The following is a 61,179-nucleotide window of genomic DNA, read 5'->3' as shown; positions in this document are numbered from 1 at the left end:
TTTGGAATTTAGGAGTTTAAGATAATTTTATATTTTGTTATAGTTGAGTAGATGCATGTGAGAGAAAAAATGATTGAAAATGAAAGAGGAGAGAGAAAAAGTTATTAATTGATATATAGGAGAGAAAAAATGATTTTGAAAAAAAAAATTCAAAAAATTTGAACTAAACAAAATTTAAAAAAATTTCTCAAAAATTATATTTTGAGATACAAACCAAGCAAGCCCAATATATTTATAAGGACATTTTTTGCAAAATGACCAACCTACCTATATATTGAGTTCGATGCCTATGGGTGTGTTTGGTTTGTATTTTGAGATAAATTTTAAAAAATAATAATAATAATTGGGAAGAGAGTTTATAATTTTTTTTAGTTTGTTTGGTTGTATATTTTAAAAATAGTTTTAGAGTTTGGGTGTTTGGAATGATTTGATATTTTGTTGTACTTGAATAGATATGTGTGTAAGAGAAAAAATGGTTGAAAATGAGAGATGAGAGAGAAAAAGAATTTGTATCATGCTTTGAAACAAAATTTTTTGTGGCCTGGAATGAAAAAGTGCATTGCAGATTTTGTGACTAGATGTTTACATTGCCAACAAGTTAAAGCTGAACATCAATGACCCGCTGGTTTGTTACAGCCGCTTCCAATACCGGAATAAAAATGGGAGCACATTACCATGGACTTTATTGTAGGATTGCCTTGCTTTTCTCGAGGTATGGATTCTATCTGGGTTATAGTTGATCGTTTGACTAAATCTGTCCATTTTCTACCTGTCAAAACTATTTATAATGCGGATAAGTTAGCTAATATGTATGTGAATGAAATTGCGAGATTACATAGCGTATTAGTATCTATTGTGTCTGACAGAGATTCGAAGTTTACATCAAGGTTCTAGCAGAGTTTGTAACAGGCTTTGGGGACAGAACTGAGGTTGAGTAGTGCTTATCACCCACAGACAGATGGTCAAACTGAACGAACCAATCAAACCTTAGAAGTTATGCTCAAAATGTGCGTGTTAGATTTCCAAGGAAATTGGGAGACCTATTTGCCATTACCTAAGTTTGTGTACAACAACAGCTACCATTGAAGCATTGGAATGGCTCCTTACGAAGCTTTGTATGGGAGAAAATGCCGATCTTCGATATATTGGGCTGAGGTAGGTGATAGACCTTTGTTGGGACCGGAACTTGTTCAAGAAACAACTGAAAATGTGAAATTGATTCAGTAAAGGTTGAAAACTACACAGAGTTGTCAGAAGAGCTATGTAGAAGTTCGAAGTAGAGACAGAGAATATGAACTCGGGGACCACATGTTCATAAAAGTGACCCCTATAAAAGGACAAACTCGGTTTGGTGTTAAGGGCAAGCTGGCCCCAAGGTATGTTGGGCCATATGAGATTCTCGAAAGGATCAACCCGGTAACGTACCGAGTGGCCTTATCCTCAGTAATGGAACACATGGACAATGTTTTTCACATATCTATGCTTCGAGAGTATTTGAGAGATCCATTCCATGTCATTGAACCGACTCATGTACTCTTGAAAGATGATTATACGTACGAAGAACGGCCAATTCAAATTGTCAACCGAAGGGTCAAAAGATTGAGAAATAAAGAAATACCATTAGTAAAAGTTGATTGGCAAAACCATGGAGGTACTTATGCAACTTGGGAAACGGAAGAAAACATAATGAAAAGATATCATGAACTGTTCCTTTTGGACCCGGTGTTCTTCCAGAATGAAGGTAATTCGAGTTTGGAGGACCAAACTCTTTTAAGAGGGGAAGATTGTAACAACCCCAACCCATGATTAACGTTAATCAATGATTTCATGTGCCTAATAAATTACCAAGATCAAATTTTGGATTTATTACATATATGTTGCATTATTTGTGTTCCTATCTGTTTATTGTAAGAATATCTATTTGAGATTCTGCTATATTTTGCGAATTGAAGGCCTCATCGGCATCTGATTCAGAAGTTGACTTGGTATATATGTTATGTGAGATTTTTAGAATTTTATGGTAGGTTCAATTGAAATTCGATTTGGAACGATTAAATTAGAATAATTAATGTCAATGTGATTTACCTAAGTCAATTTTAATTAAGCCACTTTAATTAAGCTTATATAAGGCTACTTTGACTCTCTTATTTTACTTTACACCCTCATTTCCTATCCCTTGAGCTCATAAACGTGAGAGGAAGAGAGAATTAGAGAGTGAGAGTTGATCTCAAGAAGCAAGGGAAGAATTGCTAGGAATTAAAGGAGAATTAGAGAATTGAGTTAGGATTCACCAAGAGTTCAAAGAATTGAAGACTTTAGGTAAGAAACCAAGCCTTCAGTCTAGAAGTTGAGTTGATTCATCCATGAATTTAAGTGAATTGAGCTAGGAGATGTAAGAATCAAGCTTAAGAAGTAGGAAGGAAGATCAATTCATATATGCATGTACATTTCATTACATTTGGAGCATGTTTGCTAGGAATTCTCTCATGTATGTCATAAATTGAGCTTAGTTGTAGGAATTTATCATGTTTTACATCATTTCATTTCATTTTATCATGATTTGGAAACTTGTGGCTCAAATCATTCCATGGATGTTATGTTCTTGGAGTATTCGTGAAGTTTAAGTTGAATTTGTGAGCAATTGACATGTTTTTGGGCCTTGATTTCATGAAATGATCTTTAAAGCATGATGTTTTGTGAGTTTTTAAATGTTTTCCAAAATTTTGACCCAAAAGGATGAGTTTTGAAGTGTTGAATTCTTGTTTTGAACTTTGGAAGCAAATCTGGAAAACCCAGAATTTTGCTTCCATGCTCAAGCGAAGGTTCCCACGCTCGAGCGACCACTTTCATTTTCACATTTCTACTCGAGCGACAAAAGTGTGGCCCGAGCGTAAATTGCATGCTCTCAGAAGTTTGCGTGTTTTGCAGTCCGCTCGAGCGACAAAAGTTATGCTCGAGCGAGGACTTGGGTCTCACGCTCGAACGACCGTCGAGCGGAGATTGCATGCAACCAGAACTTTTTCATGCTTTGTGGACAGCTCGAGCGAAGGAGTGTGCGCTCGAGCGACCACTTACATTGGCATGTCCGCTCGAGCGAAGGAAGCCACGCTCGAGCGAGACACCTGTTTCAGCAAAGTTTTTGTTAAGTGTTCCAACTGCATTTTAGCATCCTCATTCCATCCTAAGCACTCCTAGGCCATGATTAAGACTCCATAATGAGGTTAAAGGCTAGAAACACACTAAGAATAAATGAAATAAGTTATGTACAACCGAGCGTATGTTTCAATGTATGAATCTGCCATGTTATGTAGGTCACGCGCCTCAAGATAAGTGAATTGCTCACTCTGCTATCTATTTGGAGCTACCAATTATCTGTGAGTAATAACTTTATAAAGTTATGTTCAATGTTAAATATTTTCTGAACATTATGACATGAAATGATTAGTTTCCTGAAATGCTACGCTATGTTTGAAATGAATGAATGATTGTCCCAGATTTTGAAATGTATTCGTGGCATCCTTAGTATCATATGATATGCGTCCCTTTATGGGTCATCAGAAACGTCTCTGTGCACATGAGTCATCAGAAAGCCTCCACGGCCGTCCCTTGTGAGTCATCAAATTTGTTAATGCTAATGGATGTACCATGTACTATGATTTGATATATGTACGAGCTTTGAATACAAATGTAACTATACCTATGAATCTGTGTATGTATGGACATCATTCAATAAAATCTTTACTCTTTATTATTAACTAGGCTTTTGCTCACTTTATATTATGTATGTAGGTGAGCAGGCACGTGACCAGGCCCAGAGTTGACGGCCTATGTTACAGTTTTTGTCAGCCAACCTTTGTGCCTCTGAGGAGGTTCTTGATGAAGTCAAGCTTAGTGGCTGCTTTTGTAATAGTACTAGATCATGTTTATACCATGTTTTGTATTTGGACAAGAATTCTGATAACATGTGCATGGAGTGATGTGTAAATACTATATCTTTTGTCGTCACTCACAAGTTTATAAAAGTTTTAAGTTGTTTGTCCCATGTATGTCTCCACAGCTCACTGGACTACGTATATGTTGTATATTCACTTCTGTAGCCCTTAACTATATGTTATTTGAGCCAAGAGGCCTTTAGTAATCCAAGGATTACTGGCCGGTTACGATGCTAAACCCATAGGGGCGGGTTAGGGTCGCAACAATAATAACCCTTACTATCTCTCTCTAAATCACCCTTCTCTCTCTCTAAATCACCTCCCCCCCATTTCTTTCTCCTTCAGCGCTAAGTCGACTTTCCTCCGACTATTTATTGCTGCAGCTTCGCCCTCTTGAAGAGCATGTTTGCTCTCTCCCTCTCAGACAGAGACTTCACGGCTAGTAGAGACAAAACGGCGTCAAGAGATCTCCACCCTTTTGCAAGAAAGCAAGACTTTAATGACGGTACTGGCGATGTGAAGGTCAGATCGAGATCTGCCTTCAACGATCAGGTCAGATCGAGATCTGTCGTCGATAATCAGATCGCACTATCGTCGATCTTGCCACACAATGTCATTCCAAAAATATCTTCATCGACCATGCCCTAATTTCCCTTTCTCTATCAAATCACTAATCTTCTCTGTTGAATCGCTATCATCGGAGCCCCTTCCCATTATGATCGTTATAGTGTCTCTGTCGAAGAGTTCGAGAGATGACTTTTCTTGCCCCTACAAAAGACTTTTTACCTCAAATCAACGTCGTCAATAGAGTCAAGATTGTGATCATCGACGGTGGTTGTACGAAGGCGAAAAGAGCTATTGATTTGGGTAAGAACTTGGATAATCTATAGTTTGAGAACAATGTTGGTGTTGAATTGGGAAAATTTAGGGTTTTACAGAGAGAATCCAATCTAGTCTACGATGACATAAATTTAGAGAGTTTGGAGCCTCCAAGAGTTCATACTAGTGATGAATAACCACAAATCTATTGTGTTTTTAACATATAAACTCTCTTCAGATCTCTCTTCCTCTATGTTGTGTTGTAATATGTCGCATTTTTTGTTATTATTATTATTAATTTTGTTATTTTGATGTGTGTGTGTTTGATCATTGTATAAGATCGGTGGATCTGGTATGGACCTCCAAGTGTTTGTTGAAATGACTCAAAAACAAAATCATAAAAGAGAGAGAGAGAGAGAGAGAGAGAGAGAGAGAGAGAGAGAGAGAGATGTGAGCAAAGAACTATCAACAGATAGTGGATCCAAAAAAATTGAACAGATATTTTCAACAGATAGGAAAAAAATAAAAATTTAAATAGATAAGAAAATGAACAAATATAAATATTGTTGTTGTTGAACAGATTTGTTCAATATTTGAATAGATCTATTCAAAATTTGAACAGACAGTGCCTTGGTGTATTTTAATAACAAAGATTTGAATAGATAAAAAATCAACAAATAAAATTCTGGGAAAAAAATTAAACAGATAATAAAATTTAGAAAGATAGATTTAAATAGATAAGAAAAAAAATTGAACAGATAATAAAATTTGGATAGATATTTGCATAGATAAGGGGAAAAATTGAACATATAGTCAAAATATTAAACAGAAAAAAAAAAAATTTGAACAAATAGTTAAAAAAATTCAATAGATAGATTAAAGGGTAACATTGAAAATAAAATGTCCTCCAAAATAACAAAAGGAATTCTCACCAAACTATTTCACAAATGGTGAAACTCTTACCAACAAAAAATATCTACTAGACCTAATGCCTTACGTAATTGCTAGATTGGATTTTTCAACAATTTTCTATTTTAGTTTTGAATCAATATTTTTTCATTTTTCCTGCTTGAAATTTTCTTTGTATGAAAATTTTCGAAGGCCACATTGCTTTTTCATGATCTATATTAAGAGCTTGTTTAGGGTACATTAAAATAGCCTTTTTTTATTTTTTTATTTTTTATCTTTTTTGGATCACGTCACCTCTTTAATTTTCTCAATATCCTTTCGTAAAAAATCAAAATGTGCACTTATTTAAATCATCCAAAACAACGCTTAAGTGTTGTTTTGGGATTTTGTTATTTTTTGACTCTTTTTTTTGGGCTTATTTTCATTTTTAGTGAGCTTTTAAAAAAAAATCAAAAAACTTTGAAGTTCTAGATTCAGCTCGACAAGACAAACCAAAAAATTATATATATATATATATATATATATATATATTTATTTATTTATTTAAAAATTCTAAAAAAATTTGAAAAATCCAAAAATAAGTTGCTACAGATAAAGGGATTACTCTTCCTCTATTATGTATGTTCACTTCTTTCCATCTTAGTACCAATGTGGCTATCATTGCTATTTCACAAAACCATGGTTTTGAAAATGAGAAGTTCATTTGATTAATCGCATACAGAAATGTGCCTTTATATGAACTGTATTAAGTTGCTACAGATAAAGGGAATTATTTAATTACTGTAAACATGCTTGTACACTATGCTTGTTCCTTCTACAATGTTCATGGGAGCTTGACAAACTTTCCTTTGTTATTGTCTGCCCAAATGATAATTGCTGAAGAGTGTCCTCATTGAGCCTACCAGTGGTAATACTGGTATTGGCTTGGCTTTTATGGCAGTAGCTAAGGGTTGTAAACTAATCATTACCATGCCTGCTTCTATGAGTCTGGAAAGGAGAATTATTCTCTGAGCTTTTGAAGCTGAGTTGGTTCTTACAGATCCTGCTAGGGACATGAAAGGGGCTGTTCAAAAGGTGGAAGAAATAAAGGAAAAGACCCCCAATGCCTACATTTTTTAGCAATTTGAAAACCCTGCCAACCCAAAGGTATTATGGCACCAGTATTTTTCAGTTTCTGTATTATCACTTATCAGCATATGTTGGTAGTTGATTGGATAGATTAATTATTTGATATATATCATCTGTTTAGGTCCATTATGAGACTGTTAGAATAGGAAATAATATTGCATATATTTTATTCTTATTTGATTTTATTTTTCCGTGATTATTGTAATGGGCTGGCCCATAATTTATGCCTGATAGCACTCCTGTAATTACGCTTTATTATCAATATAAAAAGGGATGAGGTCTCACTCATTCCCCAGCTCTTTCTCTTCTCTAAAATCTTTATGGTATTAAAGCCATCCGTACCCTAGCAACCCTAATCCAGCCATAACCTAATTCTTTCATACCTTCTCACACCAAGAGTCAACACCAGTCCCACCCAACCCTCTGACACCCCTTGAACAGGCCCTCGGCACTCTAGAACAGTCCTCCTAGGCTCCCTGACTGCCTATTAGGGTTAGTCAGCAATCTTCTCTATTCAATGGTCAGAATTATCTAGCGTGGCCGCAAAGTCTGACTATTTTTTTGAAGAGCACAGGGAAGATGGAGTATGTTGATGGTAGAATACAGGGACCTAGCACTACGGACCCTAGTTATAATCAGTGGGAAATCACCAATTCTCTCATCATGGGTTAGTTGATCCACTCTATGGTCCGTGAGATTGAAGAGGGCTATTTGGCTATGGACACTGCACAGGACATTCGGGAGGTTATAGTTACCACTTACTCCCGCAAAAGGAACTTCTCACAGACTTTTGAGTTATGTTGCTCCATTGAAAGGTCGGTATAGGGTGAGATGACTGTTATCCAGTATTTTACCTTCCTTAGCAATGGATGGAAGCGATTTGACCATCTTCAAGATTATAAACTTGTCTGCCCCATGGATTCTGCTAGTTACCGAAAGTTTGTAGAACATGTACGAGTCTTCAAGTTCTTAGAAGGCATGAGTGTGCGGTATGATCCAGTTTGAAGTAGAGTACTTGGTATGGATATGCTTCATTCTCTCCAGGAAGCTTTTTCTTATGTGCAGAATAAGGAGGATCGCCGCTCCACGATGCTTGCTTCTCCCACTATTAATCGTTTTGCCTTGGTTTTTGCACCCCTGAAGATGGAGAGCGTATGACTTGTGGTTCTCGTCTTTCCTCTGAGAAGGATGCTCTTTTTCTGTGACTACTGTTGTAGACCTCGACACATACGTGAGACTTGCTGGAAGCTACATGAGACTCCATCTGGTGGCCAAGGAGATCGTCCTGATTCTTGAGGGGTAGGTCGAGCCAATCTAGAGACCGAGGGACCAATGCTCAGGTACATCTTTCTGACACGGTTAAGCACCACTTTCAGCTTCCGTTGTCTCACTGGCTGCTGATGTTTCTGGGTTGTTTGCCTCAGAGTTTGAGATTGTTCTTCGCCACTTGCTAGACCGTCGAGCCTCTATTACTGTCTTCGGTGCATCCTCTTCTTCCTTTGCCAACTCACGTAACTTGGCTTCCTTTACAAGTGCATTGCTATTTCATAAGACTGTTCTTTGGATTATTGATTTGGGTGCTTCCGACCATATGTTTGGTTCCTCTAATTTGTTCTCAGAGTATATACCCTCCTCAGGTCAGGAAAAAGTGCGTATTGCTGACGGTACTATTTCATCTGTGTAAGGGAAAGGTTTAATTCATGTCACCTCTTCCCTTCCTTTATCCTCTGTACTCTATGTTCCCAATTTTAGTGTTAATCTTTTATCTTTGAGTTGTATAACTCGTGATTTGAATTGTAGCGTGACGTTTTTTTCCTAATCATTATCTTTTTTAGGACCTTATCACGAGAAAGAGGATTGGTAGTGGTAGAGAGGACCATGGTCTCAACATTCTGGATCAGACTGATAAGCTGGCTTGTTTATCTATTTAGTTACCATCCACCAAGGAAGACCTTTGGCTGTGGCACCGTCGCTTAAGACATCCCTCATTTTTACTACTTAAGCATCTTTTTCTTCTGTTTTTGAGAAAAATAACGTGTCTGATTTTTAGTGAGTCATGTCAACGTGGAAAATAACACAGAGTTTTTTTTGCTCCTTCTATTAATAATAGTTCAGTTCCATTTTCTTTGATTCATTTTGATATATGGGGTCCCTCATATTTTTGTGTCTTTAAAGGGAAAAAAATGGTTTGTTACTTTCATAGATGACTATTCTAGGGCCACTTAGTTACATTTGATGAAAGACAAGAGTGAGGAGTTTTCTGTGTTTCAAAACTTTCATAGAATGATTTGTACTCAGTTTGGGGCGGTTGTAAAAATTTTGTATTCTGATAATGTGGGGGAATATATTGACTTTGGTCTTGCTAGTTATTTTGCTACTCATGGTATTATTCACAAAACTTCATGCACTAATACCCCTTAACAAAATGGTGTTGCAGAATGAAAAAATCGACATCTCATTGATTTGGCCCATTGCCTATTTTTTGAAATGCGTGTCACTCGCGCATATTGGAGGGAAACAGTTCTCACTGTAGCTTATTTGATTAATCGTCTTTCCACTCAAGTCCTTCAAAAACAAATATCTCTTCAGGTTTTGTTCGGATCCACCTCTTCTGGGTTCTCTATTCCTCCCTAAGTCCTTTGGATTTGTTTATTTTGTCCATAATCATTCACCCACGTGTGGTAAATTGGATTCTAGGTTTTTTAAGTATGTTTTCCTGGGTTACTCTGCCACCCAAAAGGGTTATAAGTGTTATCATCCTCCATCTTGTAAATGGTTTGTCTCCATGGATGTCACTTTCTTTGAGTCTCAGTCTTACTTTCAAACCTCCCCAATGTTATAGTCATCCCTTCAAGGGAAGCCTTGGTGTGAAGAGATTCCTGTTCCATTACCACCAGTGGTTGAACAGATAGAGGATGTTGAGCCAACAATTGTTATGGAAAAGGAAGAAGGAAAAGTTTATGCCAGGGAAAAAGATAGACATAAAGTCACTTGGATGCAAGACACTATTTTTAATCCTCTACTGCCAACTTCTTCTCTAGATGAGTGTCCAGAGTAATTCCTCTCTCCTGAGAGTCCAGGTAATTCTAATCCTAATGTTTCTATTCTTGAGTTTTCAGATCTTTATGTTCCTATTGCTAATAGGAGGGGGGGTTACGTCATGTACTTAGCATCTTATTTCTAATCATGTCTCATATTCTAATTTATCTCCCTTATATAAAGTCTTTCTTTCTAAGATTTCATTTGTAAGTTTGCCTAACAATTTCTAGGATGCTCTCTCTATTCCTAAGTGGAAACAGGTCATGATGGAGGAAATGAGAGCCCTTAGCAAGAATGGCACTTGGGAGATAGTGGAGTTACTTAGTGGCAAAAATCTAGTTGGTTGTAAGTGGGTGTACACTGTAAAACACAAAGCAGACAGTTCCATAGAACGGTACAAAGCAAGACTGGTTACTAAGGGCTTCACTCAGACTTATGGGGTAAATTATCAGGATACACTTGCACCAGTTGCTAAGATGAACTCTGTGAGAATACTGCTATCCCTTACAGCAAATTTGGATTGGCCACTTCATCAGTTTGATGTGAAGAATGCCTTCCGTCATGGAGATTTAGAAGAAGTCTATATGGATATTTCCCCTGGGTTCGAAGATGCTAGGTCCAAGGGTAAAGTGTGCAGGCTCCAGAAGTTACTTTATGGACTAAAGCAATCTCCTAGGATTTGGTTTGAAAGGTTTGCTCAAGTTATGTTGAAATATGGGTTCAAGCAGAGTTAGGTTGATCATACCTTATTTGTCAAACACTCATCACTTGGTAAGACTACAACCTTAATTATTTATGTTGATGATATTGTTCTGACAGATGATGACGTTGAAGAAATTCGTCGGTTGAAGGAGTACCTCGTCAAGGAGTTTGAAATCAAGGACTTGGGCACTTTGAAGTACTTTCTGGGTATTGAAGTAGCTATGTTCAAGGATGGTATTTTCATATGCCAGAGGAAGTATGTACTTGACTTGCTAAAGGAGACTGGGATGTTTGGAACTAGATCATGTGACACACCTCTAGAATCGGGTCAGAAGCTAAGTGAGGATCAAGGGGGAGAGCTAGTGGACAAGGGGAGATACCAGAGATTAGTAGGGAAGCTTATACACTTATCCCATTCGTACCCAGACATTACTATTGCAGTACGTATGATTAGCTAGTTTATGCATGCTCCTAAAACTACTCACTTAGAGGCAGTTATGAGGATTTTGAGATACCTGAAATCTTCTCTTGGAAATGGTCTCTATTTCTCAAAACATGGTCATCTTAGTGTGGAGACTTTTATTGATGCAGATTGGGCTGGATCAGTCATTGATAGACGATCAACTTTTGGATATCACACATTTGTTGAAGGTAACCTGGTCACTTGGTGTAGTAAGAAACAAAATGTGGTTACTAGATCCAGTGCCGAGGCATAATTCAAGGTTATGGCTCAAGGTGTATGCAAGTTGTTGTGGATTAGATTATTGTTAAGAGACTTGGGGATTCATCAGACTGATTCCATGAGGTTGTAGGCGGCTATCAACATAGCTCATAATCTGGTTCAGCATGACAGAACCAAGCACTTTGAGATTGATAGGCACTTCATCAAGGAAAAACTCACTAGTGGCATCATATACACTCCATTTGTGAAGATTGGTGATCAACTGGCGGATGTTCTTACCAAAGGAATAGGGAATAAACCATTTCATGACATTCTCACCAAGTTGGGTATGAGAAATATCTTCGCACTAGCTTGAGAGGGAGTGTTAGAATAGGAAATAATATTGCATATATTTTATTCTTATTTGATTTTATTTTCCCTTGATTGATGTAATGGGCTGGCCCATAATTTATATCTGATAACACTCTTGTAATTACGCATTGTTATCAATATAAAAGGGGATGAGGTCTCACTCATTCCCTAACTCTTTCTCTTCTCTAAAAACTTCAGAGACCGCTGGACCAGAGATCTGGAAAGGCCCAGGTGGGAAAGTTGATGCCTTTGTTTCTGGGATAGGCACAGGTGGTACAATTACAGGTGTTAGGAGGTACCTTAAAGAGCAAAACCCTGAGATTAAGGTTAATCTTTTTCATTCTCTGATTTTATTGGAAAAGTAAAGTTTAATGAACTCCTCTCTCTCTCTCGTTAATCTGTGTTCTTTTTCTTGTATTGCTGCTGGTGCCCTTCTTTATTCATATATAGCTATCTGGTGTAGAACCAGTTGAAAGTGCAGTTTTAAATGGAGGAAAACCTAGTGAGTTGTGCTTTCCAACATGTCTCCCCATTTTCTATCCTGGTTTGGTGTCAACAATATTCTTGTATTTCTGGTGCATTCTTTCTTCTTTTAGATATTTTGTTGGCTTTGACAAGTTGGAATATATGATTTGGAATGAACTTGTGTTTCGCAATCATCATTAGGCATGGTTGTTACATGTGATTTTGGGAAACAAGCTAGGATTTTGGACATGATAATTTCTAACATCTGGGCACGTAGACACAACTGTGTATTTGGTTATGGATTTACTATGATGAACTTATTTGTTTGTGACTTTGTTTCTGTACGCAGAAGAATGATAGAAAACAAAGTTATTATTATGTAACAGGATTGACAAAAACGAAGACCTGGTGTACTCTGCTGCTCTGCTAGATAGGTGGACTAGTTCACCTAAGCAGTCTAATTGTTTTAGCAGAGAGTACTTGTCTGTTGGGGGCTTTTCCCCCACTTCTATTGCGGGGGTTTTGGGTGATTAAACTGTTGTCAAAGTAGTCCTATGATATGCTATGGAATATGTCAATGCAAACATTAGTAATGTTGAATAATGTTTAAAGCTTCATCATAATATACATTTTAAATTAGAAGCATTCACCTAATTAGGTGTGAACCTTAAACTTCAACATTTGACCGACTCAAATTTGAAGAATTAGAATAATCAGATGTACAACTTACAATGTAATATCAAGGGAACGAACTTGAAAGTACAACTTGGAAGTACATTTACAATCAGATGTACAATTATCAGGGAAACGAACTTGGAAGTACAACTTACAATGTAATATATATATATATATATATATATTTTTGCTTAAAATGATTTATTGTTGTTTATATGTTTTGAGGTTTTTTCATTGGCTAGTGTAGGTCGGTTCCCATAGATCAAGGGCTTACCAATTATTGATTGACCAAACTCATGATTCTTCTGTGATGATCATAATAAATTGACCAATTAATTGGAAAAAAAAAAAGAGTGAATAGATATCAAACTACTTCAAATGGCTTGTCTTACAAACAAATGCCATTTTTCACTACTTGAGAGAGTGATAAGCAGTGGTTATTTTGTGTCTGAATTTTGTTGGTGCTTTCATATATAATGAAGACTTTCAATACTTGTGTTGAGGATCATTACTGCTTCAAAAATAATGTTATCCTTTTTTAAAGTTCAAGTTGCCTAATGATTCGCTTTGTGTGGCAAATGACAAAACATGCTTGGTGTAGCTTGTTCAGTACTGATAGTAACCTTGTGACAAAATCTTTAGGCTCTCTTGTTAAATACTAAACTTACGACACGTTCCTTAGGCTTGACCTAGTTTCAGATTGTCTGTTGCATCTCAACATGTCTATAATGTATCTAATGACCAGTGATGTCAATGATATGTAAACTATAAAATGTTTGTTTGTTATTTTCTAGCACGATAAGATTTTCACAATTTTCTTTTTCTAAATGCTTAACAGCACTTTTGATGCTATCAAGCTTTATTGGCTTTTTTCATTAGCAAACTCTAATAATTTTTCATGCCAAAATCTCTCTCTCTCTCTCTCTCTCACACACACACACACACACACACACACACACAGATACTCCTGTCGTAAAGGGGAGGCTTTAGTGCTTATCTTTGAATGTAGAAAAGGGACTAATTTTCTAGTTTTAATATTGTTGGGAATGTTTTGTATGTTAGACTTGTATCACAACCATCGATCAACATGCTTTGTAACTAGCCATTGGTCAATGTCATGTGAATATCCTATCACCATTTTTTATACAAAAAATTGTGTGCTGAGTGTCACGAATGACCTGGTATGAATATTTTTCTTTAACATGTTCTGTAAAAGATTTAATTTTCTCATTTGTTGGATAAAAGCAAAGATTGGCTGCTAATCATTCTAGTCTTCTATTGTTGATTTTCTTGTATTACGTGTAGTGCTTTATCAAAAGGCTGGGGCTCACCCCTCTGTACACCCTAGATTAATCAAGCAGCATATCTTTCCTTGGGCAAACTTCACTTTACCCTCCCTATGGTTTGGGCCATGTACTGTTTGTCCCCTAACATTTGGAAATGACCACATAACTACCTTGTGGTTTGTAGATTGAAGTCCACCATTAGGCCCGTTAACGATTTAATGAAAAAGACTAAAATATCTCTATATTTTCATCATTTGTTTGGAAGACAAAGTGCACTTTAACCCCCTATGCTTTATTCCATGTGTGGTTTACTCCTTTAACATTTGAAAATGACCGCATAACCCCCTTGTGGTTTGTGGACTAAAGTGCACCATTAGGCCCGTTGATGATTTAATGAAAAAGACTAAAATACCTTTATATTTTCGTCATTTGTTTAGAAGGCAAAGTGCACTTTAATCCCTATGCTTTATTCTATGTGTGATTTATCCCCTTGAAATTTGAAAATGAGCATATAATCCCTTTATGTTTGCCAAGTTGGATGGAATGTTTAACAGTACACTTTAGTTCACAAACCACATGTGGGTTGTGTGGTTATTTCCAAATGTTAGGGGAGTAAACCGTACATGGCCCAAACCACGGGGTAAAGTGAAGTTTGCCCTTTCCTTTTTATTGCTCTCTACATGCTACACCTGCATGTTTTTAAGCACAAGTTCGTAAGAATTGTGCTTGCAATAATGATACAAACAATGCCTAAAAGTGATTCAGTTATGTGAATATTTATGCCAAAAACAGCACAGTTAGAGATTTCAAAGAATTTGCTTCCTTATTATGGTTTATATTTGGATGGATTTCATGTACAATATGTGATGTCATTTTGCCAATATACTGTTTGTGGTTGTTAACAGGGACTAAGAAAACCTTAAATATGGGTTTTCTTGCATGCAATTTGAAATGCATTGTTGAAAATTCAATGTGGGTATTACTGTCTCATATTCTTGTGCTTGGTTATGAGTTTGGAAATACTGTTGAGTAAAATTTTCCAGCATGAAAAAGAAAATCCATACTTTGTTGATGACATCAAATTCACTGTTGATATATCCGTATTCACTTTAATAATTTGAGCTGCAATTTTATTTTTATTTTTTTTTGGTATCAACATTTGAAACCATGTATGAGAACATCTAACCAACTTATTGCATGTGCAATAGCCATTTATCTACTTTTCTGGTGGCCATCACAGCATTACCTAATACTTAGAATTTCTATAATTGAAAATTTTTGTTAATCTTTGAGCTTTCAAGAAGAGCAATATCTTTGTTTATTTGAACTTGACATATTACATGCTGTAATGTTTGAGGCCCTCATAAAATTCAAGGAATTGGTGCTGGTTTCATCCCTGGCGTAATGGATGTCACTTTAGTTGATAAAGTTGTTCAAGTAAGCCTCAAAAATCTTTCTAACAAGGCAGTCTCATTCATTTAGTAAACATGTGAATGAATCTAATCATGCATCACGCTTTGTGTATCATGAAGAAAAGTAAAGCAAAAAAATAAAGAAAGAAATGATAAAGATGAAGAGAATTGATTGGTGGTTATGTGCTTCATTTTATCTGCAGCTTGGCATTTATATAGTCCTCAAAGTGTATAAACCATCACAAATCAGGGTGTTAGGGTAACCCTATGAGAATATTGCCTATATTCGGGTTCTCCTTTTTCCTTTTAGGCTTAGGAATTAGAGTTCTATATGAGTTCTATATAAGTGATGTATTCTTTTAGGCTTAGGAATTAGAGTTCTATATAAGTGATGTATTATTTGTTTTATTAATTCAGTTTAATATACAGTTTCATTCAGAAAACTTATATGGTATCAGAGCTTGGTTCGAAACCCTAGCAGCCATTGTTGAAGCTTTTTTGTTTCATTGAACTCTTTAGTTCAACCTTGTGAATACGTGCGACCCATCTTATTCGAGATTGGGTTCGGTTCATCTGGTCTTGGTTCGAGTCGACCCATTTGGTTCGTCTGGTCTTTGTTCAAGTCGATCGTGGTCAATCTCCTCTCTCACCAGACTCGCGATCCTGGTTTGCTCTTGTTCCTCTCAAATCGATTGACTCCATCGGGTTCAGTCTCTCACGATTTGGCTTCGTAAGGTGGTTCTCTCTGTCGTGAAGGTCTCTCTCTCTCTTGCGACCTCTATCTGACTCTAGCTTCTCCTTCTTGACTTCTCTCTTTGCTGCTGGTTCTGGGTATTTACACTTGAAGCCCTAATTTGTTTTATTTATACTTTGACCCATAACATTCTATAAACTTTGTTTTATTACATTGTTGAACACTAAAATCCAAGCCATCAAATGCAAATTCACCGGTGACAATTATGCTTATCGGGCCAGTGTTATAAAGAATTTTCTTCTTAGTCAGAAAAAATAGGGCTATGTTTCGGGTTCTGTTCCTCGTCCATCGGACCCAAAGGCGACAATATATCTGACTTTCTGTGATACTTGGGATTGTGATAATGCCCAAGTTTTGATTTGGTTTCATAAGTCTGTGGATGATCATATTGAAATGATGTTTTCCAAGTACAGTACTGCCAAGGAGAGATAGGATTATTTACTAGGTGTTTATCAACAATTCAACTTTGCCAAGCGGTATGAGTTGGAAACAGCTATGTAAAGTGCTCGTTAGTGAGATCAGACTATTCAGGACTTCTATATTGAGATGACAGGTCTCTGGGATCAGTTGGCTCTTATGGAACCACTTAGTCTCAAGATACTGGACGCTTATATTGAGTTTCGAGAGCAGGGTTATTTAGTGCAGTTCTTAATGGCTCTCTTCCCTTAGTATGAGGCTATCTGAGGTGACATCCTTCATCGGTCTCCTCTTCCCCCTGTGGATGCTATTGTTCGTCAGTTCCTCTCCGAGGAAACCTGACTTAAGACGACCAATCAGACTTTGCCTCCCTTTGTGTTCTTGGCTCCTGCTAAGCCTCCTTTATTATCGACTTCACCTCCTCATTAGCTTCAGGCCACTGCGAAACCCAAAAAAGGACCATTAGATCCAGATAAGTGTGCTTTTTGCCATCAGAGTGGTCATTGGAAGAACAACTGTCCCAAGAAGGGATGTTAACCTGCTCTATCTTCTCAAACATAATTCCACGGTCCTACTCCTGGTAGTTTTCGACCTCCTTCCGCTTATACTACATCTACTCTGGCTCCTGATCTTGACTTGGCTTCCTTGAGTGCTCAGATTGCACAACTTCAATATATCCTATCCACCTCTTAGCCATCCCCATCTGCCTCTGCTCTTACCTCTCTTTATTTAGGTTTGCTTGGATCCTCTTCAGGTATCCCTTCTTTTGTCTGGCTTTTTGATTCTAGTGCCTCTCATCATATGACTCTTCACATTTCCTTACTTCAAAACTGTATTCCCTCTCCTATTCCTATTACTATTAATATTGCTAATAGGTTTGGTATGTCTGTTCTATCTATTGGGTCTTTCTTACCCTCTGCCATGTCTGCTGTTACTATTTCCTTTGTTCTTTATGTCCCTCAATTATCTGTCAGTTTATTATCTATCAGTCAATTTGATGCTTCTAGTTTTGATGTTATCTTTTCCTCTTCTGTCTGTTGTATGTAGGATCGGGTGTCCAAGAAGCAGATTGGAACTGGCCGTAGAGTTGGAGATCTCTATATGGTGGAGCTTGCATCTCCCTTCATCCGCCTTTCTAGCTGCACTTTCTTCGTTTCAGTTAGATTCTTAGTTGAGTCAGTTTTACTTATGGCATTCTCGCCTCGGTCATTTGTTTGTTGATCGCTTACGGTCTTTAGCTCAGTCAGGATTGTTAGGTAAAGTTTCTCCTAGTCAAATTGATGAATATTGGGGGTGTTAACTTGCCAAAACGTCAGCTTTACCGTTTAATAAAAGTATGTCTATTTTTGTTTCTTCATTTTCTCTTGTGCATATTGATGTCTGGGGACCATCTCTCATTCTTACTAAAAGGGGTTCTGCATACTATGTGTCTTTTGTTGATGATTGCACCCACTATACTTAGGTTTATCTTATGACTCATAAATTTGATTTCTACCAAATATATTGTAACTTTTAGTCTATGATCACCACACAATTTGGATCTACCATTAAATTGTTACAGTCTAACTTAGGTGGGGAGTATTTTAAAACTAAGTTCTGTGAGTATCTGGCTAATTTAGGTACCATTCACCAAACTTCCTGTACTGACACATCAGTTCAAAATAGTCGTGTTGAGTGTAAACACCGTCATCTTCTTGAGACAGCTAGATCTCTCCTTTCTGTCTCTGTTTCGGCTCCCTTTTGGGGGCAAGCCGTTCTTACAACTGCTTTTCTTCTCAACCGTATACCTACCCCCTACTCTCTGGTCGTTCTCCTTATGAGGCTCTATTTTCCCAACTCCTCAATTACTCTCTCCTTTGTGTTTTTGGATTTGCATGTTTTGTCCTTCTTCCTAAAAGATAGGACAAAACTTAGTGCCCGATATGTCTTTTTGGGATACAGTCTTACTCAGAAAGGCTATCGCTGTTACGATCCTGTTTCCCGCTACCTTTATGTCTCTTACCATGTTGCCTTCCTAGAGCGTCTAGCTTATTTTCAACTTCCTTCTCTCATTGCTCCGTTTCTAAAGAAGATTTGGTTCATATTGATCCATTTCCTTCTGAGGTCCCTCTTGATGAGTACATCTCTATTGTTCCCCATGAGCTTGTTCCTTCTTCTCTATTGTTCCCCATGAGTCTATTCCATCATCTTCACCTCCTCCCTCGTCTACTCAATTCTCCTCTTCTGTTGTTAGTCTATTTTTGTCGCAAGGCTCTCCCTCCACCAGTTGTCTTTGCCCCTGTTGCTGATTCTCCTACTTCTGACGACCCTGATTTGGCTAATCGTAAGTATCCCTTTCGCGTCTGTAAATAGGTAGTCAAACTTGGTTTTGCTAAAACCTATTTTTCTCCTTCATATTGTACGTTTTTGTCTGCTATTTACTCTCTTTCAGAACCTCAGTCTTACAAGGAGGCCTGTCAGGATCTTGATTGGATTCAAGCTATGGAGGATGAGTTATCTGCATTATAAAAGACTAGTACTTGGGAGTTGGTTCCTCTGCTTGTTGGCAAGAATCTGATTGGTTGCAAATGGATCTATAAAGTCAAGACTCATTCTGATGGTTCTCTTGAGCGCTATACAACACACCTGGTTGCCAAAGGTTTCTTACAAGAATATGGTATTGATTATGAGGAGACTTTTGCTCCTGTTGTCAAGATGACTATTGTCCATACTTTGATCTCTATTGCTTCTGTTTGTCATTGGCCTCTTTATCAGATGAATGTTAAGAATGTTTTTCTTAATGGCCATTTCACTGAGGAGGTTTACATACATCATCCCCTTGGCCTTCACCATTCCTCGAGTTAGGTTTGTCGACTTTGGCGTGCTCTGTATGGTTTGAAGCAATCTCATCGTGCTTGGTATGATCGTTTTCAGACAGCTGTTACTGAGCTTGGGTTTCATCCTTGTGCCCATGACTCTGTATTGTTTTTCTTCCCCACCTCTGCTAGTTTTATTGCCTTATTATTATTATATGAAGATCATATGATCATCACTGGTTCTGACTCTTCTACTATCTTTGAGGTCAAGAAGCAAGCAGCATCTCTTTCGCAATTTCGAAATGAAGAATATTGGACTATTGCGATATTTTCTTGGTATTGAGGTTGCTTCTTCTCCCAAGGGCTACTTTCTGTCTCAGGCCAAGTATGCCAACAAAGTTATCCATCGTGCCGGTCTTACTAACACTAGCTTTCTGAAACCCCCATTGAGCTTAATGTGAAGCTCAACACTACTGATGGTGTTCCTCTAGACGATCCTACGTTATATCACGAGTTTGTGGGTTGCTTAGTCTATCTGATAGTTACTCGCTCTAATCTTGCTTATGTTGTCCATGTGATTAGTCAGTTTGTTTCTGCTCCTCGTTTTACACATTGGGCTGCTTTGATTCGGATTCTTCGCTATCTTTGCAGTACTATCTTTCAGGGCTTGCTATTATCTTCTACTTCTTCCTTAGACTTGGTGGCCTATGCTAATGTTGATTGGGTTGGTGATGTTAATGATCGTAAATTCACTTCTGGTTTCGGTATGTTTCTTGGCGATTCCCTAATTTCTTGGAAAAGTAAGAAACAAACTGTTGTTGGCCGTTTTATTGCTGAAGCTGAGTATCATGCTATGACTCATTCTACTATTGAAATTGTCTGGCTTCGTAGTCTTTTATTTGATTTGGGTGTCCTTCAATCTTCTCCGACCTCTCTCTATTGTGACAACCACAATGCTATTCTAATTGCTCATAACACTGTCTTCCATGAACGGACAAAGCACATTGAGATTAATTGTCACTTTGTCCGTTAGCATCTGCAGTCTGGTTCTATCTCACTTCCTTTTATCTCTTCGACTCTGCCACTTGCTGGCTTTTTCACCAAGACTCACACCACTGCTCAATTTCTGTTTCTTCTTGACAAACTCTCAGTGTTTTCTGCTAACACACCTTGAGTTTGAGCGAGGGTGTGAGAATATTGCCTATATTCGGTTTCTCTTTTTTCCTTTTAGGCTTAGGAATTAGAGTTCTATATGAGTTCTATATAAGTGATGTATTCTTTTAGGCTTAAGAATTAGAGTTCTATATAAGTGATGTATTCTTTGTTTTATTGAATCAGTCTAATATATAGTTTTATTCAGAAAACTTACAAACCCTGTTAAAGTTCAGCTAGCATAGGGAATAAATAGCCTAAAACAAGTTGTAGGATTCTTGAAATAGGTTTATTCATCGAAAAAAAAGATTCTTGAAATTGGCTAAGCGAAATACTCCTGGTTTGTTCAGTCAAAGTGCATGGAAAGGGGAATTCATAACTTATCCCATGTATGTCAGGATTTCTTGTGACCGTTGACTAGAGTGAGTGAGAAGTCCAAGACCTGTTATCAAATAAAACAGTTTACATTATACATTAGAACAGATTAAAAAAAAAAAAAAAGGTCTACCTTTTGACATGTGCTATGATTTGCTAAAGTACTTTTCCAGTGCAATAGTGATAACAACACGTGTTTTAATGGAGCATGTTTACTTGTATGAGAAAGCTTATGTAATTGTTATTACTCTTCCATCATTCTTTGCTGCTTTTCATATTCAAAGGCCAATCTCTGATAATTATTGCTGAGTTATTAATGTTTGAACTTTGCAAATATCAAGTGAGGAAGCTATTGAAACTGCCAAGCTTCTTGCATTGAAAGAAGGTTTGCTGGTAAGAACATAATTCTCCAAATTATTCAACTGTGGGTCTTACAGGCATTTTTATATTGCTTTCCTCTCTAAAAATTACGGAACTCTTAAGTTCATGTCTTAGGTTTTTTTATTTTTATTTTTTAGTTCTCAAGTTTGATGGTGCTTATGGTAACATGTATTGTGGGTAGGAATATCATCTGATGTTGCTGCGGCTGCTGCAATTTAGATAGCTAAGAGGCCAGAAAATGCTGGAAAACTCATTGTTGTATGTTTGATTTTCTGCATACAAGTTCAGCTTTGCTGTTTTGTTATGTCATTTGTGTATATTTTGTTCTCAATTGGGCAAATTTTAATGTACTAGAAGATATTGCATCGTAATTTGGCAGAACACAACATTGGACAAATCTCAGAATTTTAACCACCTACAAATATTCTATTGTTTGTTTTTGACAAGTGGTGTTCCCCAGCTTTGGAGAGCGTTATTTGTCATCTGTGCTGTTTGACTCCTCGAAGCGTGAGGCAGAGAATATGACTTTTGAACCCTGAGATTTTTCCTAGCTTTGGAAAGGTGATAATATGCCAAGTTTTTAAGGTTGCAATGCAGTTTTGTTCTGGGCGATTTTGCTTTGGTTCTTCTTGGTTTTTAAATAAATCTTGTGACTATTACTAGTTTAGTTGATGTTTGTGTTTGCAAGAGGGTATGTGTAGACACCCCATTTTTGACCGTCCTCAAGACTTGGACGTCACCGTTTGAACACCCGGTGACCATCCATGTTTGTGTTCGTTTGGAGTTCCCGGAGGTCTCGGCTACGCGCCTTGCCCCAGGATCTCCGAACTCGACTGTTTAGTGTATGGATTTGCACCAAACACTTGTGTTTTGCCTTGGAGGGGCAGGGAATGCCTTGTAAGGCATCCCCACACATCACCGGCCATGGCCAGAGGCCACCGGCTGGTGTTTTGTTGCCATCGGCAATGTTTATTGCCGGTCGGCATTCTTTGTTGCCGGTCGGCAGTCCATTTTGTCAAAATGGCAATTTTGAGCAGCCGACTACTGTTCATCTGCTTTTGCAGATATTTTAATACAGCTGGCTGGCATTTTGTTCCCCTCCATACACGTGTATGGGGGGATGGCCTTCTTGTTAGCTTACCTTGTAAGCTTTACAAGATTGGCTCCTCTATAAGAGGAGCCCTCCTCTCTTGGCTTTAGGGTTAGACATTTTAGAGAGAAAAAATATTGTTAGAAGCTCTGGTTCTAGGGTTAGAATTTATATACATTCTATCTCTATATCTCTCTCTCTTGAGTGTTCTAGGTGTATTTGTTCATAGTATTGCACACAAACACCTACCATTACACCATCCCTTGGGTATTGAGGTTCTAAGGGATTGTTTTCAGGGTTTTGGAGCTGGTTTGGAGTTTAAGAAGCTGTTGGAGCTTCATTTGTGAAGGGGGTCTTCAAGGGTAACAATCTTACTCCTTTATTCCCCATTCTTGCATACTATTTTTGCATATCTTAGAACTATTTTTGAGCTTAGTGTATAATATAAAAAAGTTCTGTTTTTGGGCCCTCTAAATAGTTTGTTTAGAGTGTTTTGTGGTTTGGAGGTGTTTGACCCCTCTTAGGCCTTGAGAGGCCCCATTTTGAGCCATTTTGAGTGAGCTCCGGGACTTTGGTGTTTGGGCCTCCTCACCACTGAAATCTTAAGGGATTTCAGTGGTAAGAATGGTGCTTTGAAGTCCCAAGAAGGAGAGGGTCACCCCCTCTCCTTGTTGTCCTTGAAAAGGGCCATTTTTGCCTCTTTAATGAGCACCTAGCTAAGCCTCATGTTGACCATACCTTGGCTGTTATTTATGCTTATTTTGCCATGAAATAGCATTGTTGTATGTTGGTTTTGGTACACCATGCATGCTTAGCATACCTACCTTGTAATGCCATGTTTAGGCCTTAACATGCCTTAGGTTGTAAACCATTGCTCAAGCATGTTTTAGGCCTAGCTTTGTGAAGCTTTTATGCTTATTTTGCCATGCTAGAGGTCTATCCTTAGTCATTTTGGTCAGTTGTGGCATGTTTAGTATAGCCCCTTTGCATTTTGGCTTGTTGGCCTTAAGTGTGTGAGTGTACAGCATGCATTACTTGCTTTATTTTAATGGTTTGGCACCATTTATGGCATCATTTCAGTCCCCTTTGCATGCTTGTATGCTTGCCTTGGATGCCCCTTTGATGTCTTATGAACTTGTGTGGCATGCTCCTTGAAAGTGCATTTGTGCATGCTTTTGAATTCAAGCCATTTAGATGCCATCTAAGTGGTCTTTTGGGCTTTGTTTTATGTGCTAAAACTCTGTTTTTGATCATTAAATTCATGCCATGTTTGGTCTTGCTAAGTGTGGTCAAATACCCCTTTAGCTTACCTTGAATGCTTGGGCCATTTGTTGCATGTTTAGCCTATCTTGTTTGCTTGGTTTGGCGCCATGTTCTTGCATGATTTTCAGAGTTTAATGCATGCCCCATGTCCATGATTATTCCCTTTTAATTGTGCTTAAAAGATGCCCTTTGATGCTTAAGTGTTTAGGCCTTAACATGTGCATGTGTGTATGTGTGTTTGGTCCCATCTTCTTAAGCTTTGGCCACTGTTTTGGGACCTAACTTAGAGCCGTCCAATTAGTGTAAGTCCATCCCTTGTATGCCATTCAAGTGCTATTACATTACCTCATGTTTGCATGCTTTGGCTGCATGTGTTGCATGCTTGAAATCATTTGCATTTGGTATGCATTCCCTTGGTCAAACTACTAGCATGTTGCATGATTAGATCACATCTTGCATGCTCTAAGTAGTTTGCATAGTTGTGGCATGCTTGTTTGCCTTGTTGCTTAGGTTGTGTACCTAATGTGCATTGCATGTTTGCATGCTCCCTTTTATACCATGTTGCATGTTAGTTAACATGCTTAGGTTGCGTTGAACATGCATGCCTTGTCCCTTGATTTAGTGATAGGGATTGGCCCCCTTTGGTTTGATGGTTTGCATTGTACTTGACATCAAAATGTGCACACTTGGTCCCTTGGGCCATAACGCATGGAAATGCGCGATTGATGGTCCGAGAACCAAGGAGCATGTCCATTTGAGTCACTAACATGATAAGGGACATGATTGGTGCATACATTGCTTGAATTGCATTGCCATGCTCTGCCTTGCCCTCTGTTGCTGTCAATTGCAGATTCTGCAGGAACTTTATGCCGACCGGTAGTGTCTAGTGCCGACCGGCAATCTTTCCTGGGCCGATAGCTTCACCAACTGCCGGTGGTCACATACCACTGCCGGTGGCCATTCTACTCAGCCGGTGGTGTCTCCTAATGTCCAGGGAAGCAATTCTGAGACTTTGGCAGTCTTCAAAGAGGCAGAGCAGGGAAAACAGAGGCAGCCTATGCATGGCAGTGCACTTCCGAGCAAGACCCGAGCACGCGCGCATCGAACCCTCTTCCCGAGGCCCCTTTTACTGTTTTCTTATGCTTAGTTAATTTGTTAATTAATTAGGTGATTTGTAATAATTAATTAGCTTGCGAGTTAGTTAATTTGTATTATTCTTTCGGTCCCTCCGAGTGAGGGCGAATTTGTAATAAGTGTGGGTGAGTGTGTGCATGTCTTCCAACCCCCACTTCTTTCTCCCTTTTACTTACCTGCTTTGATGGTTAGTAATAGGTCATGTTTAAATTAGCATACCTTATGCTATGCATGCGTGCATCCATACATTTGTCTCGCACGCACCGGGCTCGGTACATCATGCTAACTGCATTTGTACTTCAATTCCGAACTGAATACGTGCATCAATTAATTGCATTTCACATGCCATGTTTAGGTTAGCCGAGCCTACTCTAATTGCATCCTGTATGTGTTGCATTAGTCAATTTGACATGAACTAGGACCATGCATGTTGGCTAACTAGTTTATTGTTCTGGCACGGAGTACGATGTAAGTGTTTTCATGCTTTAGCATACTGCATGCGTGTGAATGCTATCATGACAGTATGCTTACCATGTGGCTAGATGCTTATGTGATAAACTGTTTGAATGCCTGTGGGTGAAGGTTGGATTGTCTGAGTTGGAAAAACTCGTTGAAATCCGTATTTTAGCCTACTTGCGAGTAGCAAATTCCAAAGTGCTTTTTTTAAAAACAAACGGATATGCAATGCTTATTTCCAAATTAGGCAATCTAGTCTATACTTGTTTGCTGTGCGCATAACGTAGTAATTCTAGGCTAATAACTGGAATAAGAGCACATAACGTTTCAAAAACGGATATCATGGTTAGTAGAGGCCGATCTTTGGATCGGGCGAGAGGGGGTGCTCATAGCTGACTTTCCCCAATCGTACCCAAGTTCCCAAGCCGAGGCAACTTTGGTGATGACGGACACGTGGCCTTTGGCACCGAGTCAGGGTTTCCTAAATTTCCCCTTATAAAATATTTAGGTGGCGACTCTGTATCTGGCAAAGCAGTCCATGTTTGGCACTTCTTTCAAAAAATCTGTTTCTCAAAACGATTTGCCGGATCTGGACTCTTTAGTTCAGATTAAGAACCGTGACAATTGAGTCCGAACTGTAGCGAGGGCCCCCCACGCGGGCGCATCTACAGTTTCTGGCGACTCTGCTGGGGATAATAGAGAACTTGACTCGAACTCATGATATCTTGTTTTGACTGCACTTATGTGTTTCTTTGCATTTCATGTGCATTGGTGCGCCTAGGACACCGTGTTTGCCATCTGCCATTCCTGAACGGTTTGCCGGAGGCTTGTCTTGTCAAGGCATGACCATAAGGCTGACCGGTTGTGGTCTCTGACAGTATGGGAACACAAACCCTGATTTTACCGGGACACCCTTTTTGACCATTCGACCTAGTGCATATTCGGAATCCATAGTGACCATTCCAAACTAGGACAGGTTGTTTACCCGATGTTAGGTTGTTTGGAAACTGCTGCATGCATAGTGGAACCCTAGCTCCTGACAAAATAGGATAGGGAAACCCTACCCCAACATAGGGGTGTTTTGACTCTCTTTACTTACTATGTGCTTTTAGAGTGTATCTCTACAGGAACGTACATATCAGTTTGCAAGATTGAGTATTAGACCTGAGGGCATCAGTATCAGTTTATGAGAATCAGTTATCTGCGGGTATCAGGTTCAGTTTTGGGAACAGTGATTCTGGGGAACAGTGATCGGCAATAGAGCGCAGTTGTTCGGCTACACCTGTGGTTGATCTGTTTGGGCTGAAATACTGTTTGTTTTTCCTTTCAGTTCAGAGTATCCAGAGAATTGGTACAGAATAGCTAGTGTTCCCCTTTGATTGAGGCAGGACTTATGACGACGCAGAATTCAGAAGAGATTGTGGTTATGACAGCTACGCTAGATCAAGGGATCACCCCGCGGGATGAAACCAATGTTGATGTATCGCATCTGCCTAGGTCACCTGTCACACACCCAGTCTGGGCCCCCCAGTTGTATCAGGCTCGTGAGCCCACCACCTTTGAATTGATGGGGATGATAGGTGATCTCCAGAGATCCATGGCCGATCCGGCCTATGGAATGTCGACTTCGCCACTAGCAGCACCGTATGCCGGGAATTTCATGCCACAGGAGCCCCCGCTACTGGGGCGGATTGTGATTGAACTTAGCCAACCGGAGATGGCCTCCAGCTATGGTAATGACATATCAACATCAACCCAAACCCTCGATCAGGCTGAGGCCAGAGGAAAAGACAAAGCGAAGGCAGATGCCGATCCCATTGAACCACTGTTGCGGGCAGTCGAGGCTTTGAAAGCCGGGGGGATGAATAAGCAACAGATATCCGCAGTTGTGGCAAAAACTGTGGAGGATGCTTTCCCCACTCCACCTGAGGGTAGTTCAAGTCAGTCAGAAAATCGGGATAGGCCCCGTCATGCCAGAACAGTTCCTCCTATTCCCAGCCCTGCACCTGGGAAAGATCAGAAAGCCAAGGTGGCGCCTGCCGACCCTTTCGCTTGTGCGTCTAGTAAGAACGCTCAGACTTCAAAATACCTGCCCCGAGGGCGCAGGGTCTTTTATGCTCTCTACATGCCTCTGTCTAAGGCACTTTAGATCCTTGCCGAGAGGGGACACCTTAAACCCTTGGAGCCTCGGCCTCTCCCGAAGAATCTCCCTGCTACGCATGATGCTGCCCAGTATTGCGCGTACCACCAGCAGACAGGCCATGCAACCGACAATTGTTTCCGCCTTCGTCATGAGGTGCAAGATTTGATTGACAACGAGGTTATCCTCCCGCCCACCTCAGCCAAGTCCGTTACCACCCAGTTATTGGATTTTGAGGACGCAGATACTGCAAGTATGTAATCAGAAAGTGAACCACCTGCGGGCGGCATTCAGTATATTTTGGATGTGGCGTCTGGCACGCATTTTTGAGCATCTGCGAACGCTAGCTTTGTAAATTCTTGCTCGGGTATCGAGTCAGCCTTTTGTTTTGAGTCTGTCTCTTTGTCTTGAGTCAGTCTTTTTGCTTAAGGGTCTGTCTTATTGTAGCAAGTCAGTCCCCTTTGTATAGAATACCAGGTGATTCCGGGGTTGTTGCCTCGAACACCGTTTTGTCTTGTAATTAGGCTTTTTTTTTTTGAGTCTGTTTCTGTCGAGGAGCCAGTTACATCCGAGAAACCTGAATGAAACAGCTGCGGCTATCATGTTTCCGTGCTTATTGTTTGTTTTGGGCTAGTTGTGCCAGGGGTTTTGAATGGAACGGTCCTGCATTCTACCTGCTCTTTTGTGCCTTGAGAATTATCGCATTGACCTAAGTTCTCCAAAACTTTTTTTCAAAACATTGTGTTAAAAACAAAGAGGAAGGAATTCCTCCGGTTTTGTAAAAATTTGATCAATTGAGAGAAAGAGAAGCATGCTAAGCCTTTAATGAATGAGACCATGCTTGTTAGCGTGAGTACTGAGAAGGACCCTGGCTTGATCCAGATTGGTTCCACACTATCTTCGGCGCGAGCGATTTGTTGCTTTCTTAAAAACTTTCAAAAACAAATGTTTTACGCGGCCCTATGTAGACCTGTGTGGAATCGCTCTTGAGATTGTGCAGCCTTGGATCGCTCTCAGCCTCAAGATTCGACCTGTTCGTTTTGAACCTCGAACTCATTCGGAACATTCAACGGTCAACTGTCGGAGGGGGCCCGTGTGGCCAGTTTTGAAGCAGCCCTCGAACAAGAGGCACCAAAGTCGAATAAAAAAGATTAGATCTCACCAGAAGAAGCTCGTGGAGCAGCCATGATGGATTCTTCTGCAAATCATTGCAACAGCCCTTCTCCTAGATACAGAGAGGCTTCAAATTCAAAAACCATTTGGCATGGTCTTGTTACATTTTTACCCTTTTGAGAGGCTCGTTGGGTCGAAAACCCGGAAGGGCGACCCAGGCAAAAGTTAGAGCAAGAGAAAAATACAAAAAATGCAAAAAAGAGAAGAAATAAAATCAAAAAAAAGAAAGAAAAAAAAAGAGAATGAAAAGATACAAAAAATCAAGAAAAAAAAAGAAAAAAAAAATGAAAAGAAGCTCGCAAGGTCGAAAACCCGCAACGGGCGCCTTGGCAAAAGTTAGAGCCTAAAAATTGAAGGTTAATACCCGAGTGTACCTTAACCGGAACTACGTAAGGCTTGATTCCCATGTTTGGGATACGTAGGCAACTTCATTCTGAAGTCCAGCCCTCAACGCTTTCATAGCGCCTCAGTCCATGTAATGGTTTTGACCATCCTTGCCTTCTCTGAATCCGATGGTTCGGTTGTGACAACCGGATACATAGGCAACTTCGTCCTGAAGTCCAGTCGCTCAACACTTTCAAAGTGACTGTGTCCATATATTGGTTTTGACCATCTTCGTCTTCTCTGTATCCGAGATAGTTCGGTCATGATCATCACTAGTGAGAACTGTTTACAATATGCTGCAGCATCATCCAAACAAGGGGCAACTTTCCATTGCCGTGAGTCGCCGTTCAAACCAGGGGCAACTTTCCGTTACCGTGCAGTGTCTTTCAAGCCAGGGGCAATTTTTCGTCGCCTCCGATCCGAGGTTGCGCATCTCAAAGAGTAAGTTCCATGCTCATTGAGCATTGACTGTTTGTAAAATAGTTTTTGAAAATTTTTACTAAGGTTGACTATTTTCTCGAAAATTATTTCATTTTCCGAAACTGGACCATTTTCTTGCACCCATAAAGGAAAATTTTTAGTGCTTACGGTCTGACTTGCATGATTTTCAAATCAAAAATCGAACAAGTACGTTAATCCGACTCTTATCTTGATCAAAACTGTTTTAGTAGAGCCAAAACAAAAAAATGGTCAAAATGATGAACTAGGGGCACAGTTGAGTCAGGCGTTTTGTCTTTCCCCCGTCATCAACATACTTGCCAGGAGGGCACTCTACCCACCAGAAGAAATAGCTGTAAGCTAACGACATCGGGCATGAACCCGCAACTTCCTATTCATCCATTAATCACCTTGGGGAGGGACGAAAAATGAGAGAATAAAGAATAGAGAGGTGTAAGTTGAGAGAAAAAGCGAGCCAAAGGGTTTTGAGAGAAAAACCGAGCTTGAGTGCCAGAGTGATGTGAGAATCACAAATGAGAAAATGGTGGGAAACAATACCCAGAGAAACTGGCTCCTCGTGATTTGAGGTCCCCCGTCTTCGTTAACGCGTCTGTATGTCGTGTCTTTTGTTTTGTTTACCTCAACCTTTGTTTTAGGTCTCCCCCGAGCGTGTCTCGTTGTGTTTAGGTCGTGTACCCTTTTGTTAGAGTCCTCCCCGCTGTGTTCAGTTGTAGGCTCGATACCCCGGTTGAAAACCCTTATTTAATTTCGAAAATTAGTCGTTTATGCTCAAAGTGCTGTGCCATTCTCTACATCTGTGCGAAGCCAAAGAAAAATAAGTTTCGGGGCATCTGAGCGTGCTTCAACTTCAACTGGTTCCATCTTTGTGTTCTGTCTCGTCAGATTGGGCTGTTTGTTCTGGATTTGTTGTGTGTAGAATGAACCGAGTGTGGTGTTAGGGGGTGTATGCAGACTAATCCCCAACAGGGTATGGGCTGTGTGTTCAGTTTAAGCAGTGTGTTGCCTGGGCTGTTTTGCTATGGGGCCGTTTGGTTATCTGATTATTACAATGCAAGTGTTCAATTTTCAGACAACAGGTCAATTCCATTCACATTGAGGTGTGACATGATGTGATGCGATGCAATACATGAGATATGTAAACGTAACACTTCTTAAGCAAAAAGTTTGTTCATTTCATTATCTTTTTCAAGAACATAGCTTTGAAAACAAAAATCTGCCTGCGGCAGTACAAGGTAATCTAACTACCAGCAAAGAGAAGAAAAGAGAAGAAAAAAAAGAAAAAAGTACAAAAGGAAGAAAAGCAGCAATCTGGATCATCATCAGTAGTCTCGGGCCCGGGGATCTGTCCTCACCCTCTTCCTGGACGAAGGTCCAGGGGCATTGTCATCAGCGTCGCCATCTGAGCCTGAGTCTGAGTCATCTCCAGCCTCCTCAGATGACCCGCCCTCTGCCTCTGCCTCGGACTCGTCATCATCATCATCGTCATCGTCAGGGGTCGGCGCCCGAGAGCTACTCCTGACATGAACACGTCCCCCCATGGTATGGGGACGTATAGTGTCTCCACACCCTCCTCGAGCAGGAATAGAAGGCCCAGCTGGAGCACCGCCCACCGGAGGAATCTGGAAGGGAGGCTGAAAAGCATAAAAAGGTAAGCACATAAGAATGCCGTAAGCAGTTTATCAGTGCAAAATGCAGTGTATGAGTATAGTGTGTGAACGTCGTGAGCAGTTTATCAATGCAGGATGCAGTGTACGAGTATAGTGTGTGAACGCCGTGAGCAGTTTATCAGTGCAGAATGCAGTGTATGAGTACAGTGTGTGGACGCTGTGAGCAGTTTATCAGTGCAAAATGCAGTGTATGGGTATGGTGTGTGGACGCTGTAAGCAGTTTATCAAGTGCAGAACGTAGTGTATAAATGCAGTGTATGCAGTGTATCAGATGCTGTGAGATAAGTGTGTCAGGTGTTGTGTCATGCATCAGATTACGCGAATCAGCTTATGAATGGTTTGAGACTATCGTCAGAAGGGCATACCGGAATACTATAGAGGCCCAGGAGGTCAAAGGTCCGCTATAGCATCCCCATCATGGAGGCATTCAACTCCACGGACTGCCGGGTGTACTCGGAGGACGCCTGCAAGAGTATAAGATACATCAGTGTTCTGCGGAATATCAAATAAACTGAAATGAAATGCCAATGCAAGATGCAAAATAAAGTAATACATACCGGAGGCAAGTCGGGGATACCGGCTAACTCATGATCAGCCGGGGGAGGAGCAAAGGGGATCTGGTAGGTCGCCCCATCCTGCCCTCTATATGACAGTACAGTGGGTAGGGTGGGCCAGCCAGTCCCCCGTCCCCCCCGAGCTCCGCTCCTGCCATGCACTCGAGCCCTACTTGATGTGCCTGCTCCAGCCCCAGCTCCCGCTCCAGCTACTGGCGCCGCTGGCCTCTCCTCCTCAGCTCGGCGACCACCGCTCAAGGGTCGCATAATGTAGGTCCAGACGTACTCTGCGTAGTCGCCTTCGCCTCTGTGATGCTCTGCTCCCCAGCCGACGGTGTAGTCCCTCATCTCCTGGGCGGCGAACCTCTCTGTATCTCTCATGTGGGCAGGAGGCGGACCCGGCACTATCTGCTCCGGTAAACCCAGGGTCTGACGCAAGAAACGCTCGCCCAGGTACCAAGCCCGATAGACCGGGCCCTCCAACAGGATCCGACCACGGGCACTCTCCCCTGCGCCCTCATAGTGATCCCTCACCACGGCCGGCAACGGAGCCCACGGCTGCCAGGTGATCTGAAAATGAAATGCAGTTTATTATCTACCGTTATTGAAAACATATAGTGCTAAGCGAAGCCTAAGCAAATTCTAAGGTTGAACATACCTCCGCGGCGGTGATGGTGTCGAAGTATCGGCGAAAGAAAATAAGAGACTCCCGTGGTCTCCGCACGCATCGCACATCAAAGCGATGAGAGAAGGGGACGCCGAGTGGGATCTTCACATCGGGTACTGGAGCAAGCCTAGGAAAGTAGGCATACACCCACAACTGCAGAACAGATATCAGTATGACTATCAGATAAGGCAGAATACAAAATAAAGCAAAATAGCAGAACCGTGTGTTGTGCAGTGTATTGTGCAGAGTGTATAGTGTGTGCAGTATACAGTCAGTGTAAAGTAGAGTATATGTATGCCGGGTGTGCAGTGTACAGTCAGTGCGGGGCAGTGTACAGTATATGTGCAGTGTACAGAATACAGAAAGCAGAAGGCAAGAATGTAAAATGGGAAGAAGACGTACCTCCCAAGCTCGCCAGTAGCCACCAAGGAGCTGTCTGCTGAGGCGGGAAGAAGAGCTCATACAACCATACAATGTGGCCAGGCCTGCGCCACCCCAGTCGTAGCGGCGGATCCGCCTGACGTCCACCAGTGCGCTCAACAAGCATAAAGGCATGGTGTTCGCCCGATCAGCAAAAAGGGTCGTCCCGAAAAGGAACATGATGAAGCCCCGCGCGTACTGGTCCACCTTCTCCGGGGACATCTGCGCCTCCTCTGCCAAGGCCGGCTGGATCCGAAAGTGGCTCTCGAACCAGGAATACCTGACGAACCCCGCTCGAGCGAGGGGAGGCTGAGTGCCGAGCAGGTACAGCTGGGCAGCGTCCCACTCATCCATATCCGTGTCGAAGGGGATCGGATCACCCCCTACCCCAATGCCAGTAAGCATCGAGAAGTCGTAAGGGGTCATCGTCATGTCCCCTGCGACGGAGAAGTGGAAGGAGTTGGTGGTATCTCACCACCTCTCCACTAGAGCAGCAAGCAAGGGCCTGCAGGTAGTCAGCCGAGAGAGCCCCCTGCAGAAGATGCCGAAGCTGGCCTCGTCGACGATGTCACGAACCGCGTCTGGCAGCTCTAGGTACCAGTCCCGAGCAACGGTGTTCCTATACCCGCGGATGGTATGGGAATCCCCCTGTAATAAAAAACAACAATCTCGAGGCAATATTCAAAATGCAGTTCTAAGAAGCATACAGTGAACTACAACGTGTGATGTGTCAGCGTGTTTGGGTGGTTCAGGGCAGATGTATCATGCGTGCAAGTTTTAACAGATTCAAACAAATACCGGGTGCCGGTGTGCTTACAGTGAACTACAACGTGTGATGCGTCAATGTGTTAGAATGGTTCAATGCAAACGTAGCATGCGTGCATGTTTTCAGACTCAAGCAGATACCGGGTACCAGTGTGTATGCAGTGAAATACAATGCGCGCCGTGTGTTCGGGTGATTCGGGGTTAGTGTAGTATGTGTGCATGTGTCAGTCCTAAACAGATATCAGTTGCAAGTTTGTTTGCGATCAACTACAATACGTCAGGGTATCTGAGCTAAAGCAGTTAAAGAGCACAACCAGCTACGACAGTTTTGCATCCTACATTGCAGAAAGTAAAGCAGAGAAGGACAGTTACCTCAGAAGCGCCAAAGGACAGGTGGGAGGTAGGCTCACGCAGTAGTAGCTCGGGTGGCACGTGCCTATCAAAGCTCCTGAACTAGCGTAGTCCGTCAGGAAGCATCATGTGAACCGCGAGCCTGTAGGTCTCCGGATCGAACGGCCGGACGCGGAGTGGCAAGGGCTCGGCCTCAGGGTCCATCTCGTGCTCTGGAGGAGCCCCGCCCTGTAGAAGATTGTCCGCCATCTCAAAAAGAATGTGAAAATGGCCGGAAGACGAAAAAACCGGGCGAGAATGTGAAAAGTCAACGAAAAGTCAACCCCGAGAGGGTCGGAAAAGGCCGGAAAAGTCAGAGTACGGAAAAGGTACGGGTATCGAGAAAAACTCGAGGGAAACAAGCCCCGAGTGGCGGAAATCAAAAAATAAACACCGAAACGAAGTTTCGTTCGGTTGAAAATGTCTGAAATGCGAAGGAGATCGCGAATCGAACAACGAAATGGGAGCTAGAACGCAAGAAAACGAGGAGATCGAAGGACGAAAACACTCTAGAGAGAGAGAGGCAATTTTCGAGCAAGAGGATGTGAGAAATATAGGGCTAGAGGCCCTATATTTAAAGACCCACGACCGAAATGTCAAAACTGCCCTGAACAAGGAGTTTTTGCCGGTCGGCCACACTCTTTGCCGGTCGGCAATATATTGTGCCGATGGAATTTTATGAAGGTCGATGGACAGCCGGTGATGCATTCTGATGGCCGGTGGGCATCCGATGGCCTCCTACAATGGTTTTTGATCCTCCTACATCCTTGTTTGGGTTATATCTGTGGTTCAGGGCCTTCATTGCTCAAAACAGTGCATCTCCGACGCTCAGCCGGCCTCCGTTTTGACCTCGGATCGTGCCCTCTGTATGTAGCACTCAAATTCATGCAAGGTGTATCCTTCCCGTATCCTTTTGGCTCGTTTACAAAATCCGAAGGTTATCCCACGAGCATCACATTTTAATCGCATTGTCTCGCGCGCTCGGGTTGTCTGAAACGCATCGCGTGGTTTCGCGCATCTCATTGCATTTTGCATGCATTCAATCAATTCATTACTTGCGTAAACCGCATGTTTTGCTTGCGTAGACCGCATGTTTGTTCAAATTCATTACTTGCGTAGACCGCATGTTTTGCTTGCGTAGACCGCTTGTTTTGCTTGCGTAGACCGCATGCTTGTTCAATTCCATTACTTGCGTAGACCGCATGTTTTCCTTGCGTAGACTGCATGTTTTGCTTGTGTAGGCTGCATGTTTGTTCAAATTCATTACTTGCGTAGACCGCATGTTTTGCTTGCGTAGACCGCATGTTTGTTCAAATTCATTACTTGCGTAGACCGCATGTTTGGCTTGCGTAGACCGCATGTTTGGCTTGCGTAGACCGCATGTTTGTTCAAATTCATTACTTGCTTAGACCGCATGTTTTGCTTGCGTAGACCGCATGTTTGTAATCAATTTCATTACTTGCGTAGACCGCATGTCTTGCTTGCGTAGACCGCATGTTTTCCTTGCGTAGACCGCATGTTTTACCTGCGTAGACCGCATGTTTGTAATTAATTTCATTACTTGCGTAGACCGCATGTTTTGCTTGCGTAGACCACATGTTTTCCTTGCGTAGACCGCACGTCTTGCTTGCGTAGACTGCATGTTTGCAATCAATTTCATTACCTGCGTAGACCGCATATTTTACTTGCGTAGACCGCATGTTCTGCTTGCGTAGACCGCATGCTTATGTTCGATCTCATTGCTTGCGTAGACCGCATGTTTATGATCAATTTCGTTGCTTGCGTAGACCGCGTGCTCCACTTACATGTCTGTGCTTTCACAACATTGTTATGCTTCCCACTTGCTTTGCGTTGTCACGCATTTTCAAATACATTAATATGCATATTGTTAATCACATTGTACCTGTTAAGTTTGTTTTCTTTGCAGGCACGATATTGTATGTACGGTTCATTTAAGGCTGGTGCAACCAGACGAATTGCACAGATATTGTACGGTCTAGGAGACCTTAAATCCTCGGAAGGTGCAAGACCTTTAGCACATTGATGTGCACAGTCCATTTACATTGTCATGTATCTTAAAAGCCACGTGTTGTCACGCATTCCATGCAACATGCATTTCATGCATCATTTGCATTTCAAAACAAAAAAAATATAGTTGCATTGTCATGCATCATTATAATATAATGTAGATATTGCATTGTAGCTTGCATGCACTCATTACATCACCTTCCATCTATGGCTCGCGCCTTTCCATGATTGAGCTTGGTCTGGTATGTGCCCATACTTTTCACGTCGAAACATAGTTCAGTGGACCGTTCTATGTTGGATGCGGCTTGTACGTGTACATGCTTTGCTTAGGCAAGATTTGGTTTGGCCCGCAGGCCATATCCATTGTATCCATTTCCATTGCATATTTGTAGATATTGCATCGTAGCTTGCATGCATACATTGCATCACCTCCGCCTATGGCTTGCGCCTTTCCATGTTAAGCTTGGTCTGGTATGTGCCCATACTTCTCGTGTCGAAGCATAGTTCAGTGGACCGTTCTATGTTAGACGTGGCTTGTATGCGTACATGCCTTGCCTAGGCAAGATTTGGTTTGGCCCGCGTGCCATATCCATTGCCATTTCCCCAGCATTTTCATTACATTGTAGTGTAGTTGTCGCATCCAGCATTAGGATCGTAGTCCTTTCTCTAGCGGGTCGTTTCCCCACTTGTGTCAATCCCCCCCAATACTTGTTCTTGCGTCCGCCTACATTACTCATAGTTCAATAGACCGTTCTATGGTAGACGGACTTGTTACCTCCATCAATCTATTCGACATAGGTGTGGTTTCAAACCGCTCATGATTGGATCATGATTCAATTGCTTTGCATATAGCTTGCATTGTTTCAATAGCATTGCATCTTCATTTGCATTGTTTGTATATTGTTTTGTATATATTGCATATCATTTTGCATCCATTTTTTCATTGTCATGCATGTTGCTAATAACATCGTACCTGTTGAGTTGTTTTCTTTACAGGCACGATATTGTATGTACGGTTCATTTGAGGCTGGCGCAACCAGACGAGCCGCACAGGTATTGTATCCTCCGAGTGAGACGTATTGAGAATTGCACAATTCTCTTACATCCTTTCTGCATTGTAGTGTAGTTCGGTGTATGCTAGCTTAAAACTGTCGCATGTATGCTTCGTTACAGCTTTCTTTGCATGATCATAAATTATGTCCGGCTCTGTGCATTGTCTTGCATTTTGCCCCTGCCTTCGGGCGCATATCTTGTTTGCCTTGCATGCTTGTCTGAGTCTTCGGCCTTGTCAAAAATGGGCTTTGACATTCACTCCCGTCATTGTTATGACTTTCGAGTTCTGTCAAAGAGGGGCAACTGTAGACACCCCATTTTTGACCGTCCTCAAGACTTGGACGTCACCGATTGAACACCCGGTGATCATCCATGTTTGTGTTCGTTTGGAGTTCCCGGAGGTCTCGGCTACGCGCCTTGCCCCAGGATCTCCGAACTCGACTGTTTAGTGTCTGGTTTTGCACCAAACACTTGTGTTTTGCCTTGGAGGGGTAGGGAATGCCTTGTAAGGCATCCCCACACATCACCGGCCATGGCCAGAGGCCACCGGCTGGTGTTTTGTTGCCATCGGCAATGTTTATTGCCGGTCGGCATTCTTTGTTGCCGGTCGGCAGTCCATTTTGTCAAAATGGCAATTTTGAGCAGCCGACTACTGTTCATCTGCTTTTGCAGATATTTTAATACAGCTGGCTGGCATTTTGTTCCCCTCCATACACGTGTATGGAGGGATGGCCTTCTTGTTAGCTTACCTTGTAAGCTTTACAAGATTGGCTCCTCTATAAGAGCAGCCCTCCTCTCTTGGCTTTAGGGTTAGACATTTTAGAGAGAAAAAATATTGTTAGAAGCTCTGGTTCTAGGGTTAGAACTTATATACATTCTATCTCTATATCTCTCTCTCTTGAGTGTTCTAGGTGTATTTGTTCATAGTATTGCACACAAACACCTACCATTACACCTTCCCGTGGCTATTGAGGTTCTAAGGGATTGTTTTCAGAGTTTTGGAGCTGGTTTGGAGTTTAAGAAGCTGCTGGAGCTTCATTTGTGAAGGGGGTCTTCAAAGGTAACAATCTTACTCCTTTATTTCCCATTCTTGCATACGATTTTTGCCTATCTTAGAACTATTTTTGAGCTTAGTGTATAATATAAAAATGTTCTGTTTTTGGGCCCTCTAAATAGTTTGTTTAGAGTGTTTTGTGGTTTGGAGGTGTTTGACCCCTCTTAGGCCTTGAGAGTCCCCATTTTGAGCCATTTTGAGTGAGCTCCGGGACTTTGGTGTTTGGGCCTCCTCACCACTGAAATCTTGAGGGATTTCAGTGGTAAGGATGGTGCTTTGAAGTCCCAAGAAGGAGAGGGTCCCCCTCTCCTTGTTGTCCTTGAAAAGGGCCATTTTTGCCTCTTTAATGAGCACCTAGCTAAGCCTCATGTTGACCATACCTTGGCTGCTATTTATGCTTATTTTGCCATGAAATAGCATTGTTGTATGTTGGTTTTGGTACACCATGCATGCTTAGCATACCTACCTTGTAATGCCATGTTTAGGCCTTAACATGCCTTAGGTTGTAAACCATTGTTCAAGCATGTTTTAGGCCTAGCTTTGTGAAGCTTTTGTGCTTATTTTGCCATGCTAGAGGTCTATCCTTAGTCATTTTGGTCGGCCGTGGCATGTTTAGTATAGCCCCTTTGCATTTTGGCTTGTTGGCCTTAAGTGTGTGAGTGTGTAGCATGCATTACTTGCTTTATTTTAATGGTTTGGCACCATTTATGGCATTATTTTAGTCCCCTTTGCATGCTTGTATGCTTGCCTTGGATGCCCCTTTGATGTCTTATGAACTTGTGTGGCATGCTCCTTGAAAGTGCATTTGTGCATGCTTTTGAATTTAAGCCATTTAGATGCCATCTAAGTGGTCTTTTGGGCTTTGTTTTATGTGCTAAAACTCTGTTTTTGATCATTAAATTCATGCCATGTTTGGTCTTGCTAAGTGTGGTCAAATACCCCTTTAGCTTGCCTTGAATGCTTGGGCCATTTGTTGCATGTTTAGCCTATCTTGTTTGCTTGGTTTGGCGCCATGTTCTTGCATGATTTTCAGAGTTTAATGCATGCCCCATGTCCATGATTATTCCCTTTTAATTGTGCTTAAAAGATGCCCTTTGATGCTTAAGTGTTTAGGCCTTAACATGTGCATGTGTGTATGTGTGTTTGGTCCCATCTTTTTAAGCTTTGTCCACTGTTTTGGGACCTAACTTAGAGCTGTCCAATTAGTGTAAGTCCATCCCTTGTATGCCATTCAAGTGCTATTACATTACCTCATGTTTGCATGCTTTGGTTGCATGTGTTGCATGCTTGAAATCATTTGCATTTGGTATGCATTCCCTTGGTCAAACTACTAGCATGTTGCATGATTAGATCACATCTTGCATGCTCTAAGTAGTTTGCATAGTTGTGGTATGCTTGTTTGCCTTGTTTCTTAGGTTGTGTACCTAATGTGCATTGCATGTTTGCATGCTCCCTTTTATACCATGTTGCATGTTAGTTAACATGCTTAGGTTGCGTTGAACATGCATGCCTTGTCCCTTGATTTAGTGATAGGGATTGGCCCCCTTTGGTTTGATGGTTTGCATTGTACTTGACATCAAAATGTGCATACTTGGTCCCTTGGGCCATAACGCATGGAAATGCGCGATTGATGGTCCGAGAACCAAGGAGCATGTCCATTTGAGTCACTAACATGATAAGGGACATGATTGGTACTGTAGACACCCTATTTTTGACCGACCTTGAGACTCAGACGTCACCAGTTGAGCACTCGGTGATCTTGCATGTTGTGCTTGTTCAGAAGTCTCGGAGTCGCGGCCGCGAGCCCTGCCTCCGAACTTCCGAACCCTCTTCTTAGCCTTGCCTCGGTTTGCGAACCAAACTCGGTTTTCTCTGTTTCTTTTCCTGAGGGGGGGAGGTCCCGTAGACCATCTCTCAGTGGCCGTGAGCTACATTTTGTGGCCGTAGGCCATTTTGCCCCTTTCGGAGCCCGGTTTCCGGTTTTTCGGGACTGTTGGCCGTGTGCCTCGGTTCGGGACCGCCTAACCATCTCCGTTTACCCCGGTTTTTGGCATACTTCTTATTTGCTCCCTTTTGAGGGACACTGGGGTCTCGGAAACCCACTTCGTGGCTGAACGCCACTTTCGGTGCTTAACAGCCCATTTTCGGGATCCCGAACTGCGTGTTTTGGCCCCCAAACTTTCGTTTTGCATCGGTTTTCGTTCATTTTTGGCAGGTACCTCTGTTTTATCACCGGGAAGGTCACTGAAGGGTGGGAGGCTAGTAATTGTTGCAGCAACCAGTTATATCTCCTCCGGAGCCCTCCGACGCCCGTTTTTCTAACTTCCGGGCTAATGTTGAACACCCTTGAGTCAGTGTTGCCAACTTTCAACCACATATCTGTGATCTACACATCTGGGAGGCTCCTAAAAGTTCATGGCCGGCCAGTAATTGTTCTTTCCATTTTTGCCCCTCCTCTTCAAATGCAATGTTGAACACCCTTGGGTCACTGTTGCCAACTTTCAACCACATATCTGTGATCTACACACCTGGGAGGACCCTAAAAAGTGGTGGCCGGCCACTAATTTTTCAGGACCATTTTGCCCTTGGCCAGTCGGCTAGGGGAGGTGGCCGGCCGGCCACCTGGAGCTCAAATAAGGGGCCGGCCATGTTCCTCTCAACATCAACTTTACAGCTGTATAGCTGTTTCCCCCGGAAAATATCTCAATCCGGGGGATATTTTGGGGGGAAAAGCTTGCCTACATTTCCCCCACCTTTTGCCCCCCTTTGCTCCCTCCTTTTTGTCCATATAACCAGCTGGTGTTATGAGGTTGAGGGGTTAGCAAAATTGTTCTTCAAGCCTCAAGACACAAATCTCCCTCCATCTCTCTCATTTTCCTTGAAAACTCCAAGCCCTACACCTTGTTTCCTTCATCACCACCAAGCTCTACCACCATCACTCCATTCCAGCAGCAAGGGAAGGATTTCCAGCACCTAAGGAGCCACAAACTCAAGCCAAGAAGCAACAAAAGTCAAGTCTTCAAGGGTAAGTTCATTTTCCCTCTTTTTGAGCTCATTTTTGCAACATTTCTTAGCCTCCCTTTCTTGAATATTTGAGCTCCGACCAAAACTGAAAGTACCTCTTTTTTGAGCTCATTTTCATGTCTCATTAAGGGCTCAACCCTGTTTGAGCCCTCCATCTTGCACTTGCTTCAATATCCCTCTAAAATGTCAATATCTTGCATGATTTTTTTAGCTTATGTGTGATTTGTTTTGGAGCATGAGTTAAACCGTAAGTAGGCTTATTTTGGGCCCCTCTTCAACATTGAAGAAGGGCTCGTCATTGTTTGGGACCTCCATGTACCACTTGTCTTTATATCCATCTTTGGTCCCCTATTTTTGTGTGACTTGGCAGCCTATCTTGCTTCTGTTTTTGGTTATTTTACAGAGCTAGAAAAGGTCTTATTTTGGTCCATTATTCATGTTTCATTAAGGGCCTTTCATGATTTGAGGCATATTTCATACACTTCATGTCATATCTCTCATTTAATCCCCATTTTTGCATGATTTGTTGGCCTATCTTGCTTCCATTTTTGGTCATTTTTCAGAGCTAGAAATAGTCTTATTTTGACCCCATGTTCATGTTTTATTAAGGGTCTTCTCTTATTTGGTGAATGTTTTGTATACCTCATGTTATAGCCACTTTTGAGCTTCATTTTGCATCATATCATTGGCATGTTTGTATATTGTTTTTGGGGCTTCCATAAACTGTAAATGTACATATTTTTGGTCCCTCTTCAATGTTGTAGAAGGCCCCTAATCTGTTCGGGGTTAGCAGCTATGAGTTCCTTCATTATCTCATGTTTAGGGCCATTTCTTGCATGCTAGTTTTGCCCTATTTTTGTTAGCTGTTTGGCCTTGATTTGTACTGAAAAAATGCTAATTTTGGGACTGCCTTGCTACTGTCTTTTCATTCCATGTGCCAATTTTGCATGTTTGGTATAGCTATAGGCCATTTCGGGTGCCATAACCCATGTTTCGGGACTTTTCCATGCATCGGGTGTACTTTCGCCTCATTTCGGGGCTGTTTTCCCCCACATTTCAGTGCTCAAATTTCATTAGCATGTAAGCCCATATCACATTTCCATGTCATTTGCATCGCGTATGCCATTGCCTCGGTTTGCGTGCCCGTGTGCACGCATTTCGAGGCACTCCATTTTCATCCATCGGCCTCTTATGTGAGTGTGGCTGAGGCTCTCTCATGTTAGCATAAGTCCATGTTGCATTTTATATGCCATTCCATGTCATTTGCATTGCGTATGCCATTGCCTCGGTTTGCGTGCCCGTGTGCACGCATTTCAAGGCACTCCATTTTCATCCATCGGCCTCTTATGTGAGTGTGGCTGAGGCTCTCTCATGTTAGTATAAGTCCATGTTGCATCCTGTATGCCATTTTAGCCATATTGCATTGCGTATGCCATTGCCTCGGTTTGCGTGCCCGTGTGCACGCATTTCGAGGCACTTCATTTTCATCCACCAGCCTCTTATGTGAGTGTGGCTGAGGCTTCCTCATGTTAGTGTAAGTCCATATCATATTTCCATGTCATTCGCATTCATGCATTTCCTCGGTTTGTGTGCCCGTGTGCACGCATTTCGAGGCATCTCATTTTCATGACATTGTGTATGTTAGGAATGTATCTTAGTTGCATTTCATGCATATCATGCATATTGCATTGTGTTCGGAATAGGAGTTAGCCCGGGCACGAGAAACGAGGCACATTTCGTACTCCGAGTGACGGAATGTATCTCAATTCCCCAGTCACCGACACTCCGGATTATCCATGATAGAGTTAGGTCTTATTGTGTTTTCGTGTGCATTCATCCCATATTGAATTGTGCATTTCGACTCCTCGGCCATCATGCCTCGGTATGCGTGATTGGTGGCACGAGGATCGAGGCATGCATATATCTGTGCAAATACATTGCTATGCCCCTTTCCTGCTCTCTGTTGCAGCAAATAAAGAATCAGCAACTTTTCGGGACTTGGCGCGCGTTTCAAGAATAACTGCTAAACAGAGGCTAATCGGGGCATCCCGGTGGATTTCCGCGCAAGACAACCCGGACATGCATCATCCATCAGAAGCAAGGCAGTCCCTGGCTTGCATGCCAGTTTTATTTATTTTCTTAGTTAATTTGTTAATTAATTAGGAATTTGTATATTATTTGGACTGTAATATTCATTTGGACTGTAATATTCTTTTATTTGGGGACTGTATTATTTATTCGGACCCTTTGCGCGAGGGCACAACTTTAATAAGTGTGCGTGTGTGTGGTGTATGTTTTCCAACCCCACGTCTTTCTCCCTTTTATTTATCCGCTTATGATGGTTAGATTAGGGCATATTTCAATTAGCATACAGTATGACAGCATGTTTGCATTCATTCATCTGTTTTGCATGCACCGGGCTCGGCGCATCATACTAACTGCATTGTATTTTTAATTCCAAATTGAATATATGTTAGCTGTAGCATTCCATATGCCATATTTAGAATAGCCGAGCCTGCTATAGTTGCATTTTTGCATGCGTTGCATTAGGCATTTCTGTATACTTAGGATCATGCATGATTTCTAATGTAGCTTCTGTTTTGGCTTGGAGTACCCGGTGAGTTTTACGCTTTAGCATCCTTGCATGCGTGTGAGTGACTGCCATGAATAGCATGCTTACCATGAGGCTAATTGCTTATGTGATATAACTGCCTGAATGCCTGTGGGTGAAGGTTGAGTTACTTGGATTGGAATAAATCATCAACTGTTTGTTTTAAGCCCACTAGATAGTGGCAAAACCATCTTTTCTAAGCCCACCTGCGGGTGGCAAAATCTGTATTTTAAGCTTACTTGCGAGTAGCAAACCATCTTTCAAATAAACAAGCATGAAATGTTTTGTTCCAATTCGAGCGACCCAGTCTATACTTGTTTGTTGTGCGCATCACATAGTAACCTAGGCTAACAACCGGAATAAGAGCATACAGTGTTTTCAAAAATAGATATCATGGTTAGTAGAGGCCGGTCTTTGACCGGGCGAGCGGGGGTGCTCACGAAGTGACCTTCCCCAATCGTACCCAAGTTCCCGAGCCGAGGCAACTTTGGTGATGACGGACACGTGGCCTTTGGCACCGAGTCAGGGTTTCCTAAATTTCCCATTAAAAAATATTTAGGTGGCGACTCTGTATCTGGCAAAGCAGTCCATGTTCGGCACTTCTTTAAAAAATCTGTTTTCTCAAAACAATTTGCCGGATTTGGACTCTTTGGTTCAGATTTAGAACCGTGACAATTTGAGAGTCCTAAGCTGTAGTGACCCCAAAATGAACAGAACGGGACTCACCCTCCCGGGGCGTTCGGGGACGTCTACAGGTGCATACATTGCTTGAATTACATTGCCATGCTCTGCCTTGCCCTCTGTTGCTGTCAATTGCAGATTCTGCAGGAACTTTCTGCCGACCGGCAGTGTCCAGTGCCGACCGGCAATCTTTCCTGGGCCGATAGCTTCACCAACAGCCGGTGGTCACATACCACTGCCGGTGGCCATTCTACTCAGCCGGTGGTGTCTCCCAATGTCCAGGGAAACAATTCTGAGACTTTGGCAGTCTTCAAAGAGGCAGAGCAGGGAAAACAGAGGCAGCCTATGCATGGCAGTGCACTTCCGAGCAAGACCCGAGCACGCGCGCATCGAACCCTCTTCCCGAGGCCCCTTTTACTGTTTTTCTTATGCTTAGTTAATTTGTTAATTAATTAGGTGATTTGTAATAATTAATTAGCTTGCGAGTTAGTTAATTTGTATTATTCTTTCGGTCCCTCCGAGCGAAGGCGAATTTGTAATAAGTGTGGGTGAGTGTGTGCATGTCTTCCAACCCCCACTTCTTTCTCCCTTTTACTTACCTGCTTTGATGGTTAGTAATAGGTCATGTTTAAATTAGCATAGCTTATGCTATGCATGCATGCATCCATACATTTGTCTCGCACGCACCGGGCTCGGTACATCATGCTAACTGCATTTGTACTTCAATTCCGAACTGAATACGTGCATCAATTAATTGCATTTCACATGCCATGTTTAGGTTAGCCGAGCCTACTCTAATTGCATCCTGTATGTGTTGCATTAGTCAATTTGACATGAACTAGGACCATGCATGTTGGCTAACTAGTTTATTGTTTTGGCACGGAGTACGATGTAAGTGTTTTCATGCTTTAGCATACCGCATGCGTGTGAATGCTATCATGACAGTATGCTTACCATGTGGCTAGATGCTTATGTGATAAACTGTTTGAATGCCTGTGGGTGAAGGTTGGATTGTCTGAGTTGGAAAAACTCGTTGAAATCCGTATTTTAGCCTACTTGCGAGTAGCAAATTCCAAAGTGCTTTTTTTTAAGACAAACGGACATGCAATGCTTATTTCCAAATTAGGCAATCTAGTCTATACTTGTTTGATGTGCGCATAACGTAGTAATTCTAGGCTAATAACTAGAATAAGAGCACATAACGTTTTCAAAAACGGATATCATGGTTAGTAGAGGCCGATCTTCGGATCGGGCGAGAGGGGGTGCTCATAGCTGACCTTCCCCAATCGTATCCAAGTTCCCGAGCCGAGGCAACTTTGGTGATGACGGACACGTGGCCTTTGGCACCGAGTCAGGGTTTCCTAAATTCCCCCTTATAAAATATTTAGGTGGCGACTCTGTATCTGGCAAAGTAGTCCATGTTTGGCACTTCTTTCAAAAAATTTGTTTCTCAAAACGATTGGCCGGATTTGGACTCTTTGGTTCAGATTAAGAACCGAGGGCCCCCCACGCGGGCGCGTCTACAGTATGTTGGCTGAATTTTGGTCTCAGCTCTATAATTTGAAATAAAACAAAAGTTTGATGCTTAGAATATGCTCAGAATAATTTTTTTCCCTAATATATTTAGTTAGTGAGAAATGAAAGTTGAATTGCCAGTATATTATTATTTGCTTGGGTAAAGTATATTGAAATGGTCAATGCTATTTTGATATAAGGAAATTTAGCTTGACAACTTGTAGTACAATCAAAGATAGAGAGGACACTATTTGCTCCCTAATTGTGCCTTTGCATTAAGAGAACCAATATTTTGCACAAAATTGCCAAAAGCTCCTGTAGAGGAGCTATGTTTATGTTTGGATTGGATCGTGAATTTATTAAGGGAAAGAAAAATGGAAATATACATAGGATAAATTACATTTTCACCCCCATAGAGTATGATTCTTTTCTCACTTTGGTCCTTGAAAAAAGATTCTTACTTTGATCTCTAACTCTCCATTTTTAGTCCAAATTCCAAAAATGGTGCCATAAGAACTTTCACTTTCCTTTACTCTCCTATTCTCTTCCCTCCTCTGTGCACCTTTTCACCCCAATCCACAACTGACCACCTCGCTCCTAACCTACTACCCGATCTCTTCCACTAGCCTCAACACTTCAACTTGTATCCTCTTTACTTGAATGATGCATACCTGTTTTCATTTTCGTGCACCTATATAAAGTTGATTTTCGAGATTAGTTGAATTTAGGGGTGGAGATGGTTTTGAGATTATGTTGGGTTTGGTTTTATGGGCCAAAATCGGAAAACTTAATATGTTTAATGACCAAAATGAGAACATAATTTGTCAGGGATGGAATTGAAATTTTGTAACTTTTAAATTGTGATAATTAGAACAAAGTGAGAAATAATAAATAATTACAGATCAGTATGAGAAATAACTCATGCTCACACAGCTTTGCCGAATTCTCCTCTCTTCGGGAGATTGACATGTAAATATATTCAACATTAATGCAAATCCATTCAAGCTCAACTCATAAATATAGAACTAAGTTTGGATAGGGGCCGCACGAAAGCAGGCCTCCACTGCCACAAATGATGCCACAGGCTCTGCCACTTGGACAGACCTTAAGCGAGCGCCCCCCCCCCCTAAGTGCAATGGAGGTCACTAACCTAGGCCATGGGCCTCATTGATCACCCATTTGACCGCCCAGGTAAGTGTGTTTTAGTGATGCTGCCCAGTCCTTATCTATTGCCTCACAATTGCCTCTCTTGCTTGACGTTTGTTCAATATGGGAATGACGGCAACGTCTCGACATGGAGGTTGTGCCTTGAAACTTCTAAACAACATGCAAAATGTTGGTTTTACACTTTTTGAGATGATTAATCATCAAACAGATTCCTATTCCATCTAGTAGATAGTTTTATTTGCAAGATTCCCTCTACTAAATTTTACTAAATCTTTTTGGCAAAATTCATTTATCAATGAACAAATACATATAAGAAATTGAGTTTTCTTATCCTTTACTGTGATGTATCTTTTTCGTGAAATTACTTTCCCATCAAAACTCTTGACAAGTGTGACAAGTGAACAGAGCCTAATGTTGTGAAAAACTCGAGTACTTTATGAATAATGTTGTTTTCATTATATTTTGCCCATTGATAATTAAAATAGCAAAACATAACAGAAGCCCCATATAGAATAATGTCTAGCATGACAGTTAGTAGGCTTTCCCTGGGAGGCTATTGATGATCAAATAAGAAATCTTTTTATTTTTGTTTTTATTATTTATCATTTTGAAAAACTCCCTCAAAACTTGTTGTGTAGTGCGACATACATTGTGCGATCTTTTTCAATCCCAATGTATACTACTGAAGTAATGATTGTGAAGCCTAAGCACAAAGAGCCAATTCAAATGCCAATTTTTTGGTTATGGATCTTTTCTCCCCGTCTCAAATTATATATAAGTCATAATCAATGGAACATGTGAGAATATTGAGACAAAATATTTAAGGTATAATCAAACGACTATGTTGATGTAACGTCTCAAAATTTTAGAATATCACGGAAAATTAAATAAATAAAATAACTTATTAAGTTAAAAATTTAACATTTTAATTAGATATTGCAACTCTTATACATGACCAAAGGTTCAAACAACACTAAATAAAAAAATAAAAAATAAAAACCTTAAAATTTCCAAATACAACATTAAATGAAATCACAAAGTCCTTAATTGTTAATATATAAGATTATAAAATTTTGTTCGGCTCTAATCATAGTTTCAAATCAGCCAAAGCTCTATGTTAACATCAACTCCATTTTCAACTTCCATTCCTTTCTTGTCAAAATCTGGCATAAAACGCCAGGGTAACAAAAATATATGCCATAAGCTTTTTAGCATAGAAAGAAAACACAACAAACTTACTTTTCTTTTTACGAGAAAAATAACGAGATTATAAGTATGATATAACAATATAATTGCAAACATAAATTACAACTATTAAAATAATTGCAACAATTTTAATAAATTAGGTGACACTTGAAATCTCACCAAAGAGATTTAACTTACCAACTACTAAGCCATGGCCACGGTTAATTTAAAATCCCCCTTGGTCAAATAATTACGTGTTACAAATTGTGACTACGAAGGATGGCCACGTCCAGAGTTACATAACCAAGTAGTGGTTTTCGTAGTTTGCCCCAAGAGAATGGTCTGTCAGGGGTACGTATCCTCCCTGTGTGCCACCCGCACATCCACCCTTATTCCAAAACTGAATATTGATAAGGGTTCAAATACGTCCTGTGCCATCTTAAGGTTTTGGACAAGAATTACATAAAATTAGGACTCATCCTGAATAACTGGTATTAACTGTCAACCATTAATTTCGTACCTCTCGTTGATCATTTTAGTTAATTTCCATAATAATCACTAATAATTACAAACTTAGGTCACCATCGATGATATAGCATTTTACTACAATTTCCAAGAGAATATATTAACAATTACGTTCTACAATAATCAATCAATGTACATATTATTGTAAATAGTTAAATCAAGCCATAAGGTGAAATAATAATTTTAAATACTAAAATAAATCACAACATCACACATGCATGAATTAGTAATTTACAAGATTCAATTAAGTAAACTAGAACAACACTTATTTTTAATTCTAATAAATAATTGAAATGGTAATCTTTGATTCTTTTAATATTCTGCCCAAAATTTTTCGAACTTAAATTTCATAGTTAAAATTACAAATAAATTATTTAGACAATTCTAAAATTCATATAATTTTCAGGAATGTTCAACAAACATATTATGTCATTTTTCAAAAATAATTTCCCGAAAATAAATTATAAATAATTTTATAAAATTACAAGAAGTTACATGACACAGATTCATTACATTTTCTTAAAATAATTCCATATGGAAATTTAAAAATCAAATTCATAATATAAAAATTGAGGATGAAACTTGACTTCTCAAATTTAATTTTTAACTCAGAAAATACTAGATCTGGTCTAATATAGGATTTTTAGTGATTTTTCAAACATGAAGCATAATCTGTCTAAAAATCCAGATTGAATTAAAATTCCATATAAATTCGTACAAAAATAAAATAATTGGATGATCTAAACATCATTCTTAACAACTTTGTAGAAGAAACTATCTTGAAATTTTGAGTATAAAATTGTCTAAATATTTGTACAAACTTATGACAGATTTAAGAATCATATGATCAAATCAAACAAAATCCTAAATTATTTATTAAATATCACAAATTACACATGCAAGCCTAAATTCAAGATTATATTATGATTTTAATACTACTAATAAATAAATAATCTTCAAACATCTAATATATATATATATATATATCACAAATTTACATGTAACTACAAACAAAGTTCAATCAAGATTTTTTAAAAGCTTATTAGTATTTGAATATAATATGAAATTGAATAAAAAGAATGAGAGGGTTTTGAAATGTGACGATCTAGAATTTTTCCTTCCGCTCGAGCGAGGGAGTTGACGCTCGAGCGGACTTGTGAGGCTCCCAGTATTTTTGCAGGCTGCCTGAGATTCTGAGAGTTGTAAATTACTGCTCGAGCGTAGAAGTGGTCGCTCGAGCGGACGACTTTGTTGGTCTGCGCGCTTGAGCGCAAGGTTGGGCGCTCAAGCGAGTCGCCTGGTTGAGTTTGAATTTCTGAGGCATGTGGGTTCGTTTTTGACGTTTTATTAGTATATTTGGAACCTACATATTTTTATTTTGGGGCATCGATTGAGGTGGTAACATGATGGTAGAGTAAGTTTGGACCAAAAATTTTAATTTGAATAATTTGCCTACGATCAGCCGTCACTCTTTTGCCCTTTTCTTTTTCCACACTTTGAATTTGGGTGTGAGGTTGGAACCATTGGAAAGCTTGTTTCCGGGGCTTCAATTGGACACAAGAACGACCTAAAACGGAGTCCGGATGAGAGAGTTACGCATGTTTGAAGTTTTAGAATCTGTGCTGGAAGCAGGTACGCTCGAGCGGAAAAAGGGACGCTCGAGCGGATTGCGCGAGTTCAACAGCTTAAAAACGTGATTTTTAGATCATTTCTTACATTTTCTTTTCCCCTCTTCTTTCCTCTCATTCTAGGTCCGAAAACCTAGCCCTAAAAACCTTGATTTCCTCCAGTTTTATTAACAAATCCACCATGGATCTTGCATCAAGGATGGAGAACAAGAGAAGATCAACATTTTTCAATCGATTGAAGCTCGGATTTGTGACGGATTCTCATCAAAGCTTCGCTCCTTTTCTTGATTCTTGAGGTAGGGGTTCTTGTTCTTCCTCAATACTTTCATTAATAGATAGATTTATGGTATTTTGATTATATACATACAAAACCTATGTTTTTGGGCATCTAGAGTATATTATGAGAATTGGGAGTTTAGGGTTTGAGATGTTGGGAGTTCAATTGATGGGTTAAAATGGTGGATTATGAACCTTAGGTGTATAATCAATGGAAAAGTTGGAATAAAAAGTAATCGGTTAAGAAGTTTGAATTTTTCTTGAAATTTCTAGATTTTCTAGATACCCTAGGTTGATTCATGATGATAATCAATGATTTGGCCCAAATTGAAAGTAGAATCATGAAATTGGTAGGTTGAATTATATGTGTACAAGTTTAATTGGAATTTGGTTATATTTAAAAATTATGTTTAAATTTTGCGAATGAACTTTGTTATGAGCATTGTAAATCATGTTATAATGAGAAACGAAATTGGGGGAAATGATTTATTAATGATGTGCGGGGTGCAAATATTCCGGCAAGCCCGTACTTCTTTCTTCCAAGCTCCGTTTATATCCGATCACCTGCGAGCAAATAACGGTGAGCTACCCGGCGGTGTGTGACCGGAAAAACCCTCCGACGATCAAGTTAGCTCACACCTTAGGATAGAGAGAGAGAGAGAGTGAGGAGTGTTTGAGTGTAAGAATTCCTTACAAGAGTGTTCGTGTATCGCGTATGGGGGGCGCAGACATGCTTATATACCCTCTGTGCCCCATATCCACTCCCAGTCATCTCCTAACACGTGGCTCTGCTATCCCATCTGTCAGCATAAACCTTGCTGATCATCACCTAATCTCAACTGCCTGCCTTCTCAGCTGGAGCTCGGCAGCCGAGCTGCTCTATCCACGGCCGTGCTGTGCTTCATACCCAAGCACCTCACTAGCTAAGCCCAAGGAGGACCGGGCTAGGCGGCATCTCGGCAAAGCCTAGCCTGGGCACCTCCTGTGGTCAGCCTTCCTGCCGATCAAATGATTACCTCGGCTGACCACGCCTTTTCCGGGCACCGGTCTAACCGAGCACTGCCTCGCCGAGCAGCTTCTTTACGGTCTGGGGCGGCACACACTTGGCCTAATTTCTGCCCGGCCCAAGTTCTGGCAGCCCATCTCCGGGCGGATAGTCGATCATCTCGGCCCCATGCACCATTGGGCTCTCAACCTGCTCGGCCGTTACCTCGGCCCAATTCCAGATCATAAATCCCCCTCTCAATTGCCCCTTAATTCCGTCCGCGAGAGCGTGACTAGGATTACCTATACTTCGACCGGGGTAACAATTCTTCGGTCTTCAAGATGACAAAGGGCGACCGGGCTAGTTAACATAACTGTCTGCAAACTTGACCGGTTATACTCCTCGGCTGACGTCCTCTTCTTCGAAAGTAGCCCGGTTGGCTCTTCGACTCTTCAACCTGTCTCTTCAGTTCTGACGTCGCCATAAATGGGGACACGTGGCAGGCTGCCATTGGTTCTTGAGCAGCCAACCCGCCGTTTTTGCCAGAATTTGAATTTGGGCGGTCTCTCCCTTGTCTATACATACAAGACCCCCCCAAACTCAATTTCCTCCTACTGCCATTCTGTTATTCGACTCCAGAGCTCTAGCATCCTTGTCCAGGCCTCGTTTGCCGTTCTTTGCGTTTGTGCTCGAAGGAAAAGCAGTTGCCCCTCATTGGTAAGACCTTCGATCCCTCTTTTGTTGCTATTTTCTTTAATATTACATGCATTAGGGCACTAAAATGTAGCTCTTAGGGCATAGGCCATAGAAACCATCCCAAACCTCCCACTGTTCTTGGTGTTCTTTATTTTCCTGAAGAACACTGAAGAACTGGGGCGGACCGGGCTCCTGGTCTTCATTTGATCCAAAAAACCAATCTAACCGAGCAAATAACATGTTTGTCTCAACCCCAGCAAAAACCGAGATAACAAAAGGAAATGGTCGCTCAGCCGGGCTAACAACTGGCCTGCCTGGGCGACCGAGCTCTTTAGTTAGCTTAGAAGGTCGAGGTGGTTTGGCACCCTTAATGACCGAGCTAAAGTCCAGCTCCTTCCGCGCGACCGCGCTCACACTTACACTTGCCATCCTTTTCCTGCAGAGTCCAAGGGGACCACTGTCCATTCCTCAGGCTCTCCAGACCGAGCAATTACCAATTGCCATTGTGCCAAACACCTCAGCCAAGCTACCTTAGCCCGGCCACAAATGGGGAAATTTCGCTTCCTAGTGGATACTCCGGCCGCGCTAGCTGCATTCAGAGAGGAGTACGGCATCCCGGCCGACGTCCATCTCGAACTAGCTGAAGAGGAGACAACACCCTGGGGCAGACTAGACCAATGCCCCTTCACCGTGCTGTCAATTGTCGAAGGAGGCCTCCGTTTCCCACTAAACCCACTTATCACCGAGTTCCTCCGCCGCACCGGGCTAGCACCCACACAAGTGTCCACCAACACTTATAGAATTATCAACGGCGTTCATGAATTGAACAATCGGCTAGGCACCAACTTAGGTCTAGCCGAGATATTGAGGCAATACACAATGGGTCACACCGGTGATGGCCTAGCTTATTACTTGAAAATCAGACCGGGCAAGGAAAAAATTGTAACTGGCACCCCAGATAAAGATCTGCACGACGACGATTTTTTTTGGGTGTCGGGCAATTATGAAACAGCCGAGGTGCCGGGCTGGTTTATAAACAAGGACTTCGGTTCCTCATGTAAGCCGCTCAAACTTGCTCGGTTAGACTACCTCTTTACTCTGTAACTAACTGGTTTTCCTGTTTCTTTTGCAGCAATCCAAACCTTGCAAGCCAACTATCAATTTCCCAACGTCGAGGCAATTCGAACCGTGCTTCGATATTCCCACCGAGATTGCAACGATTTACTCGGTTACATCCCGACCTACAGGTATTCTGCTCCGCGCCGGAGTAGAGTAACAGACTTCCTCCACGCTCCTTCGCCACCTCCAGACCCTACCCTTCCTGACGTCCCCTTAATCCGGTTAACAGACGAACAAGAAATGGCCAAAAGAAGTCGAATAAAAAACCTTCTCACCGCAACCTCGGCCGAGATACCGAGCGTCATCGCCCGCTCCCCGGCTGCCGGTCAATCGAGCGTCGCCGTGGTCGCCTTAGCTTCTCCAGCCGCCGGGCAGTCTAGCCAAGAAACACGCCGGGCTGGCAAAAGACCACGGGCCGATCCCTCCGCCGAGCTCATCACCGAACTGGCAACCGAGCAACCTGCCGACAGGGTCAGCTCCATCCTAGCATGGCGGCCACAGCTGAAGCACCGTGGAAAAGAGATCCCGGCAAATGCTTCGGTCAAAGGCGACAAGGAGCACTTGCTTGCCTTCGACCTCTCAAAGGCTTTGCTGCTGCCCAGCGACGTGGTTGGAAGCGACCACGTTCCTGACACCCAGCTGGTCAAATCCGCCCTGAAGTCCATGACCAGGGTAAGAAGTTCAATCCTCTGTTTCAATTTTCGCAAGTGTTTGCACGGTTTCTTCTCTGATCAAATTCTCATTTTGCAGGCCATCCAAAAGCAGCACTTGGTCATGGAGCGCATCCACAGACTTCGGCAGAAGGCGAGTGATACCGCCAGCCAAGTCGAGAGCCTCCAAGCCGAGCTCGGCCGGGCAAAGTCTTCGCTTGAGATGGCAAATGCAGATAACAACAGACTGCTCGGTCGGCTGGAAGAGGCCGAGAAAAAACGGGATGAGCTCCAGACCGAGGTACGCGCGCTCAAAAGGTCGAAGAAGAAAGACTGCCGGGCTGCTAACAACGCCGGCTTCAACGAAGCCGAGCAGAGCTATAAAAAACAAGTCTTTGCAACACAAGACATTTACTTCAAAGCTGGCTGGAAGACCGCCTGTGAGCATCTCGGCCAGGGCTCTGACACCGACGTATTTGCCAATCCTCCTCCTGCTTCGCTACCGGTCTACCTCGTGCCATACGCAAACGACGTATTCAGCGCTTTGCAAGCTGAGGCCGAGGAAGGGCTTGAAGAGGGAGACGCCGAGACAGATTCAGAGGCGGAGGATGCCGAGGCGCAGGAGCAGCCCGGCCACGACGAGCCCGGTGCGCAAGACAAAAGTCCAACCATCAACCTTGAAGCCGCCGAGGACGAGTTTACCAGTCTCTCCCCCTTAGTTTAGTTTTCTTCTATTTTTGTATTTTTGCTTTCGCGCTTTTGATGTAACCGGGCTCTGTCCCCACCTTTTGTATTTACTTTCTCATCAATCAAAAACTCAAATTTCGCCAAGTGTTTGCACGGTTGTTATCAATTCCATCTTCGGCAAATCATCTCGGTATTAAATCATAGATTGACCAACACCTTGTCAACCGGAATTCATAACTCGGTTGAAATACTTAGAACAAAACGAATTCTTAAACCGAAATGACCATCTCGGTTGGTAATAACAAAGTTGAACAAATCACCAACTCTTCCAACCGGAGTATATCATCTCGGTTGGGAATCCTGAGTTGGACTAAACACCAACTCTTCCAATCGGAGTAAACCATCTCGGTTGGGAATCCTTAGTTGGACAAAACACCAACTCTTCCAACCGGAGTAAACCATCTCGGTTGGGAGTCCGAAGTTGGACAAAACACCAACTCTTCCAACCGGAGTAAACCATCTCGGTTGGGAATCTGAAGTTGGACAAAACACCAACTCTTCCAACCGGAGTAAACCATCTCGGTTGGAAATCCGAAGTTGGACAAAACACCAACTCTTCCAACCGGAGTAAACCATCTTGGTTGGGAATCCGAAGTTGGACAAAACACCAACTCTTCCAACCGGAGTAAACCATCTCGGTTTTTACATTAAAACAACAGTCCAAATGCTAAAGCAAAATTACTTCAATATATTGACAAAAAGAATTACATTTTGGAGTGCAATGCCCAAAAATCCCTTTGCACAAGAAAAGAAAGCAAAAGCTTAAAAATAATACAATTTCAAGTTGGCTGCATTCCATGGCCGGGGTATTGCTCTTCCCTCTAGGTCCTCTAAGTGGTAAGCCCCCTTGCCCGCCAGACCGGTGATCTTGTAGGGTCCTTCCCAATTTGCCCCTAGTTTGCCTTCTCCTGGCATCAGGGTGTTGGCCATAACTTTCCTCAAAACCCAATCACTAACTTTGAACGGTCTGGGGTGCACCGTCTTGTTATACTTCTTTGAGTGCTCTTGTTGGTAGGCGGCCACATGGATGAGGGCCTTCTCCCGACGTTCTTCCACTAGGTCCAGCTCCAAAGCAATAGCCTCGGCGTTCAGCTTGGGCTCAAAACTCTCGCTTCTAAGGGTGGGCATTCCAACTTCCAAAGGTATGACCGCCTCCATGCCATAAGCCAAAGCAAATGGAGTTTCCCCAGTAGATCGCTGCGGGGTTGTTCGGTATGCCCAAAGGACACTGGGTAATTCCTCAGCCCATTTTCCCTTTGCCTTCTCCAGCCGTTTCTTCAACCCAGCCAGTATAGTCTTGTTCGATGCCTCGGCTTGACCATTGGACTGCGGGTAAGCCGGGGTGGAGTTGTAGAATTCTATCTTCAAATCTTCACAAAATCCTCTGAATAGGCGACCGTCAAACTGGGTGCCGTTGTCAGAGATCAAAATCTTGGGGACGCCAAACCGCGTGAACACGTTCTGCCAGACAAACCGCTTCACGTCTTTTTCTTTGATGGTTGCCAAGGGCTCAGCTTCAATCCATTTCGTGAAGTAATCTGTGGCCGTAATAAAGAATTTCCGGTTGCCCGGTGCTGTTGGCAGTGGCCCCACTATATCTAGCCCCCACATGGCGAAGGGCAAGGACTGGTGAGGGGAAGAAGTTCCCTAGCAGGCTGATGGATCTGATAGGCGAATTTCTGGCATTTTTCGCACTTGCGGACGTACTTTTGTGCATCGGCCTACATGCACGGCCACCAGTATCCCTGCGAAACAGCTCGGTAGGCCAAGGACCTGCCCCCTATGTGGCTGCCATAAATGCCTTCGTGAATTTCGTACAACAAAGCCTCCACACTATTCGGGTGCACGCACTTTAGATAAGGACCAGTGAAGGACTTCTTATACAGCGCGCCAGATGGAGAGAGCCAAAACCGCTCTGACTTCACCCGAATTTTGTGGGCTTCTTTCTTGTTAGTTGGTAGAGTCCGGTCTCTGAGAAATAAGATCAAGGGGTCCATCCAGGAAGGACCTAGCGCGACGCAGAGTACATCCGTCTGCCCGGCGTCTTTAATGCTTGGCCGCGGAAGAAAGTCAATTAACAGGGGGTTTGGAGACGTACTATCTACCATGGAAGCGAGGCCAGCCAGCTCATCAGCTCGGCTATTTGCTTCACGGCCAATCTGTTGGACTCTGATTGCCTCAAACTGCATGGTATGTTCCCTGACCAGAGCTTGGTACTTCGCCATCCTGCCGTCCTTCGCTTCGTAAATCCCAGAGACTTGGTTAACCACAAGTTGGGAATCACTGTACACTAGGAGCTCGGCAGCCTTCATTTGAATTGCGCTCTGGAGCCCGGCGAGAAGGGCCTCGTACTCAGCCTCGTTGTTAGATGCTGGGAAGCCAAGCGTGATAGAATGTTCAATGGTTAGGCCATCCGGGGAGATAAGAACGATACCTAGGCCGGCACCATGACGGTTAGACGCTCCATCAACAAAAAGCTTCCACATTTCCCCCACAAAAAGCTTCTAGCAGTTGGATGGGTCCTGAGAGTTGCGAAGGGCAATGGGATCACAACTGCTCGGCTGTGTGGTTTCAAGTTCTGTGTTGACCGGTTCCAATTCAGTCCCCCTTGGTGATTCGGCACTAGACTCAGCAAGTTATTCTGTAATGCTCAAGTCCGTGGGCGAATCATCAGGTTGCGGTGTTAAGCCGGCCGCAGGTTCTGAGCTGTGTGGGTCCATTCCTTCCCCCCTTGATGATTCGGCACCAGACTTAGCAAGTTGATCTGTAATGCTCAAGTCCGTAGGCGAATCATCAGGTTGCGGTGTTATACCGGCCGCAGGTTCTGAGCTGTGTGGTTCAATTTCTTCCCCCCTTGGTGATGCGGGACTGGACAGAGCGGATGGGTCGGTGATACTCAACTCCGTCATTGCAGCACGGGGTGGTATAACCGTGCAAACTGAGGGTGCTTCACTGGTGCGCGCAAACTCTGCGTCGCTACCTCCACCAACTCGTTGTATCTCGGATGGTCTTGCGTACATCTCATCATCTGCCACGGTAATATCGACCGGGCACACCGGATGAGTGCCAGGTGAGAACTCGGCGACGAAATCTGCCAAGGTCTGGGCTTTGATAGCAGTGCGTGGCTGGAATTTCACATCAAACTGTCCCAGCTCGACCGCCCATTTAAGAATTCGGCCTGAAAAGTCCGCCCGTTCAAACAAGGCCTTGAGGGGAAACTCGGTCAGTACGACGATGGTATGGGCGTGAAAATAATGCGCCAACTTCCTCGAAGCCATCATTAATGCCAACGCAAGCTTTTCCAGCGGCAAATATCTCGTCTCAGCCGGCAGCAAGGTCTTGCTGACATAAAAAATTGGGAAGTGCTTGATTCCTTCAGCGAGGACTAGCACCGCACTGACCGCGTGCTGGGAGACGGCAAGGTAAAGGTAAAGTTCCTCTCCTGGCTTTGGTGTAACCAACAGTGGTGGAGTAGACAGATATTCCTTGAGCTCGGCCAAAGCTCAGTCACACTCTGCGTCCCATGAGAACTTTGACTTCAATGCTTGAAAGAAAGAGCGATAGCGATCTGATGACCGGCTTATAAACCGATTAAGCGCGGCGGCCATCCCGGCCAGATGCTGCACGTCCTTAGCCGAGCTGGGCTGCTTCAATTCTTGCACGGCTCTGATCTGAGTAGGGTCTACTTCGATGCCTCGGTTCGTGACTAAGAATCCCAAAAAATTTTCGGATCCCACGCCGAAGGCACACTTTGACGCATTCAAGCGCAACTTGTGCTTCTTTAGAATGGCAAACATCTCGGCTAAGTCGGACAAATGGTTTGCTTCATGTCGGCTCTTTACCACCATATCATCGATGTAAGCCTCCATTGTCCGGCCAAGCAAATGAGCAAACATTTTGGTCACCATCCTCTGAAAGGTTGCCCCAGCGTTCTTCAAACCAAAAGACATGACTCGGTAGCAGAAGAGTCCCCTTGGAGTCGTGAAAGAGGTGATCTCTCGGTCAGGCCCATGCATGGCGATCTGGTGGTAGCCGCGGTAGGCATCCAAGAAACTGAGCCTGTTATGTCCAGCCGTCAAGTCCACGAGCTGGTCAATTCGCGGCAAAGGGAAAATATCTTTTGGACAAGCTCGGTTGACTGTCTTATAGTCGACACAAACTCGCCACTTTCCATTCTTCTTCGGTACCACTACTGTGTTGGAAATCCACCGAGGGTAGTGCACTTCCTGAATTGCTCGTGCCTCAAGCAGGTTCTTCACCTCCTCTACAACTACCTCGGCGTGATGCAGTGCCGATCTCCTTGTTCGCTGGATGACTGGCTTTGCTCCAGGGAAGACATTGAGGTGATGGCACATAAAACTTGGGTCGAGGCCAGGCATGTTGTAAGGCGACCACGCGAAGACTTCGATGTTGGCCATCAAAAACTCAACCATCTCAGTCCTCTCTATGGCCGCGAGACTTGAACCGAGCAAGAAAAACTTGTCCGGCTGTTCTGTATCAATTCGCACCTCAACCAATTCCTCAACAGCCTTGTCTTCGGCCTTGGTGCCCACATCATCTAAGACACCCTGGTCCTCCGGTCCCTCAATCATTTGAACGAATCCTTTGGTAGCTCGGCTCCCGTTGACCGCCACGAAGCATTGCTTGGACATGACCTGATCGCCCCAAATCTCCTCGATTGCCCCCATAGCCGAGGGGAATCTCATCACCTGGTGGTAGGTTGACGCTACAGCTTGCATAGCGTGAAGCCATCCCCTTCCAAGGATAAGGTTGTACGTCGAAGGCACTTGTAGCACCCAAAACTCCACTTGCTTGACCACGGATCCCGCTTTGACCGGCAGGATAATCTTTCCCAAGGGCCACTCCGGTTGTGAGTTAAATCCAACCAGTGACGAAGTTGCCGGAGCCAAGTTTGTCTCCCGGAGTTTGAGCTGCTTGAACGCATCATAATACATGATCTCGACTGAGCTTCCCTGATCGATCAAGATCCGTCTAACATCGAATTCTTTGACGCGTAATGTTACTACTAGGGCATCGTTGTGCGGCGTCTGGATACGCTCTAGATCCCTTGAGGTGAAACTAATCATGTCTTTTTCTTCAGTCTTCCCCCTTTTGATGGCAGGCTGTACCGACAAAACTTCCCTCATATGTTCTGCCTTTTTTATCATGCCCCGGAGTTCGCAAACACACTCCGGTTCCACGATGCCGTGGATGACATTAATAACTCCCTGTGGTGGTGCATCTCGGTCATCCTGTCCCCTGGGATCGACCGGAGCCTGATTGGGCTTCACCCCGCCATCAATGTAAAGGTCTAGGTACCCAGCCGTGACCAGCTCTTCTAAGTGTTGCCTCAAAGGAAAACAATCCTCAGTCCGGTGGCCTCTCTCCCGGTGGAATGTCCAACGATACCGCGGATTGTAGCCCTTTTGTCCATCGCCCAATTTAGCAGGAAACCGGACATACTCCTCGTCTCGGATTTCACTAAGTATGCGATAGATTGGAATCTTGAAGACCGTGGTTATGCCAGTTCTTGCCGTCAACCTTCTGTTTGCGTCCGCTACGTCATCTCGGGGGTAGTCATCCCGGTCATTCCGACGTCCTCTACCCCGGTTTTTGCGATTCGTGCCACGGTCCGATTCCTCTGCTCGGTCACTTGAGCGGCTTGACTCTTGCCCAACTGTGTGCACTTTGCCTGCTGTCTTCTTGTCTGTTGCTACCGGAGTTGCCTTCACGGTAGAAGCTGACGTGTCATCCTCTACTCGGATGTGCTCATTGATGCGCTACATGAGCTGGCCCATGGAGGTCGGTTGGTGCATAGTCAGTGAGTCCCGCAATCTATGGCCGACTGGGAGACCACGCTTATATTGCGTGATTGCGAGGTTGACCGGGCAATCCAAGATCTCGTTGAAGGTTTCCCAGTACCTTGAGTTGTATACCTTCAGTGTGTCGCTCGGTTCCATCTTGACACTGAGCAAGTGATCGACTTCCTTTGGTGTTTTTGTATTGGTTTTGAAGCGTGTAACAAACACCTCGGCCAACTGATGCCACCTTTGTATGCTCCCTTCCGGCAACCTCTCGAACCATTTTAAGCCCAGCTCGCCTAAACTGGACGGGAAGATTAAGCACATAAGTCCGTCATTTCGCCTATGTCCGGCCATAACCTGTCGGAAGTGGCTCACGTGCATATAAGGATCGGTTTTTCCGTCGTAGAGCGTGAACTTTGGCTGGTGGAAGCCTGCTGGAAGCGGTGTTGTTTCTATTTCCAGGGAAAAAGGGGTGGCACTCAGCCTGGCCAAGTCTGTATCTTCAAAGAGTGGCACTGCTTGGCGGGGTGGAGGCATTCCGACCTCCTCGCTGGCGTGAACCCCGTAGGATAGCCGCTGGAATGCCGGTATTCTC

General features: G+C 42.5%; 1 protein-coding gene and 1 non-coding gene across 2 annotated transcripts; one reads left to right on the top strand and one right to left on the bottom strand.

Moving 5' to 3' along the window:
* The first annotated feature begins 6,546 nt into the window (after positions 1–6,546).
* On the top strand, positions 6,547–21,813 carry LOC114317708 (cysteine synthase). Its single transcript, XM_082913569.1, is given in 9 exon segments — positions 6,547–6,806; positions 6,910–6,924; positions 11,763–11,793; positions 11,848–11,888; positions 12,013–12,064; positions 15,346–15,426; positions 21,228–21,285; positions 21,451–21,536; positions 21,722–21,813. Coding segments are annotated over 9 exon segments (669 nt in total). The 5' UTR covers positions 6,547–6,593.
* A 25,024-nt stretch (positions 21,814–46,837) lies between these two features.
* LOC114317713 (U1 spliceosomal RNA) lies at positions 46,838–47,001 on the bottom strand. Its single transcript, XR_003648704.2, has one exon. It is a non-coding gene; the product is annotated as a U1 spliceosomal RNA (small nuclear RNA).
* Between the last annotated feature and the right edge of the window lie 14,178 nt (positions 47,002–61,179).

Source organism: Camellia sinensis, chromosome 2 (assembly GCF_055761805.1).
Source record: "Camellia sinensis isolate YWXY chromosome 2, ASM5576180v1, whole genome shotgun sequence".
NCBI lineage: Eukaryota > Viridiplantae > Streptophyta > Magnoliopsida > Ericales > Theaceae > Camellia > Camellia sinensis.
This window is presented reverse-complemented; position numbering and strand designations above follow the sequence as displayed.